Here is a 71,474-nt window from a genome sequence, read left to right on the forward strand (position 1 = left end):
CCAGGACTCCTTTCAACAGCTGTGGGAGAGTGTATTAGACAGGCTCAAATAAACCTGGAGTTGACCTTTGACCTCTCCAATTGTATGGGGTATTTTATTATTTCTATTTTTATTTCTTTTGACCTCCCCAGAAACCAAGTTTCACACCTCCGCCCTGCTCCACATAAGCTACAGCTGTTCTGACCAATCACAGGCCTAGTATGCTAATGAGAGTCAAACTGCTGAGAGTCCTTTGCCATATTCACCCATATACCTACCTCTGTCTGACCCCAGCCCTAGCCCTAGAGAGCAACGCCCCCCTGTGGCCGTCCCCAGGCGCTGATCTTAACCCTAGCCACTCATATTAGGTCATATTTGTTGTAATTTATTTCTACATTTTTCCCTTGTCCTTCTCTATCTTGAAGAGGTTTTTTTTTTCTTTCCATAACAAAAAAAAAACTCATTGGATGATGTTTTTTCTTCAGATTTCATGTATTAGAAAATATATCAGGGCTTTACATACATTTCATTAGGGAGGATTTCACAACAGAAGTGACATATAAAGCAGTTGCCAGTGCCGATACATCAAAAATATATTGGCCTTATTTTTCTTCTAGCACACAGGTTTCAATAAATCATTTTGTTCATTGCTGTGGACACACGATAGCTGCACAACCTCCAAATTGATTTGGGATCATGAAAATCACAATAAATGAGAATTAAACATTTAATTGGCACATAAAGAGTTTTAAAAAAAAGGCATGGAATACATTTTATAATCCAATAAAAAACAGCAACATGCAATACATACAATATACAACATACAACATTAAAACCTCAAAACCATTGACCTCAAGCAAATACTTGCCTTCAGCTAACATTAGAGCTGGGCTTAAATTGACTGTATTTCAATTTCATGGGCTGTTTTGAGGCTAAAATGAGTGCTTTTTACTGATCTGTAACTGCAGGTTGAATGATTGCTGTTTTTTCCCAAGGTGGATGCAATGATTTGTTTTGTCCAACAGATGGAGACACGGGGCCACTAATCACAAGAGTTACCATCTCTTCAACTCTGTACAGTAACCATGTCAACACATCAGCCCCACTGAACACATTGCCTTTTCATACAAGCCTACACAACACATGAGTGGCACAGTTACTTGCTGTGTGTTTTGCATGCATTTCTTGCACTTGATGCATGTATATTGTGTTTTTCTATCCATCTTGGGCCAACACGCTCAGCAGCGCTTCTTTTTGTTGCTGCTGGCCACAACCTAGAATAATGAAAAGATGAAAAGATGAGGAATTTTACCAACATATCTCTCTCTCTCTCTCTCTCACAGACAAACACACACACACACAAACACTCACTCACTCTCTGTCTCTTTCTCTCTCACACACACACAGACACACACACACACAAAACAATTAAAAACAAATTTAAAAAACAATGAATCATATCATTTTTCTTTTGATAAAAAACGAAAACGGGTCCCTCACACCGCTGAGCCAGGACTCCTTTCGACAGCTGTGGGAGAGTGTATTAGACAGGCTCAAATAAACCTGGAGTTGACCTTTGACCTCTCCAATTGTATGGGGTATTTTATTATTTCTATTTTTATTTCTTTTGACCATCACATGGCGTCTTTCCTAAACATAACCTGAGAGGAGAGAGTGCCTAATGCCAACCAATTGTGTTATTCATATTTTTATTTCTTTTAAACCTCACTCTTTCCTCATCTCAAGCAGAAATGGCCTACTCTTAACCTCATTTGATTTGTTTTTTTATGAAATCATGAACATTTCTAGCTCTTGTAAACAAACTAAACGTGCCGTGGCTCGTCTTGACCACTCACCTGTTAGGACAGAACGGTGGAGCTGGGCAAACCATCGTCGAGCTTTGCGTCGTTTTATTTTGAAGGAACACTTCCTGTGGCAGAGGAAGTCCCAACGACGCCGCCATATCTAAAGTCACTTGACCGCGCCTGTCAGATCCTGCTACAATCTGCAGACTATAGCGATTTCTGACAAGAGGACACATGACAAAGCACCGCCGCCAAACGCCACACTACCAACTCATCCCAGTCCACTCAAAGTGGCCTGAAATGTGCTCCCAAAGCCATTCTGCTGACACTTTTTTTTTTCTCTGACTTCTTTCATTGAGCATGAAATCCCCCTAAACGATCAACATTTGCATCAGGTGTCGGCAGCAGTCCGCTGGAGGTGCGCCGACCTCCCCAGAAACCAAGTTTCACACCTCCGCCCTGCTCCACAGAAGCTACAGCTGTTCTGACCAATCACAGGCCTAGTATGCTAATGAGAGTCAAACCGGTGAGAGTCCTTTGCTATATTCACCCATATACCTAACCCTACCTATCCTACCTCTCTCTGACCCCAGCCCAACTGTGCCCCCCTGTGGCCTTCCCCCAGGAGCTGATCTTCAGGGGTTTACATACATTTCATTAGAGAGGATTAAACAACAGAAGTGACATATAAAGCAGTTGCCAGTGGTGATACATCCAAATATATTGGTGTTGTTTTTCTTCTAGCACACAGGTTTCAGTAAATCATTTTGTTCATTGTTAACTTCTGGTGTTTAAAAGATTATAATGAAGTGAATGTGTATTGAATTAGTTTATGGCCACACACACTTGGTAAATTGAATGTAGTGTAAGTCAGTGCTGCAGCGGGACCTTGTGTGGGTAAGAGATCAAAAACTGTGTCATATTTCATGCTGGAAAAATCTGGAAAATGTTTGTGTTACATTTACAAAATCAGACAAACATACCAGAACAAAAGTTAAAAAAATAGGCTGGCCAGTATTTCCATAAAGTTGTTCCTCCTGGAACAAAACAAGCAGAGCTGGAATACACTGAAATCAGCCCTGTTCCTCACTGTCAATCTGCAGATGTAGAGTGAAGGTGACTTTTACCAGATGCTTGTTAAATTATTGAAATGACTGTATAAAAGACAAAAAGCATCTCATTCATTTATCAGCTGTTGTCTTTACTTCTTGTTCTCACTGACAGGTCACAGACACACACACACACACACACACAAACACTCACTCACTCACTCTCTGTGTCTTTCTCTCTCACACACACGCATACCCGTTTTTATTTCCCCGTAGGGACCAATGACTGAGAGGGTACTGGTGGGATCCACCCTTTCTGAATGGTCTAGAGACATGATTTTAACTGCTAAATTCATTATAATTTTTTGTTTAGATGAAAATGACTTGAAACATCAAACACTCTTACATAAATTTTAAACCTGAATTTTTCTCCAGATGGGGACCAGTCCTGACTCACCACCCCCTCCTGGGGTCTGTGATGCTATGTCTATTGGCATATGGTAAACAGCACTGCTGAGTGGTGTTAATGAAATATATATATTAATATTACATTGTATAAGGAATAAATACAATAATCTAGAGTACCAGGGATACATTGTGCACTGAAAAACATCAGATTCTGATTCTAAAATCTAGTTATTAAGCAAATATAGGATTGAACAGTGATATATATACAGTTAATATAATGGATAATATATTTGGCCTCTTTAAGAACATTAGTCTTGATGCTTCTCCTGCAGACTCACATATTTCAACATAAAAGAAGTTGAGCATGATGCCCAAATGGAATTTTGGACCTTTTCTCTTGCTGCTGCTGCTTTTCTGTATTCATTGATGCTCTTTTACTTAAACACAACACAACAACAAAGTCATGCCAGTAGGGTACAACACAAAAGTCAGCCATGAATTGGGAGAACTAAAAGTCAAAGGTCTGTCATTCATGTAGACACATGTTGGCATAGCCTTCATACTGTAGAACTGGACAAACTCGCAGGGCAGCACTAGTTTTTGCAGTCTTTAGAGTGACAAGTCGTACCAGTGTACTTAAATGTCAAAATGCATAGAGGCTGGCAGGTCTGCAACACTGACAGAACCAGAAAGAACAGCATCGCATCTCACTGTTATTATTCGTCAACTGTTTTATTAACATCTCACATGTAACCCATGTGTAACTATCATGATGACCGAGACATATCCAGTCATTATACAATAAGAGCTCCTGCTCTCAGAATACATGACGTTATGTACACTTAGACAGCTGGTTATATGACCAGCTCAACTGAATGTAACCCGTACGGAAATACAAGTATTCAATACATGTGTAAGAATGCATATTATTGTAAAGACCGTAACTGTATACTTGGCCTGTAAGATCAATGCATGTATCAACAAAACATGCACAATTGGAACAAGTGCAAAGACTAATGTGTATCAACACATGTAAGAACAATTGCAACTTTTTCAGTAGTTTCTCTTTGCACTTCCACGACGTATGGCAGTGATGCGATTTTTAACACAGACCTTTACTGCTTTCCAAGTTCTGTTTTTAAGAGCCTCTGGTGAAGCCTCAATACAGGCATCACAGTCCACTTTTCCAGGTACTTTACCACAATCTATGAAAGTGCTCAGTGTCTTTTCCACAGCACGGACTTCTAGCGTGGACCAGCCTCTCTTCTTTGAGGTGTCTGTGAATGGAAAGACAGGGAAAAAAAGAAAATCAGAGTTGGATACTAACAATTTGATTACCAGTTAATTCATTCTTCAGTAATCAGCTTTACCCTTTATTGTTCACGTGTAATTTGAGACAGAGATACTTATTTTAAAAATAAACAGAGATTATGTTATTATTAGGTTCTGCTTTTTCTCAGCTGAACTCCTAAGGTTAGCATTGGATGTATTTAATATGATTTGTAATTTACCCATTTAGTGATTTTCCTGATTACTGTCCTATTGAGGCCTTGTCCCACCTGAGTTTATATACTGAGAGCCCAGCAGATCAGTTGAGGTCAGCAGGTTCTTGCTGAACCATTTGTTTTTATTCATAAACCTTGTTTCACTAAAACCAGTGACTAGGTATGGTGGAGGCTTTTTGTCAGTGAGCAAGTGGAGTGCAGCTAAGTGGTCAAATAAACTTATCAGTCTTAACTTTACCCGACCAAGATGTATTTATTTCCCTGTAGCTACACATATGAAATTTGTAAGGATCAAAACCTCAGGCGCTGTGCAGTCCATTCATAACCTGGCAGAACAATGATCTTCAAGTGAAAGCATTTATATGTATGGAAATAACACATCAACTTGAGTTTGCTTAAAAAAAGGCTGAGCTGAAAATAACCATATATGGTAGGCTGCAGAAAAAAGAGACGTCTATAGCAACTGCAGGTCAGATCAGGATTTTTTTAGAGTCTCAGTAAGAGGCAGAGTACAAATTTCACAGTGGCCCCCTCCCTCTGGGCATTATGCCCCCCCCCAAAAATGTACGCCCTATGGCCACCATGGCCTTTTTACTCATGCTGCTGTCAAAATCTCAGGTTGCTTTGAAAGTGTCTCTGTAGCAGTCCTTGCATCTTGGATTGGCTGTCTGCATATACTAAACTGCTAACTTCTAACTAACTAGTTAACTCTCTGCTCCAGTTGCCAGCACCACCGCTCTCTCTCTGGCCCTGCTCAGACCTGGTATTAATATGCATCTTCACTGATATGATCACAAGTGGTCAGCTCTGAGTAAGTCAGTTCACATCTGCTTTGATATGTGTCTCCAGTGATCAGATATACCTGTTTTGGGGTCATTGATGTCAGTCTCAACAGAATGCTGTCTTATCTTAGCTCTTGAGGATCCTGTTAAAATAATGAAAGATATAAAATGGTAGCTAATTGACAAGACACCCTCACTGTCTGAATGAAAGGCATCTATAGTAAGACAAATATTACCACTAAAAACAGATCAGAGTAAAGCAGGGCTCCACCCTAGTTTCTTCAACACTGGTGCTCCTTGATGAATCCAATCATATCCAATAATCAATAATCCACAGAAAGAAGCAGTGACTTTCATATAACATATTAATTTCTGTACTAATGTGTCCACAGTTAAACTGATTCAAAGATTAGTACTTATTAGCTGCTTTGTGACAATTATTTATATATGTTTTTGTTCCAGTATGAAGACTGGTGGTGTATTGTCATTGAGAATGACAGTCATGCAAATAGATGTTCATAAAATTAAAGCAAACAATTGACATTTATACAACTGAAACCATTTCATGAAATGAAATTAAACTAATGTGTGGGCCAACATATTCCATAGGTGGTTAAATATTGCATGAAAGGTGTGAAATACCTGTTTTAGGGTCATCACTGTCAGACTCATCAGGCTGCCGTCTTTTCTTAGATCTTGAGGATTCTGTTAGAATAAGAAATGATGAGTGCATTGTAACCAACGGCCCAGGGCCTATTAAAGGTTATGCAGTACAAGGTATAAGAGAGTGGCTCTTCTGTAAGAACAGAGTGGATGTAGGATCCTAATCTATCACTGATGTGATATGTTAAAGACAAACTAAATTTAGGGACTGCTGTAAATCTGTGTTTGGACCCAAAACATGACTGTTATTGAAGGTCTCATCTCATTTCTCTTCCTCTTTACGAAAATAAAGAGGGGGCAAATTTTCCTGCTCTTCACTGAGCAGGAAAATTCTGCAAATTGTGTTTTAATTCCATTATTTTTGTAAAGACAGGTTACTAACAAAGAGCTCAGAGTGAATATATATTGTGTGAAATACCTGGTTTAGGGTCATCAATGTCAGACTCAACAGGTTGTTGTCCTTTGTTAGACCCTGAAGGTCCTGTTATAATGAATGAGTACATTAATACATGAAAGTGACAGCTACAGCAACACACCTCACTATCTGAATGAAAGTTAAAATAATAAGTCAGTTATTATCTGTCTAATTTGTCAATATTTGTAAAAACAAGGAAACTGGCATATGGATGATCTTTACGTGCACTCACTATTGGTGTTGGAAGGTAAAAACAACTGACATGTACCCCACCTGATGACTGAGAGCAGAGAGATGAGTCCCTCTCTCCTTCCGTCTCTGAGAGGTCCCTGTCCATAGCTTCTGGGACGTCCTCTGGACATGGATAACAAAGCTTAATATGATGTAAACAGATATTTACTCTTAAATAAACCAAACTTACTTAAGTGTAAGTTGTCTTTACCATTGGCATCAATTTGGATTTGGTCCAGGCTCATTCCCTGGAAGTCTGATAGCCGTCCTTGTTCGAGGGCAAGCAGCACTTTGCTGACTTTGGCTAACTCCAATGTTCCTTCAGGCAGTCTGTAGTACTGTCTATGGACCTGGATGTTGTGACCAAGAAAATTTACCAGTGTGTCCATCTCATTATCTCTCAGGTTGAGGACTGTGGACAGTGATGATACCTGCTTTCTCAGTTTGGTTGAGGAGTTGAGAGTTTCAGGATGCTTGGCCCCACATTGCCTTGCAAGCTGTCTGATGGCATCTGATCCCCTCAAATGAGTCTCTGCTTCAGGTCTGGCGAAGAAAAAGGGACTGTCATCAGGCACACCACAGGTCCGCCGATGTGCAACCAAGGTCTCCATTGAGGACATCATGTCTGGTGTAAGAAGGATGGGAACTTTCCTGTTTCTTTTCCCCCTTATTTCAATGCGCTGAAAATGTTTTTGCTCTAACTCAGACAGTCCTAGTGCAACATCTGAATGGACTCCTGAAGTGTCTCTTAGGGTAAATGCACTGAGCGGCATCTTTGAAACTTCACCCTCTCTTCTGCGATTAAACAAGATCACCTCACAGAGAGTCACGTTGGCCAGCTTAGACAAGTTCTTCTTATTTGGAAGATTCTCCAGCTTGCCCTTGTATTCCTCCCTGCACTTGTCAAGGTGCATGTGCATTTTTTTCACATCTTCTGTGAAAGGAAGGAGCTGAGGAGTGTTCCATTTCCCCTCTTTTAGAGTCTGTAGGGCACGTGATGACACACACACATCCCACTTTTTCTCATCAAGATTCCGGGTTGTCTTCACGTTCTTGAGAAATTCCTCATTATCAGACTCGGCCATCTGTGCTACACCTTCAAGAATATCTGCAATCTTCTTAAGTGCATGGCCCAGCTTCAGAGCCAAGGATGGAGTTTTGTAGAGGTTTTTTTCTTCATCAAAACCAGCAACACCCTTAACTGCTTCAACCACAAAGTTGAAGTTGGAAGGTACATAGAAATCCTCAATTTGTTTCAGTCTGCCAGCTTTCTGTGACAGTTCAATTAATCGTCCTATTTCTCGCATCTTCTGTCTTATGTACTCATGTTTGGTCTTGTCATGTCCATGCTTAGCATACAAATGTTCTCCAAGTCTCAAAATGCTTTTCTCCTGTTTGATAATGTTTGTGACTTCATCTTGGTGCATAGCATTCGCCAGCTCCCAAACCTTTCTTTTAACAGATAGGACAGCACAGACAGGAGTTATTTTTGCTGTCTTCATCTGGATAGGTTCTGGACCGTCTCCCTCTCCTGCAAGTCTTCTGTGATGTCTTGTGTTTCACCAGTGGAACTTCGCTCATAAGACCATCAGGTTTCTCTGAAGTGCTTTCATGTACTGAGTCTTTTGATGGAACATATTCAAAACTACAGCTTTCAGTGCAGCTTAAAGAAGCTTCTGATCCATCAGACACCCTGGAGATCTGTTCGAGGTATGCTTTGGTAATCTGAAAATGGCATATACAAGAAGCTTATAGCTAAATTATCTGCAGGAAACATTAACTATATGTGGAAATGTTAAGTTGCCTATGAGACACCTTTAAAACCTGGGTAACTGAACACTGTCAGAGTTGTGTTAAGAGCTACAAGTTTAATAGAGAGCCACAGAGCTTACTTCTACTGACTATTTTATTTACAGAAGGATTAATCTGAAATTAGTGTGAACTTTGTTTCCTCTTATAAGAGTAAAGGGTCCTGATTTCAGAGTGCAAACTTACAATTATGGTGTCAAATCTTCTCAGCTGTGGTACATCTGGGTCATCACCAACATCGGAAAGTGAGCTAGCAGGCATGCATGTACCTGCGCAGCTGTCACAATCTGGGCTTGACTCCTGTGGTAAAAAACACAAGCACATTTGTGACGTCAGGACCAATTTTCTACACTGCCACTGTTTTAAAAGCAGCCTGGGCCTATGAGGTGGTGTAAAGAACTCTGTGGTGAATGTACAGTTGGGACCAATGTTTGGTAGTTTTTCTGTGTGTGTTGGATTGATGACTTAGCTAAAATCTTAAAGTGATAGTTGTGATTATGTGATGTGCGGTTCTGTGAGGTAGTCGTGGATAGTCAGTGTGTTACAAGCAGTAGATTCAGATCACCGTGCTGCCAGTTTAGTAAAGCAGCAGAAGCACTGGGACAGAAGCAGAGTGATCAACTGCTGTGTTCAGGGTCAGCAGGAAAAATGTGTTTTAGACACTTTTAAAAGACCAAACCTGTGCCTCCTCACACATCTTTTCTTAATCAAAAATTAAAACTTAATGTATAAGAAGCAGCAAATCATAGTCTATGTATGGTTTATGTAGTTTTGCAATACAGTAACACAAGTAAGGTTTGGCTATGCTTTTCCAGATTTATTTGATGATCTAAATAATTACCTAAACAGACAAATGAAATAAATAATCCTATAAAACAGTTTATTCAGTACATAAGGTAAAATTTAACATAAATCTATTTCCATCAAAATATCTACAATTTCCTTTTATCCAGAGAGCTAAGATTTGGGCATTCCATATTCCAGCTATTCACATAATCTCCAGTGTTTCACTAAAATCATATTAGAATATTGCAGTTTGAATATTGTATCATAACTGAAAATTGTGCTGTCAAATAACGACAGTGGCCCCAGCAACATTACCTGTGTTTGGGATTTTATGCATTCCATGTGCCTGGATAAGGATTTACTATGATGCTTCCTCAGGTGATCCAGGCGTGCCCTGAACCCAGTGAGCTGCTCACTGCATCTGCAGGAGGTTAAACATAAAGGTTCATCTACTTGATGTAACATCGGACCCGGAAATACAACATTAAAAAAATCTGATGAAAATATTTATAATTTTAGGAGTTACTTAACAGTTAACTTAGTTATAGGTTAGCCAATAAAACTTTATTATTTCTACATCATATGGAGATAAAAGAAATCAAATCCATGCTTAAACTGAGAAAAGAAAAAATTAACAAACTCAAACTTTCAAGAAGCTCTTACATGACCTTCAAATGGCAACAGGAAGACTAATTAGCTCATTCTTTATTAAGATGTTCTCACTCATTTAGCTGTGTAAAGCCTCCGGGCCTGTAGCTGAATCAAGACCTTAAACTTCGCTGTAAGTTCATGAACATGTGAGGAGGCCGCAGTCAGGAGCACCGTAGCGGGTTCAGATGCTCTCACACCTGAATATCAGGCTAGCTACCTGCCTTCAGACTGAACCTGAGGCAGGTACACAGTAAACACCGAGACAAACGACAGCCCGTTGCAAAAAACACAGTGAAACGACAGCTCAAAGTCGTAGTTTGCTAAAAATAATATCGTTCAACAGCCGCCAGTGACAAGCTAGGTAGCGTTAGCATCCGCGACCCGTGCGATGCTAATAACAGCATTAAATCAGTAAAAAGCGGCGGAGAAGGAGGCTGCAAACACGATAAAACACGATAAAACACGATAAAACTCAAGCCTCCGAACATTAACGCTCATTAAAGCTTTAGTTTGATGTACTCACTCAGTTTCCATCAAGTTTTCCTTCCGCGGCCATGACTCCTCTCGTCGCCGTCCGTCGCCGTCTTGTTTCCCCCTCACACCCGCAGCGGCTCGATAAGGTCCGTCACAGGGGGGGATGGGCGAGGTAGCGCTGGGGACCGCCAAAGTCAGGAGAGGTGTGTTCCTCCCTCACCTGCTGCCACTGACCGAGGGAGGGGCCCCTAACATCACAGGGTGGGGGGGCGAGGTAGCGCTGGGGACCGCCAAAGTCAGGAGAGGTGTGTTCCTCCCTCACCTGCTGCCACTGACCGAGGGAGGGGCCCCTAACATCACAGGGTGGGGGGGCGAGGTAGCGCTGGGGACCGCCAAAGTCAGGAGAGGTGTGTTCCTCCCTCACCTCCTCACCTGCTGCCACTGACCGAGGGAGGGGCCCCTAACGTCACAGGGTGGGGGGGGGGCGAGGTAGCGCTGGGGACCGCCAAAGTCAGGAGAGGTGTGTTCCTCCCTCACCTGCTGCCACTGACCGAGGGAGGGGCCCCTAACGTCACAGGGTGGGGGGGCGAGGTAGCGCTGGGGACCGCCAAAGTCAGGAGAGGTGTGTTCCTCCCTCACCTGCTGCCACTGACCGAGGGAGGGGCCCCTAACGTCACAGGGGGGGGGCGAGGTAGCGCTGGGGACCGCCAAAGTCAGGAGAGGTGTGTTCCTCCCTCACCTGCTGCCACTGACCGAGGGAGGGGCCCCTAACATCACAGGGTGGGGGGGGGGCGAGGTAGCGCTGGGGACCGCCAAAGTCAGGAGAGGTGTGTTCCTCCCTCACCTGCTGCCACTGACCGAGGGAGGGGCCCCTAACATCACAGGGTGGGGGGGCGAGGTAGCGCTGGGGACCGCCAAAGTCAGGAGAGGTGTGTTCCTCCCTCACCTCCTCACCTGCTGCCACTGACCGAGGGAGGGGCCCCTAACGTCACAGGGTGGGGGGGGGGCGAGGTAGCGCTGGGGACCGCCAAAGTCAGGAGAGGTGTGTTCCTCCCTCACCTGCTGCCACTGACCGAGGGAGGGGCCCCTAACATCACAGGGTGGGGGGGGGGCGAGGTAGCGCTGGGGACCGCCAAAGTCAGGAGAGGTGTGTTCCTCCCTCACCTGCTGCCACTGACCGAGGGAGGGGCCCCTAACGTCACAGGGTGGGGGGGCGAGGTAGCGCTGGGGACCGCCAAAGTCAGGAGAGGTGTGTTCCTCCCTCACCTGCTGCCACTGACCGAGGGAGGGGCCCCTAACGTCACAGGGGGGGGGCGAGGTAGCGCTGGGGACCGCCAAAGTCAGGAGAGGTGTGTTCCTCCCTCACCTGCTGCCACTGACCGAGGGAGGGGCCCCTAACGTCACAGGGTGGGGGGGGGGCGAGGTAGCGCTGGGGACCGCCAAAGTCAGGAGAGGTGTGTTCCTCCACGGTTCCTCCCTCACCTCCTCACCTGCTCAGGTCAGTGCAGCGAGTTTATTGCACTGCGGAAACTGTTTTACCAAAATAAAAGACATACGAAAGTAAAATATTTTATAAATATGGGTTTTTATTCAATTCTAAATGCTTAATTCATGTTAATTATCATGCATATTATTTATAAATAAACAAGCATGCCTGTGGTGACATGGATTTAACAGGTGTTTGACTGTATGACTGGAACATTATTATTTATTTATTTATTTAACTAATAAAGATTACTAACTGAGTTCAAAGTGGAAGCCTCTACCTGAAGCTGCAGGTAGCAGCGCATTTCCCTCCTGTTCCTGGTTGAGCTGTTCCAAGTTTCTGTGGATGAAAACCCAACATTTCCTGTTTGCGCTCCTTCACATTAAAAGTATTGCATCGGCAAATGTGCATGATGCTTTTATTGTGAAGAAGACAATAGGAAATGTAATATGTTTGTCACAAAGTTAGCAGAGATTATTAGTGGTGCATTTCTTCAATAAAAACAGGTCCAATTAACCAGATATGGACTTAATACGTTGTTTGTTCTGCAGATCAGTTTGAATCAAGATCTGTTTGATTATTTTGAAAACCTATTTTCTGGTTGCTCAACATAAACCTCACAAGGAAGATCAGCAGGCTAGATCCATTTGCTTCACAGTTGGAAAAAACCAAGTCATTCGCACCCCCCACCCATTCTCTTCTCTTATCAGGCATAATGAGACACTTTAAATCTAAATCTAGGTCTAAATGACTGTTAAAGCTCCTGTTGTAAATCAGAGCTGCACAATGCAAGTGCATAACTCTAAATTTCTCTAACACAACATATACACAGCCATTTCAAATATGTTTCATCAGTTTTCCTCAGCCGTTCAATTTTGATGGAGTGAATAAGGTGTAGCATTGACATCTCAGTACCACTTTCATACCAGCTTCCTGCAAACATTAGCAAAGTTAGCATCACAACCACAGTTTGCGGACAAAGGCTAATTACGCTAAATTATAACAGCTAACTGCCACTTAAACAACAGTGTACTGTCAGATGATAAGCTAGCTAGCTAGCTAGCTAGTTGGTACATGCATATTTAATAAAACTCAAGTTTCAAGAACACCTAATACAATAGTAACTCTGTTGTTTTTTAAAACCAGGAACCAGTTTAGACTAAGCCTATTTGCATCAATCACCTAATTTTATCCAGATCCAGCCTCTATAAATTATAGACCTGGGGCCTCATATTAAACAAAGCCTTGTGTTGAAGTATGCATGAACCTTGTATTTGGTTTATTTCACATACTACTGTATTTATGTCCACCATGCACTATTTTCAATATACATGTTGAAACCAGTTATGCATCAGGCGAAAGGTCAGGCTATCCAAATCTTTTCCAACTTGATACATTAGTTTATCGATGGACATAAATGACTCGCACAGACTAACAGGCTTGTTGGAAAGTATTCTCTAGTTTAACAGGAAAAACAGTAAGTCTCTAGCTTAAACCATTGAGGAGTAAGGATACTCTATGTATATCACATACATGATATTTCGGGATGTATGTGTTCCCATGGGCTTGAGAAGAGTTGATTTTAAATTAATTTAACTTAGAAATTCATTGTTTAACACCCACCGCACACCCTGCCAGCTTGTAGCCTTTTCCTGATATTGGTTATCATAAGTGAATCACTGCTTGAATCAGTACACCTTGCAACTAAATTAGTCAGTCAATTTGTGCATCACATATTTGCACATTGTGTTGTGTCGTGGATCAGTCTGATTACATTGGGCTGGCTATAAATTGCGCTTTAATGTAGGCCGGGTTAACATCATTGTCCCATACTGCTGGTGTGGCATGGCTGAGGGACGACTGGCATTGTCCTGACTGGTCTGCCAGTCCCCTCTGGACTTCCTCTTTGTACAGTATATCACAATATAAATAGTTAAGCATCCTCCAGATATGTTTTAAACTCTGTAAAAATAGTCTGCTATGATAAATATTTTGTTGAAGATGGTTTTCCCACATGAAAAGTAAAAAAAATAAATAAAAGGATTGTGCTATAAGTTCATCTACTCTGATTTTCTCATTTTAAAAAATCTCTATCAGGCCTTGGCCCCGCCCACATCAAAGAGACTCAGCCACATGTTTGAGCCTCAGTCAGACCCAGACTCAAGAGTTTTTGAGGAGTTTAATGTGCACTGAAATCAGCGGCTAGAAGACATATCAGAACGGTAAGCATAGGTAATTGGTTATGTTGTTTGTTAGCTTGCAGCTGGCAGTGGCTGACTTAGTGTTAGTGGCTGTGCTAATGCTAACTCTAGCTCTCTGTACTGACAAGGATACATGCTGAAGGAGCAGTGCGTATCAAGATTGTCAGTGTTAGAGCAGACTCAGATGACGAGTCTGTTGAGACCAGAATCAGAGACTAGCAGACACATCAGAATGGTTAGCATAGGTAGCATCTTTTATTTGTTTGTTAGCAGTGGCTGACATAGTGTTTGCGGTTGTGCTAATGCTAACTCTGGCTCTCTGTACTGACAAGGTTTAAGGTGTATTTAGCCCCCGTCCCCACAAGTTGACAGGATTGGTTCCTTAGGTTCTATGACGTGGAAGTAAGCTGTCTGAATCTGTTTTTATGAGACTGTCACTGGTTCACTGCAGTTCAAGGTTGAAACACTCAGTCATGGTGTTTCACCCATCATATGTCTAGTATCATATAAAAATATCATATGAACATGTTAACAAGGTGAAACACTTGTTTTAATTGGACAGTCTTTAAATATTTGTTGAGTTAAAACATTTCCTCACATCAAACAGTCCCTTTGGATTCCAGACTGACAATGAAAATTTACCAAGAATTGACTGCAAACAGAATACACAAACTAAAATATATAACTGACTTCAAATATCTCTGAGGAAAATTTGTGATATAGGAATATAGAAATAAAATTTATTTTACCTGACCTTACCTTTGTTCAGCTTTGCTGTTCTTGTTCTGCTGTATGTCTTCAGTAACAGTATGTAAGTTCAAGAGAAACAAAAAACTCAAGTCAAATTTCAGGTCACTGCAGGTCTTTCTTGTCTGTTGTGGTGCGACTGGAGTACATGACTTGTACAGCCATACATAAGGATGTTCTCTATTGTGCATTGGTAGCGGTTTGGGATGTCCGATGCACTTCAGGGTCCTCAGATAAAGAAAGGTGCTACCAGGCCTTCTTGACCAAGTGTGAGGTATTCAGGCTCCATGTCATGTTTTATCCTATTAGACATTTTTGTTAAATTCTGTCCTAATCCAATCAATTCCAAATTATGGCCAAAAATATTTTTTGTGAGGTCACAGTGACCTTGACCTTTGAGCACAAAGATTTAATGAGTTCATCCGTTGGTCCAAGTGGACATTCATACCAACTTTGAAGGTGTTAGGTGTTCCTGATATATTGTGTTCATGAGAATGTGACTGACCTTTTGAATATACTATCATTATTGTCATCATTTCATCATTATCATACAATCATACTCTGCATTTATGTTCAATTTGATCATAAGTATTCTTGAGCTATGGCCACAAACGTGTTTTATGAAGTTACAATAACCTTTGACCACCTAATACTGATCAGTTCATCTTTGAGTGCAAATGAATGTTTGTGCCAAATGTAGTGAAATTCCCTCTGTGTGTTCCTGAAATATTGAATTCACAAGAATGAGAGAGACAGACAAGCTGAAAATATAATGCCCGCGGCCATGGCAACCAGCTAGCCAAGTATTACAAAATATGATTAGGGTTACGGTTGTTTTCATAGAACATTATCATGGCACAGTGAAGATGACCTTTGACCTTTTGGATATAAAATGTCATCACTTTATCATTTCATCCTATTGGACATTTGTGTTAAATTTTATCATAATTAGCACATGCATTCTTGAGTTATGGCCAAAATTGTGTTTTATAAGGTCACAGTGATCTTTGACCTTTGACCACCAAAATCTGATCCCTTCATCCTTGAATCCAAGCGAATATTTGTGCTGTAATGTAGTGAAATTCCTTTTGAGCGTTCCTGATATATCACATTCACAAGAATGAGAGTTCACCATGACCTTGAACTTTGACCTTTGACCGCCAAAACCTAATCAGTTAATGTTTAAGTCCAAGTGAATCTTTAATCTTTAAAAAATCCCTCAAGACAGTCTTAAGATATCACATTCAATAGGACAAAAATGTGGTCTGTGAGATCACAGTGACCTTGACCTTTGACCTTTGACCACCAAAATCTAAATCAGTTAATCTATCAGTCCGAGTTGTAAATTGTAAGGGATTCCTTTGAGGAGTTCCTGAGATATTGTATTTACAAGGTCGACTAGTTTTATTATTACATGAATATAATTTTTTTTTATTTATTATTTTTTCATAAGTATTAATTTACATTTTGTATACTTCTGGTGACCACAATTTATATTATCTATTTTTTTTTCAAAAATAAAAAAGCTTTGAAAGAAGTTATAGTGATTGAAAGGGTTCCCCTGTTGATTTTAGACATAGTCATTTGATAAAATTAAAGTTTGATCACATATTTCTTCATGAAATATGAATTTTACTGATATACACACTTTTACACACTCTCAGGAAAATGTCCCCACGGGTGCAAATTTACACACTGCAATACCATCAGTGGCCTCCGGGGGTCAAGTCCGACACACACCATGTCTTGAAAATTGACTTCGTGGGGTCCATTTTTTTTTTTCAAAAAAACTGCACCAGGCATATCAGGAGGCTGTTTTCTATTGGTTGCAATGCTCGTGCCTGTGGGGACCGAGATTTGGTCCCCACGGGTAAAACTGGTCCCCACGGGGTGAGTGATATGTCAGGTCAGGGTCCTCACCAGGATAGAAAAACAAACACACACACACAGACACACACACACACAAAACAATTGAAAACAAATTAAAAAAAAAATGAATCAAATCATTTTTGTTTTGATAAAAAACGAAAACGGGTCCCTCACACCGCTGAGCCAGGACTCCTTTCAACAGCTGTGGGAGAGTGTATTAGACAGGCTCAAATAAACCTGGAGTTGACCCTTGATATTGACCATATTAAATGTATTCTTCTAAATGTTGTGAAAGACACTACCTGATGGAAAGAGGAGACTCTGAGCTTTCATCTGATGTGTAATATGTTTGAATTGAAGCAGGTAAGGATGAAATAAAATGGGTTATATTGGAGCATATCTAAAGGCTGGCTGGAGGCCTGGGTAGCCTGTTGAAAGTCACCTAAACTCTCCAGGGTTTTGTTAGCCACCAGAACATTCACAATAGATACTGTTGTGCTCATTTAAAAGGTCTCCTCCTAACGTTTATTTAGATATGTCACTCAACAAAATCAGACAATACTAGACTGAAAAAGGCGAGGTTTGAAAGAAATGAAACAGGACAAATATGACTTTTTAAATAGTTAAACATATTCATTTATTCATTTTCCTCCTGTTCGTCCTCTTCAACGTCAGTGACTGTTGGGCTGAACTTCTCCCACACCCACCAAAACTGTCCTCTCCTACAATCAAAGAAATATTTAAGATTGACTTTCAAAGACTGAATTTCAAAAACACTATATGCTTCATACAAAGTAAAAATGTCTTCTGCATAATTCTTACCAGGCTTGGTGCAGGTGCAGGTGGTGGTGGCGGATGAAGTGGTCAAGGTGGTGGACGGCCTCGGTGTGAGTAGCAGGGCCCTCCTGCATAGGCCTCCAGCTCCAGGGCCACGGCCTTCAAGAAAAACTGATATAACCACACTGTTTGTGAATGAGGACAAGTGGTTTTTAAAAGTCAATTGAATTCTATGAAGTTAAACTTACAGTCCTGTCCAGTCCTCCTGAGAGGAGAATCATCCATTTTGAACATCCCTAGAGAGTGATAAAGTATCTTTTTTTACCTTTTTGTTATCATCTTTATTATCAGCTGTAAATGAAACAAATACAAGTTTCAGCATGTTTCATGTAAAGTAAAAATGGGTCCTGTTAAGTTCTCACCATGCTTGGTGAAGATGGAGGTGGTGAAGGTGGTCTAGGTGGTAGGGTTGGTGGGGATGGTGGAGGACACGGCTGCATTAAAAGAGTGAAAAAGTCAGTGTGTAAAACCTGTGTACCTGGTAGTTTTCAAAGTAAATTGAACTACTTGAAAGTATAACTACAGTCCACGGTTGTCCACTGCTGTGAGACATCATCAGCTGTGAATGAGAAGAAAAAGAGATGTCATCTTATTTAGCTTTTGTTCTTGGGTGTTTCCTTTGACTTTGTCTGATTTTGTAAATAGACACCAACATGTTGATAGTGACATAAATGCAGCACATGGGCTGAATGGAGGAGGACTTTTTCCCAGTCTCAACTATGTCTGATTCAGCTTCTTTATACCTCACAGGTTGTAGCTTTGAAGGTTTGTGTTTGTTGGAAAGTACAAAATGTGAGGTTAAATTTGATGTATTATTGAAATCATTCAGATGTTTCCAGCAAGAAATACAAGACTATTTTTGATCACACAAGGTCCCTTTCCTGAGATAAAACACAATTATTGATTTTTCAAGGTTCAACATTATATTGCCAAAACAATATTATTGATTGGATCAGTATTTTTCTGAATTAAATAGATTAGTGAATGATGATGATTTTAATGATTTTATTATGCATCATTACATTCTCGTCCTCTGTGTCCCCATGAGGTGGTGAGGGAGGTGAAGGAGGTGGATGTGGTAAAGGAGGTGCAGAGGATCGGGGGAAGTCCTCACTGTAATCACTGTCCTGTAAAATGGTACAGTAGAAAGCTGACAGGGGAAAACCACAGTGTAGAAACACAGGCACAGCTTATAGACAGGTGTTCTCAACTTACAGTACAGCTGAACCACATGGTGGAGGCCTGTAAGGGAAGCAGCATCAAAAACTCACTGAAATACATCCTGTATGTCTGAGTTCTTTATACATGGTGTAAAATCACTTCACTAACATATATGAAGGTGTCAGTCTGTGCAGAAAACAAGTGCACAAAGCAAAAGGTGTGTGCTTACATGGGTGTCATTTTTGACCAGGACTTGTCCTTTACTTCACATATAAAGCAAGTCTCTAGGACAGCCTTCTTCCACCTGCGCAATATTGCTAAAATCAGACCCATTCTATGTCTAAAGGATGCTGAAAAACTAGTTCATGCATTTGTTACCTCAAGACTAGACTACTGTAACTCTTTATTGTCAGGATGTCCCAAAAAATCAGTAAAAAGCCTCCAATTGATCCAGAATGCGGCAGCACGAGTACTGACAGGAACTAGGAAACGAGATCACATCTCTCCTGTGTTAGCCTCTCTGCATTGGCTCCCTGTAAAATCCAGGATAGAATTTAAAATCCTCCTCCTCACCTACAAAGCCATTAATGGTCAGGCACCATCGTACCTTGGAGAGCTTATAGTTCCCTATTTTCCCAATAGGACACTTCGCTCTCTAAATGCAGGTCAACTTGTGGTTCCCAGAGTTTGTAAGAGCAGAATGGGGGGCAGAGCCTTCAGCTATCAGGCTCCTCTCCTGTGGAACCAGCTCTCAGTGTGGGTTCGGGAGGCAGACCCCCTCTCTACCTTTAAGATCAGGCTTAAAACTGTCCTGTTTAGTAAAGCTTATAGTTAGGGCTGGCTCGGGTATGTCCTGACCCATCCCTTAGTTATGCTGCTATAGAGCTAGACTGCTGGGGGATTCCCATGATTCACTGGGCGCTCTCTCTCTATTTCTTTCTCTCTCCCTCTCTCTCTCTTGATGACTTCATGCCATTAACTTTGTTTCCTTTTCTCTCCTCAGTAGTTTGTGCTTCTCCTCTCTCTCCCTCTCTCTGTCCTCATTCTGCAGGTATCTCTGCCTCGGGAGCAGCAGGATCCAGATCCACCACTACTCATCATTACTATTAACCACTGTTATCTGTCATTATTATTGATAACACCATTACCTACACAGCTGTTCCTGGTCTCTCTCTCTCTCTCTTCTCTCCCCTCTCCTCCCCCTCCCCCTCTTTCTATCTTCTCCTAAACCCAACCGGTCGAGGCAGACGGCCGCCCACCCTGAGCCCGGTTCTGTTGGAGGTTTCTTCCTGTTAAAAGGGAGTTTTTCCTCCCCCCTGTCGCCAAGCGCTTGCTCTTTGTGGGAACTGTTGGGTTTTTCTCTGTAACAAAGTAAGGTCTTGACCTGCCCCTGTAAAGTGCCTTGAGATAATGTATATTATGATTTGGCGCTATACAAATAAAATTGAATTGAATTGAATTGAACTTACATGTGTTTCACAGAATACAAACAAACTCAGGTGAGACAACACAGATGAGGGAATTCATTTAAGGTGGACTTACAGGACTGTGGTCCCCACTGCCTACCCCGCTCTCATCTGACATTGTGACCTGTCAGTGAGAACAAGAAGTAAAGACAACAGCTGATAAATAAATGAGATGCTTTTTGTCTTTTATGTAGTCATTTCAACAATTTAACATCTAATATATGTCACCTTCACTCTACGTCTGGTGGTGGAGAAGGAGGTTGATACGGAGGTGGAAATGGTGAAGGAAGAGAAGGAGGTGGCAGATTTTTCAACAAGAAATACAAGACTGTTTTTGATCACTTACCCACACAAGGTCTCCTTCCTGAAATAAAACATAACCATTGATTATTCAAGGTTCAACATTTTATTGCCAGAACAATATTATTGATTGGAACATGTGTTACTCAGTATTTTTCTGAATTAAATAGATTAGTGAATGAAACATGTGATTTTATTATGCATCATTACATTCTCGTCCTCTGTGTCCCCATGAGGTGGTGAGGGAGGTGAAGGAGGTGGATGTGGTAAAGGAGGTGCAGAGGATCGGGGGAAGTCCTCACTGTAATCACTGTCCTGTAAAATGGTACAGTAGAAAGCTGACAGGGGAAAACCACAGTGTAGAAACACAGGCACAGCTTATAGACAGGTGTTCTCAACTTACAGTACAGCTGAACCACATGGTGGAGGCCTGTAAGGGAAGCAGCATCAAAAACTCACTGAAATACATCCTGTATGTCTGAGTTCTTTATACATGGTGTAAAATCACTTCACTAACATATATGAAGGTGTCAGTCTGTGCAGAAAACAAGTGCACAAAGCAAAAGGTGTGTGCTTACATGTGTTTCACAGAATACAAACCAATTCAGGTGAGACAATATAGATGAGGGAATTAATTTAAGGTGGACTTACAGGACTGTGGTCCCCACTGCCCCCGCTCTCATCTGACATTGTGACCTGTCAGTGAGAACATAGAGTGATAAAGTATTTTATTTTTACCTTTATCTATTATCTTTATCATCAGTGGTAAATGAAAAAACAAGTTTCGACATGTTTCATATAAAATACAAATGTCTCCTGCATAATTCTTACCAAGCTTGGTGGAGGTGGAGGTGGAGGAGGTGGAGGTAGTGAGGTTGGTGGAGGAAACGGCTGCATTAAAAGAGTGAAAAAGTCAGTGTGTAAAACCTGTGTACCTGGTAGTTTTTCAAAGTAAATTGAACTACTTGAAAGTATAACTACAGTCCACGGTTGTCCGCTGCTGTGAGACATCATCAGCTGTGAATGAGAAGAAAAAGAGATGTCATCTTATTTAGCTTTTGTTCTTGGGTGTTCCAGATTTTACAGGTTGTTTTAGCTTAGAAGGTTTGTGCTTGTTGGAAAGTACAAAATGTGAGGGTTAATTTGATGTATGATGTCAATAATTCATAGAAGGTTGGATCTAAGGTTTATTTTGATATGTCACTCAACTAGTCCACACAACTAGTTCTCCACAGAGGAGCGTCATCCAATCACCCTAGGGACTGAAAACGTATTTTTACCTTTATTGATTATCTTTATCATCAGCTGTAAATGAAATGAATAAAAGTGTCAACATATTTCATATAGTGTAAAAATGTCTCCTGCATAATTCTTACCAGACTTGGTGGAGGAGGTGGAGGTGGAGGTGGTGGAGGTGGTGAGGTTGGTGGAGGACACGGCTGCATTAAAAGAGTGAAAAAGTCAGTGTGTAAAACCTGTGTACCTGGTAGTTTTTTAAAGTAAATTGAACTACTTGAAAGTATAATTACAGTCCACGGTTGTCCACTGCTGTGAGACATCATTAGCTGTGAATGAGAAGAAAAAGAGATGACATCTTATTTAGCTTTTGTTCTTGGGTGTTTCCTTTGACTTTGTCTGATTTAGTTCCACATTTTACAGGTTGTTTTAGCTTAGAAGGTTTGTGCTTGTTGGAAAGTACAAAATGTGGGGGTTAGTTTGCTGTATGTGCATAGCTAATTGTCAGGGGTGAAAACAAAAAGAACATTACATTTACTGTCCTTACTATAAAAAAGTCGGTTTTTTTTCTGCATTTGTACTTCCTAAGTTCTTACCGAAATAAGTCGCTTAGTGTGTCGCTTACAGTAGCTCTGTTTATCACAAGTTGTGTGTGTGTGTGTTTACTAATCAAATGGCAGTCGCGCCCGGGCGGTGCTAGCAGTAGCGAACAGTAAAACAATGCACAACAATGCAATAAAACTAAAGACGATGCCAGTATGGTCTAAAGTAAGCATTATTGTGTCTCGGACATAGACTGTAAAAACGGGTCGTACCTACTGTTTTTAATCGCTGGTTTGTGCACCGCCCGGCGGGCATACCAAGTGACGAAAATCAAACATCTTTAGTATTGCAGGTGCATGCTGGGTCCGGCCAATACGGTAGATGGTGAAATGTCCTGCGTGGATCCTCCAGCGGTGACTTGGGAGTTTATTGAGGAGTGTTTCACCGTCAGTGAGGGTGTGAGTGGACAGTCTCATTCAGCTCTAATGTTCAACATGTTGAGGAGCGCAGCAGGACAGAGGCTGAGTGGACGCTGACATCAACATGACTCTAACTCTAACCTGGAGCACACTGTGGAGGACTTTGCAGTGCATGAGGCACAAAATGACGTCCAGACAGGTGAGAACAATAAAACTGTTACTCTCCCTCCCGAGGGACGTCAACAATCACTGCGTTGCCTAGTAACACGTTGATTTGTGCGCATGTGCCATAACCAAGTCCTTCTAGGTTTTGTTATGTCAGTGGTTATAGCAGGAGTGTAACAAATGCTGCCTCTCTTGCTTTCTTGGTGGTTCCTGTTGCCATGGCGCCGCGGATGGCTGCCTCGGTGTGTTGGTGCGCACTTTTTTGCCTTATTTTCTTCATAAATTCAGTTTTCTGCTTTGGTTTCCGGAGCTCTTTCACCAGAGAAGAGCTCATTAACATCAGAGAAACAGCTCCAGAGGATTTCCACCTTTCTCGACTCACCTGTGGGATTATTGGACATTTTGGTCAGAGGTCACTGACCGTTGCTGACGTGCCGGTGCGCTTGCGCGTCTCCGCCGGCGCGGACTCCGCACACCGCTCCCAGGTATCTTTCTCTCCAAGGTGCGTTCACTGCCCAACAAGCTGGATGAACTTCAGCTACTGGTGCAGAAGAACAGAGACTTTTCTTCATCTTCCGTCCTGTGCTTCACGGAGACGTGGCTGTGTGGATCGATTCCGAACTCTGCGCTGGAGCTGGCCGGCTTCCAACTCTTCAGAGCGGATCGCGACACAGAGCTGTCCGGCAAAACCAAAGGTGGAGGAATCTGCTTTTATGCAAACAGTGGCTGGTGCAGAGACGTGACAGTGATCCTGCAGCACTGTTCTCCTGACCTGGAGACTTTCATCATAAACTGCAGGCCCTTCTACTCCCCCCGTGAGTTCACCTCATTCATCCTGGTCGGTGTTTACATCCCACCACAGGCCACAGCAGATACTGTGTGTGGAGCGGACCAACCCGGACTCCGTAGTTATTGTCCTTGGTGACTTTAACAAAGGGAACCTCAGCCACGAACTGCCCAAATACAGACAGTTTGTTAATTGCCCGACCAGAGAGGGGAACACTCTGGACCACTGTTACCCCACAATCAGTGGTGCTTATCACGCCGTCCCCCGGGCTGCACTGGGCCACTCTGACCATGTCATGGTCCACCTGATTCCCACATACAGACTGAAACTAAAACTGTGTAAACCTGTTGTTTACAAGAACCTCCAAGAACCTCCAACTGCATCAATCACCAGAACAAATTCCTTGTATGTGGAAACATACTTGGCAATAAAACTGATTCTGATTCTGATTCTGATTCTGATTCATGTGTGTGTTTGCTGCTAATTCTATAAGAAATGTCAGGCTGTTTCATTTATGTGACTGAATAGTATTTGTTGCACACACCATGTTGTCCACAGTTCTTTTTATTTCTTGTCATTTTTCAAAAAAAGGTTGTTTATTTATAAATGATAGTTTATTGTGTGCATAAAGGTGCTGTCTGTAGAAATGCAATTTATTAAATCGGACATGAATGAACCGATCTCTCTCAATTCATCACAGGAATTTGTGGCTGCACAAGTGCCCTCTGTCTGCCTTCTGACCACAAGAGTGTCCTGTCAAACTTCACCAACTGCACCTGAGTCTGCTCTCAAACCACATCAGCCACTGCAAGTAAGAGGGCTCATCAGCCTCTATTAGGTTCATGATTTGAATGTTTCTTTGTATTTTATTTTCTGCTTGACCTGTAGGTGGCCAGCCTAAAACGCTGAATGTCTGCTAAATATTTCTCTTGATTTTGTTCGGTGGAGAGATGTGGAGCTGTAAGGAGTGTAGTGTATCTCTGTCTGGTAGATATGAGCTGCTGAAACATTTTAGACTACAGCACCGCCAGAGGCAGCGTTACCCATGCCCACACCATGTCAGGCACAAAGATGAATGAGTTCTTAGAAGAACTGCACTACTCGCCCCTCTCCATGAACATTCTTGAAGGTGTTTTTCAGAAACCTAGTCCCACAACTGATAAGTCTGTGATAACAGAAGTAGCCACAGCTCTCTGTGCATCTAACACTATCTGTAGTGCAACAATGCACTTTTAAGCACAAAATAAAAAAAGTTTCCATTGTGCAGTCAACAGTTAGGATTGCTTAAAAATGCATGTTCTATCAACCTAGCCAGCAAAAAATGGGCAACTGGACTGTGTTAGAACACGAGAAAGGTTTACTGCAGGAATCACTCATGAACAACATCTTATATCATGGTAGCGAAAAGCATTCTGGGTAGAAAACCACACAGCATTGTGGGTAATGTAGTATTGAACTTGTATTTTTTTTATTGAATAATCAAATCAAACAGATTACATCCAACTAGGCAACTATCCAGATTCGAACAATATTCAAATGATAACTTTAAAGTGCTTAAACTCGAACAATAAACATTAAGTTGCAAACGTGTATATTGAAAACAAATGGCTTTTAATGTTGTGACCTCCTCATCCACTCTGCTGTTTGGTTGAGATAGTGTTTCTGAAAGCTCTTTTGTTGTTTTACATATTCTCTGGTTTGCAGACTGACAGCATTGATGTGAGACGAGAATGCATCCTCACAGGACTTGTGTCTACGTGAACGAAGATCCAGAGAAGCTGGTGAGGGAATACTTGGTATGTTAATTTACCGTATCTACCTACCTACCTTCACTAAGGGGATGATCAAAGTTGGAATAGATGGGGTTCCTCTTGGTACCAATTGGCTTTAAACTTCAGAAAAGATAAGGCCTTAAAACATTGTGAAATGAACCTTCTTGCCTACTGCATTCGTTCCACAAGTTTTTTAAGGTATGTGACAGGAATTGCTTTCCAAACTTTCTTAAGTTCATCAATGAGAGACTGCTGATTCGTGGGACGCACTTTTCTGACTGATTGATCCAATTTGTCCCACACAAGCTCAATTGGAGAGAGGTCTGGAGACTGAGGGGGCCAAACCATCTTTCGAAGAACACCTTCCTCTTCTTTTTTGTCTAGGTTACCCCGACAGAGCTTGGAATAATGCTTAGAATCAGAATCAGAATCAGTTTTATTACCAAGTATGTTTCCACATACAAGGAATTTAAAATATTATTTAAAATAAGAGGTAGAATTTACAAGTTCAAAATTAAAATAAGATTAAAATAAAATTAAGATAAAAAATATACAACAAAGATGTGGGATATTTGCAATAATGATAAAGACATGGGGAATGTAGTGCAAAAAAAAATAGACAATGTAAATAATATATAAATATAATCTGTATAGATATTTACACTGTGCATGTAACGGGAATGAGCAGTAGTTCTATAGGGGGACAGGGGGATCAGTGACAGTGGGGCTCTCTAGCCTTGTTGATAAGGCTGATAGCAGCAAGAAGAAGCTGTTTTTGTGGCGAGAGGTTTTGGTCCTGAAGGACCGCAGCCTCCTACCAGAGGGGAGTGTCTCAAAGAGTTTGTGTCCAGGGTGGGAGGAGTCAGCTACAATCTTCCCTGCACGCCTCAGGGTCCTTGAGGCGTACAGGTCCTGGAGGGATGGTAGATTGCAGCCAATCACCTTCTCAGCAGAGTGGATGATATGCTGCAGTCTGCTTTTGTCCTTCTCAGTGGCAGCAGCGTACCAGATGGTGATGGAGGAGGTGAGGATGGACTCGATGATGGAGGTGTAAAAGTTCATCATCATAGTCCTTGGCAGGTTGAACTTCTTCAACTGCCTCAAGGAATACATCCTCTGCTGGTTTCTTGATGAGGGAGCTGATGTTCAGCTCCCACTTGAGATCCTGTGTGATGGTGGTTCCCAAGAAGCGGAAATGCTTCACGGTGGCCACGGGGGAGTCGCACAGGGTGATGGGGGTGGGTGGGGCTAGGCTCTTCCTGAAGTCCACTATCATCTCCACTGTCTTCAGAGCGTTTAGCTCTAGGTTGTTCTGCCTGCACCAGGTCACCAGACGCTCAGTCTCCCACCTGTAGGCAGACTCATCGCCATCAGAGATGAGTCCAATGAGAGTGGTGTCGTCTGCAAACTTCAGGAGCTTGACAGACTGATGGCTGGAGGTGCAGGTGTTGGTGTACAGGGAGAAGAGCAGAGGAGAAAGAACGCAGCCTTGCGGGGATCCAGTGCTGATGGTCTGGGAGTCAGACACGTGCTTTCCTAGCTTCACGTGCTGCCTCCTGTCAGACAGGAAGTCGGTGATCCACCTGCAGGTGGAGTCAGGCACGCTCAGCTGGGAGAGCTTGTCCTGCAGCAGAGCCGGGATGATGGTGTTGAAGGCAGAGCTGAAGTCCACAAACAGGATCCTGGCATAGGTCCCTGAGGAGTCCAGGTGCTGGAGGATGAAATGGAGAGCCACGTTGACGGCGTCGTCTACAGACCTGTTGGCTCTGTAGGCGAACTGCAGGGGGTCCAGGAGTGGGTCAGTGATGGATTTGAGGTGGGACAGGACAAGGCGCTCAAATGATTTCATGACCACAGAGGTCAGGGCAATGGGTCTGTAGTCACTTAGTCCTGTGGGCCTTGGTTTTTTGGGGACAGGGATGATGGTGGAGGATTTGAAGCAGGCTGGCACGTGGCAGGTCTCCAGTGAGGTGTTGAAGATGTCCGTGAACACTGGAGACAGCTGATCAGCACAGTGCTTCAGGGATGATGGAGAGACAGAGTCAGGACCGGCTGCTTTGTGGGGGTTCTGCTTCTTAAAAAGCCTGCTGACATCTCTCTCCAGGATAGAGAGAGACGTTCCTTTGGTAGGGGAGAAGGAGGGGGGTTCTGATGTGGCTAGTTGTGGAGGTGCCAGGGCCCCTGCTGAAGTGGGGGAGGAGAAGCTGGTGGTCCGGAGGTGGTGGCTGGACTCGCGGGGGTTGGCTGCATTAAAAGAGTGAAAAAGTCACTCTTTTCAGTAAAGTGCCTGTGCTGACTGATGTGGAACAACTCACCACCCTCCATCATCTCCATAACTATCAGAAGCCGCGCTCTTGGGCTAGACTCATGTGGGAACTGGACACTATGGGCATAAACCTCCAGGATTTGCACTATGTTTGGGTGGTGTGTAAAACCTGTGTACATGGTAGTTTTCAATGTAAATTGTGAACTACTTGAAAGTATAACTACAGTCCACGGTTGTCCACTGCTGTGAGACATCATCAGCTGTGAATGAGAAGAAAAAGAGATGTCATCTTATTTAGCTTTTGTTCCGGGTGTTTCCTTTGACTTTGTCTGATTTAGTTCCACATTTTACAGGTTTTGTTCGCTTAGAAGGTTTGTCTTTGTTGGAAAGTACAAAATGTGAGGTTTAGTTTGATGTATGACGTCAATAATTCAGATTTTTCCAGCATGAAATATTAGACTGTTTTTGATCACTTACCCACACAAGGTCCCGCTGCAGCACTGACTGCACTTCATTGGCTTTACCAAACACAGTGTGATGTCAGAGAAAGGGGCAGGGCTTGTTGTAACTTGTTGATGGTGAGTGAAATGCAGCACATGGGCCAAATGGAGGAGGATTTTCTCTTCTCTCTGCAAAGCGGCTGCTAAGCAAGACGCGTATGTAACGCATATTTAATCCAAGATGTTCGAAGCTTTCATTTGATGTGCAGCATTCTTGGCTTGAAGCAGGTAAGGAGTAAATAAAACGAGGCAAGTAAATAGTTCTCTGTAAATAGTTCAGTGTTCAGTGTTTTTATTTAGATTTTGTTTTCATTACATTCATAAAAGGTTGGATCTAAGGTTTATTTTGATATGTCATTCAACTAAATCAGACAATGCTGGACTGAAAGAAGTGGCTATATTTAAAGGCATGATTTGACCTCTGACCCAGGCCCTGTTTTCCTTGTGTTTCAGGTCCATACTGGAACCCTGCTGCCTGCCACAACCCTGGCCCTTTTTTCTGTCAGAGCACCAAACAGCCAAAGATGAATTTGTCTGAGCTGAGTCAGAACCTACCTCTTAGTCAGGACTCCCTCACTGGGGACTGTCAACTCCCCCCTACCTCCACCCTTTATTAAATTGTGGTAAGTTTCCATTTATTTTTATTTTACTTTGTAAATTGTTTTTTATTCTGAATATATAGTATGTTTGTGTGTTTTATTTGTTTTGATTTGACTGATTCTATGTTATTGTCTGTGCAACACTGAGAGCAACCTGCCATTTCCCACATAATCTGACATCGCAAAAACATAACCTGAGTTCCTGTGTCAACTACCAGACAAAATACTCCATGTGTTTGCGGTGTAGTATGAAGCACAAATGTCAGTGAAGTTCTGAAAGACAGCTGTCTGTAACCCACTGTCACAGCCTGAGGCACACAGAGCATGAGCAGGCAGCCTTTAACCCAAACAAAAGATGTGGCTGCAGCCATATTAGCATGTGTGTGGTGAGTGTTTTCTTTTCGCTCTAAGGTGCACACACTACGTGCGGAAAATAGGTGAGACACCGAACTTAATCTAGAAGTTTGTTTGATGTGCAGCATTCTTGGATTGAAGCAGGTAAGCAGTCAATAAAACAAGCTGGGTAAATAGTTGTATGTAAATAGTTCAGTGTTTTTATTTAGATTTTTTCATTACATTCATAGAAGGTTGGATCTAAAGTTTATTTTGATATGTCACTCAACTAAATCAGACAATGCTAGACTGAAAGAAGTGGCTAACTTTAAAGGCATGATTTGACCTCTGACCCTGCTGTGAAATATACCTGATATTGACAATATTAAAAGTGTTCTTCTAAACGTTGTGTCTGTGCTAATTTGGCTATCTATCGATCTATCTATCTCCAGTTGTACCTAGTGGGCATCACAGGAAAAAAACATCTGCTCACCTACAGAGGGAGGCTGAGCGAGGCTGGAGCAACATGGCCGCTCCCCTAAAAAAAAAAAAATAAAAAGCCTAACCCTGGAGGCAGTAACCCTCCCGACGACCAAACTTTCTAATCCTAACCCAGAAATCACCAAGAGACTTGGAGCAGAGAGGACAAGATTAGCCCCAAATGACAAACAGCGCTATCTGGACGAGGCGGAGTGGGACAAGATGCAGTATGCCCAGGAGCTGAAGGAATATCAGCAGACTGAGGCCACACTGACCCAACCCTTTACACACTGACTTAGCTGTTTCCTCCACCAACCTCACTACCTCCACCTCCTCCACCACCTCCACCAAGCTTGGTAAGAATTATGCAGGAGACATTTGTACTTAATATGAAACATGTTGAAACTTGTTTTTTCATTTACCACTGATGATAAAGATAATAGATAAAGGTAAAAATAAAATACTTTATCACTCTATGTTCTCACTGACAGGTCACAATGTCAGATGAGAGCGGGGGCAGTGGGGACCACAGTCCTGTAAGTCCACCTTAAATTAATTCCCTCATCTGTGTTGTCTCACCTGAGTTTGTTTGTATTCTGTGAAACCTGTCCCTATCGACCTCCATCACCTCCACCATCTCGTTAAGTGGAGAGGAGGAACAGGAGGAAAATTATAAATATTATCTAAAAAGCCATATTTGTCCTGTTTCATTTCGTACATCCTGGCTGTTAAGAAAGAATCTGAATTAGACATCAGCTCACATAGTTGAGACTGGGAGATAAATCCTCCTCCATTCGGCCCATGTGGTACATTTTACTCACTATCAACAAGTTACAACAAGCCCCGCCCCTTTCTATGACATCACACCCAGGTATAAAGCTGTTACAGTGCTGGTTTTTGTTACTATATACAAGTGTAGTTTTTCATGTTGCTCTTGTTAACATCTGGTGTCTAAAGGATAAAAATGCCAGAACAAAAAAAAAAAAAAAAAAAAAAATTTAATAAATGCCTGAAACTGAGCTGGTGTTGAAAAAAGATTTTAATAAAACCAATTACATTTAAAATAATTCAATCAAAAACAATTAAACAAAGTAGCAAACTTTAATTAAATTAAATTAAATGAACTATTTACAACTATTTATATTAAATTTATTAAATATTAATAAATTTAATATATTTTTTAAAAACATCAAAATTGTAAATCCCATTTAAGGTTTGTCTCCTTACTGCTTCTGTCATGTGCTGACCTCACATTGGCTTCCCAGTAAAACCACCCTCCAGGGTTTTGTTAACACCCAAGAAGACGGCCACACCTGTGATGATGTGGATGAAGTGCTCGATCTCCTGAGCGATGGGGGTTTTGCCAGTCTCCAGGCCAGAAGTCAGAGTAGCAATACGACCCATGACTGCGGTCTCCTGTGCAGATAACGATGCCACGCGCTGTGTCTGGTTTGGAAAAGAAAAGAGATACAATGTTATTAAATATCATTTATGGCAACAAAATCTGTCTATTTATTTAAGATAAAACTACTATTAACTGTAACATTTTAGCCAAGAGAAAAGTATAAGTTTAAAGTTTGTAACTCTGCTCAGTTTGGTGGGTTTAAATCAAGCCACTGTTAATAAGAGAATGTAATGTTATCGCCATAGTGACCTGCTCTGAGGTTCTGACTGGCCTGTCAGGAAGGAGTTATCCACCTATTAAGAAACAGAAAAAAAAAAAAAAACCCAACATGTTGCATGCAAAAAGAAGCAAGAATGTGAATGTTTCTGCTCATGGCTGCAAGGTACACATAAGTTGGTTTCTTTTGTGCAAATGCATATTTACCTGAGGCACCATGTTCTTAAAGGACTCCATGATTTTGGAGCTCTTGGCCTCTTGGTAGTAGGAGAAGCAACCAGTGATGATGACGACAGCTGTGAGCACTGCATGTCAGGCCCATTGTTGTGCGTCACTGTAGAGATGCAGGGTTAATTCACTCTTCTTTCTGCTTGTCCTCCGCACCTTCGCCGTATTTCGGTATGATATACCGAATGATATACCCTTGTAGCTAACTTTGAGCACCGTCTGCTTTTGAATCAGTTTCTCCTCCTGGTTCGGTCTGGGTCTGACCCATGTCGTCTCCGGACCATTCGACAAATCCTCTCCAGATCAGGACGGGCTTTTCTCAACTGGAGAGAGTCGATTGTTTCCAGTATCCACTCTCGGTACTTATTGGGCTCAGACATCTTCTAACAGTCTTCTAATTGGAGGACAGCCTTTCCACTGGTACAGAGTACGTTGCGCTACGTCAACTGGAAGTGGTCGAACTATATCACCTTTGAAGGGAAAGTCATATCAACATGGGACCAAGACAGACATGTTCAATGACCCCGAAAATGGGTAGATGGGACTTGGTTGCGTGGCTCTACGATGCTTCTTTCGGGATATATCGGTCAAAATGTCCGCCATTCAAAGTGAATAGGGCAAAATGGGTGAGTGAAAATGTGGACCTGCCCTTGCACTGCAGAACCCCGCACCACTACTACAGACGCTTCTAACACACACTTTGTGACAAGTGTGTTAATCCTAGTGCAATGAGGTCATCCTCGGACACACATGCTCTCTTACTCAGGTTTCCTGTTGTCAGAAGTTGCTAAAGGCCCCCAACATCAAAATGAAATATTAAGCCCCTTCGGCAGGTCTTTCTTCCTGGGGCCCCTGGGGCCAGAACCGGCACCCAAAGGGGCCCCAAATCCCCAAAAACCTACTTGAGTCCTCTCTTTAGGGCCCCTAATAAGATCCCTAAAGTCCCCATTCTAAAATTCAAACTGAAGGTCCCCAGACTTTGAAAAATTCACCCAGAGGATTAGGGTTAGGGGACAAGAGCTTATTCAAAAGCAGCACTGGCAACAGGTGTAAAAGATGTCATTTCATATTTTTATTTCTCCTTATAACTTATAACTCTGATTAAAGGGGAAGGAAGGTGCACGGTCCTTCCACCCATAGGACAAACAGCCCCCAGCACCAAAATGAAATATTAAGCCCCTTTGCTTGGTCTTTCATCACAGAACTGACCACTCTTTCTCAGAGCATTCAGGAAACTCTCATCCTCAAAGATTAAATAACCGTTTGGAATCATCTTGGTGAATTTTGATGGTATGCCTAATAGAGAATAATGCAAATCCAGGGAAGTACCACTGCTGAGAGTAGAACAGGAACCAAAGGTAGGCAAAGCAGACTGAGATCACAGTGGAACTAAGTCTTCTTCACCCAAGGAGAGGGATTGGAAGTCGTCAGAAGAAATGCCAGTCGACAACACGGGTGTGATCAGTTAGGAGAGGGGGATCAGCCGCACGGAGAAACTCTCAGGCTTGAACCGGCTGTAATCACGCCTAACCATTTTCTGTTAACATTTGAGTTTTCAGTCATGGCCTACACAGCATCTGGGAAAAAAATCCATTACAGCAGGTGTCTCTCTGACAATACCATTAGCAAATTTAAAGAAAGAATCCCATCAGTACTTAGCCCACTGCCATGTATCAATGCAGTAGGGAACAGCTCTCTTAACTTCACATCCACACAGGTTGATGATCTTGTTGACAGGACTGTAGCCTCACTGCGTGCAACTCTAGATACTGTGGCCCCTCTGAGGAAGAAGGTGGTGAGTCAGAGAAGGCTAGCTCCATGGTACAACTCAGAAACACGAGCTTTAAAGCAAAATTCAAGGAAACTAGAAAGAAGGTGGTGTTCTACCAACCTGGAAGAATCTCTAAAGGCTTGGAAAGACAGCCTATTGGCGTATAAAAAAAGCCTCCGTAAAGCCAGAACATCCTATTATTCATCATTGATAGAAGAAAACAAGAACAATCCCAGGTTTCTGTTCAGCACTGTAGCCAGGCTGACAGACAGCCACAGCTCTGTTGATCCATCTATTCCTTTAGCCCTCAGTTGTAATGACTTTATGAGCTTCTTTACAAATAAAATTGTCTCTGTTAGAGAAAAAATTCACCATCTCCTCCCCACAGCTGGCTCAGATGTACTGTCCAGTTCAACAGCCTCAGAGTCCACTGTAACTGGCTTATATTTTGACTGTTTCTCTCCTGTACATCTCCCTGAGCTCACTTCAACAGTTTCATCATCTAAACCATCGACTTGTCTTCTAGACCCCGTTCCAGCAAGGAGTTTTTCCTTTAATCGACACCTCTATATCAAATCTGATTAACTTATCTTTATCAGTATTTGTTTTTTTATGAAATCATGAACATTTCTAGCTCTTGTAAACAAACTAAACGTGCCGTGGCTCGTCTTGACCACTCACCTGTTAGGACAGAACGGTGGAGCTGGGCAAACCATCGTCGAGCTTTGCGTCGTTTTATTTTGAAGGAACACTTACTGTGGCAGAGGAAGTCCGAACGACGCCGCCATATCTAAAGTCACTTGACCGCGCCTGTCAGATCCTGCTACAATCTGCAGACTATAGCGATTTCTGACAAGAGGACACATGACAAAGCACCGCCGCCAAACGCCACACTACCAACTCATCCCAGTCCACTCAAAGTGGCCTGAAATGTGCTCCCAAAGCCATTCTGCTGACACTTTTTTTTTTCTCTGACTTCTTTCATTGAGCATGAAATCCCCCTAAACGATCAACATTTGCATCAGGTGTCGGCAGCAGTCCGCTGGAGGTGCGCCGACCTCCCCAGAAACCAAGTTTCACACCTCCGCCCTGCTCCACAGAAGCTACAGCTGTTCTGACCAATCACAGGCCTAGTATGCTAATGAGAGTCAAACTGCTGAGAGTCCTTTGCCATATTCACCCATATACCTACCTCTGTCTGACCCCAGCCCTAGCCCTAGAGAGCAACGCCCCCCTGTGGCCGTCCCCAGGCGCTGATCTTAACCCTAGCCACTCATATTAGGTCATATTTGTTGTAATTTATTTCTACATTTTTCCCTTGTCCTTCTCTATCTTGAAGAGGTTTTTTTTTCTTTCCATAACAAAAAAAACTCATTGGATGATGTTTTTTCTTCAGATTTCATGTATTAGAAAATATATCAGGGCTTTACATACATTTCATTAGGGAGGATTTCACAACAGAAGTGACATATAAAGCAGTTGCCAGTGCCGATACATCAAAAATATATTGGCCTTATTTTTCTTCTAGCACACAGGTTTCAATAAATCATTTTGTTCATTGCTGTGGACACACGATAGCTGCACAACCTCCAAATTGATTTGGGATCATGAAAATCACAATAAATGAGAATTAAACATTTAATTGGCACATAAAGAGTTTTAAAAAAAAGGCATGGAATACATTTTATAATCCAATAAAAAACAGCAACATGCAATACATACAATATACAACATACAACATTAAAACCTCAAAACCATTGACCTCAAGCAAATACTTGCTTTCAGGGAACCTTGCCTTCAGCTAACATTAGAGCTGGGCTTAAATTGACTGTATTTCAATTTCATGGGCTGTTTTGAGGCTAAAATGAGTGCTTTTTACTGATCTGTAACTGCAGGTTGAATGATTGCTGTTTTTTCCCAAGGTGGATGCAATGATTTGTTTTGTCTAACAGATGGAGACACGGGGCCACTAATCACAAGAGTTACCATCTCTTCAACTCTGTACAGTAACCATGTCAACACATCAGCCCCACTGAACACATTGCCTTTTCATACAAGCCTACACAACACATGAGTGGCACAGTTACTTGCTGTGTGTTTTGCATGCATTTCTTGCACTTGATGCATGTATATTGTGTTTTTCTATCCATCTTGGGCCAACACGCTCAGCAGCGCTTCTTTTTGTTGCTGCTGGCCACAACCTAGAATAATGAAAAGATGAAAAGATGAGGAATTTTACCAACATATCTCTCTCTCTCTCTCTCTCACAGACAAACACACACACACACAAAACAATTAAAAACAAATTTAAAAACAATGAATCATATCATTTTTCTTTTGATAAAAAACGAAAACGGGTCCCTCACACCGCTGAGCCAGGACTCCTTTCAACAGCTGTGGGAGAGTGTATTAGACAGGCTCAAATAAACCTGGAGTTGACCTTTGACCTCTCCAATTGTATGGGGTATTTTATTATTTCTATTTTTATTTCTTTTGACCATCACATGGCGTCTTTCCTAAACATAACCTGAGAGGAGAGAGTGCCTAATGCCAACCAATTGTGTTATTCATATTTTTATTCCTTTTAAACCTCACTCTTTCCTCATCTCAAGCAGAAATGGCCTACTCTTAACCTCATTTGATTTGTTTTTTTATGAAATCATGAACATTTCTAGCTCTTGTAAACAAACTAAACGTGCCGTGGCTCGTCTTGACCACTCACCTGTTAGGACAGAACGGTGGAGCTGGGCAAACCATCGTCGAGCTTTGCGTCGTTTTATTTTGAAGGAACACTTCCTGTGGCAGAGGAAGTCCCAACGACGCCGCCATATCTAAAGTCACTTGACCGCGCCTGTCAGATCCTGCTACAATCTGCAGACTATAGCGATTTCTGACAAGAGGACACATGACAAAGCACCGCCGCCAAACGCCACACTACCAACTCATCCCAGTCCACTCAAAGTGGCCTGAAATGTGCTCCCAAAGCCATTCTGCTGACACTTTTTTTTTCTCTGACTTCTTTCATTGAGCATGAAATCCCCCTAAACGATCAACATTTGCATCAGGTGTCGGCAGCAGTCCGCTGGAGGTGCGCCGACCTCCCCAGAAACCAAGTTTCACACCTCCGCCCTGCTCCACAGAAGCTACAGCTGTTCTGACCAATCACAGGCCTAGTATGCTAATGAGAGTCAAACTGCTGAGAGTCCTTTGCCATATTCACCCATATACCTACCTCTGTCTGACCCCAGCCCTAGCCCTAGAGAGCAACGCCCCCCTGTGGCCGTCCCCAGGCGCTGATCTTAACCCTAGCCACTCATATTAGGTCATATTTGTTGTAATTTATGTCTACATTTTTCCCTTGTCCTTCTCTATCTTGAAGAGGTTTTTTTTCTTTCCATAACAAAAAAAAAACTCATTGGATGATGTTTTTTTTTCAGATTTCATGTATTAGAAAATATATCAGGGCTTTACATACATTTCATTAGGGAGGATTTCACAACAGAAGTGACATATAAAGCAGTTGCCAGTGCCGATACATCAAAAATATGTTGGCCTTATTTTTCTTCTAGCACACACGTTTCAATAAATCATTTTGGTCATTGCTGTGGACACACGATAGCTGCACAACCTCCAAATTGATTTGGGATCATGAAAATCACAATAAATGAGAATTAAACATTTAATTGGCACATAAAGAGTTTTAAAAAAAGGCATGGAATACATTTTATAATCCTATAAAAAACAGCAACATGCAATACATACAATATACAACATACAACATTAAAACCTCAAAACCATTGACCTCAAGCAAATACTTGCCTTTAGCTAACATTAGAGCTGGGCTTAAATTGACTGTATTTCAATTTCATGGGCTGTTTTGAGGCTAAAATGAGTGCTTTTTACTGATCTGTAACTGCAGGTTGAATGATTGCTGTTTTTTCCCAAGGTGGATGCAATGATTTGTTTTGTCCAACAGATGGAGACACGGGGCCACTAATCACAAGAGTTACCATCTCTTCAACTCTGTACAGTAACCCTGTCAGTCTAGACAACACATCAGCCCCACTGAACACATTGCCTTTTCATACAAGCCTACACAACACATGAGTGGCACAGTTACTTGCTGTGTGTTTTGCATGCATTTCTTGCACTTGATGCATGTATATTGTGTTTTTCTATCCATCTTGGGCCAACACGCTCAGCAGCGCTTCTTTTTGTTGCTGCTGGCCACAACCTAGAATAATGAAAAGATGAAAAGATGAGGAATTTTACCAACATATCTCTCTCTCTCTCTCTCTCACAGACAAACACACACACACACAAAACAATTAAAAACAAATTTAAAAACAATGAATCATATCATTTTTCTTTTGATAAAAAACAAAAACGGGTCCCTCACACCGCTGAGCCAGGACTCCTTTCAACAGCTGTGGGAGAGTGTATTAGACAGGCTCAAATAAACCTGGAGTTGACCTTTGACCTCTCCAATTGTATGGGGTATTTTATTATTTCTATTTTTATTTCTTTTGACCTCCCCAGAAACCAAGTTTCACACCTCCGCCCTGCTCCACATAAGCTACAGCTGTTCTGACCAATCACAGGCCTAGTATGCTAATGAGAGTCAAACTGCTGAGAGTCCTTTGCCATATTCACCCATATACCTAACCCTAACCCTAACCCTGCTGAGAGTCCTTTGCCATATTCACCCATATACCTACCTCTGTCTGACCCCAGCCCTAGCCCTAGAGAGCAACGCCCCCCTGTGGCCGTCCCCAGGCGCTGATCTTAACCCTAGCCACTCATATTAGGTCATATTTGTTGTAATTTATTTCTACATTTTTCCCTTGTCCTTCTCTATCTTGAAGAGGTTTTTTTTTCTTTCCATAACAAAAAAAAAACTCATTGGATGATGTTTTTTTTTCAGATTTCATGTATTAGAAAATATATCAGGGCTTTACATACATTTCATTAGGGAGGATTTCACAACAGAAGTGACATATAAAGCAGTTGCCAGTGCCGATACATCAAAAATATATTGGCCTTATTTTTCTTCTAGCACACAGGTTTCAATAAATCATTTTGTTCATTGCTGTGGACACACGATAGCTGCACAACCTCCAAATTGATTTGGGATCATGAAAATCACAATAAATGAGAATTAAACATTTAATTGGCACATAAAGAGTTTTAAAAAAAAGGCATGGAATACATTTTATAATCCAATAAAAAACAGCAACATGCAATACATACAATATACAACATACAACATTAAAACCTCAAAACCATTGACCTCAAGCAAATACTTGCTTTCAGGGAACCTTGCCTTCAGCTAACATTAGAGCTGGGCTTAAATTGACTGTATTTCAATTTCATGGGCTGTTTTGAGGCTAAAATGAGTGCTTTTTACTGATCTGTAACTGCAGGTTGAATGATTGCTGTTTTTTCCCAAGGTGGATGCAATGATTTGTTTTGTCCAACAGATGGAGACACGGGGCCACTAATCACAAGAGTTACCATCTCTTCAACTCTGTACAGTAACCCTGTCAGTCTAGACAACACATCAGCCCCACTGAACACATTGCCTTTTCATACAAGCCTACACAACACATGAGTGGCACAGTTACTTGCTGTGTGTTTTGCATGCATTTCTTGCACTTGATGCATGTATATTGTGTTTTTCTATCCATCTTGGGCCAACACGCTCAGCAGCGCTTCTTTTTGTTGCTGCTGGCCACAACCTAGAATAATGAAAAGATGAAAAGATGAGGAATTTTACCAACATATCTCTCTCTCTCTCTCTCTCACAGACAAACACACACACACAAACACTCACTCACTCTCTGTCTCTTTCTCTCTCACACACACACACACACACACACACACACAAAACAATTAAAAACAAATTTAAAAACAATGAATCATATCATTTTTCTTTTGATAAAAAACGAAAACGGGTCCCTCACACCGCTGAGCCAGGACTCCTTTCAACAGCTGTGGGAGAGTGTATTAGACAGGCTCAAATAAACCTGGAGTTGACCTTTGACCTCTCCAATTGTATGGGGTATTTTATTATTTCTATTTTTATTTCTTTTGACCATCACATGGCGTCTTTCCTAAACATAACCCGAGAGGAGAGAGTGCCTAATGCCAACCAATTGTGTTATTCATATTTTTATTTCTTTTAAACCTCACTCTTTCCTCATCTCAAGCAGAAATGGCCTACTCTTAACCTCATTTGATTTGTTTTTTTATGAAATCATGAACATTTCTAGCTCTTGTAAACAAACTAAACGTGCCGTGGCTCGTCTTGACCACTCACCTGTTAGGACAGAACGGTGGAGCTGGGCAAACCATCGTCGAGCTTTGCGTCGTTTTATTTTGAAGGAACACTTCCTGTGGCAGAGGAAGTCCCAACGACGCCGCCATATCTAAAGTCACTTGACCGCGCCTGTCAGATCCTGCTACAATCTGCAGACTATAGCGATTTCTGACAACAGGACACATGACAAAGCACCGCCGCCAAACGCCACACTACCAACTCATCCCAGTCCACTCAAAGTGGCCTGAAATGTGCTCCCAAAGCCATTCTGCTGACACTTTTTTTTTCTTTGACTTCTTTCATTGAGCATGAAATCCCCCTAAACGATCAACATTTGCATCAGGTGTCGGCAGCAGTCCGCTGGAGGTGCGCCGACCTCCCCAGAAACCAAGTTTCACACCTCCGCCCTGCTCCACAGAAGCTACAGCTGTTCTGACCAATCACAGGCCTAGTATGCTAATGAGAGTCAAACTGCTGAGAGTCCTTTGCCATATTCACCCATATACCTACCTCTGTCTGACCCTAGCCCTAGAGAGCAACGCCCCCCTGTGGCCGTCCCCAGGCGCTGATCTTAACCCTAGCCACTCATATTAGGTCATATTTGTGGTAATTTATTTCTACATTTTTCCCTTGTCCTTCTCTATCTTGAAGAGGTTTTTTTTTCTTCACATAACAAAAAAAAAAAAAACTCATTGGATTGATGTTTTTTTTTTCAGATTTCATGTATTAGAAAATATAGCAGGACACTTCGCTCTCTAAATGCAGGTCTACTTGTGGTTCCCAGAGTTTGTAAGAGTAGAATGGGGGGCAGAGCCTTCAGCTATCAGGCTCCTCTCCTGTGGAACCAGCTCCCAGTGTGGGTTCAGGAGGCAGACCCCCTCTCTGCCTTTAAGACCAGGCTTAAAACTGTCCTTTCTCTTTCTCTCTCTCTCTCTCTCTCTCTCTCTCTCTCTCTCTCGATGACTTCATGCCATTAACTTTGTATTTTTCTTCTCTCCCGTAGTTTGTGCTTCTCCTCTCTCTCCCTCTCTCTGTCCTCATTCTGCAGGTCTCTCTGCCTCGGGAGCAGCAGGATCCAGATCCACCACTACTCATCTTTACTATTAACCACTGTTACCTGTCATTATTATTGATAACACCATGACCTACACAGCTGTTCCTGGTCTTTCTCTCTCTCTCTTTTCTGCTTTCGGCCATTGCAGAATATTCCACTTCTTTGCTTTAAAAAACTCCTGGGTTGCTTTTGCAGTATGTTTTGGATCATTGTCCATCTGTACTGTGAAGTGCCGTCCAATCAACTTTGCTGCATTTGGCTGAATCTGAGTAGAAAGTATATCCCTATACACTTCAGAATTCATCCGGCTGCTTCTGTCTTTTGTCACATCATCAATAAACACAAGTGACCCAGTGCCATTGGAAGCCATGCATGCCCATGCCATCACACTGCCTCCACCATGTTTTACAGAAGATGTGGTGTGCTTTGGATCATGAGCTGTTCCAATTCTTCTCCAGACTTTCTTCTTCCCATCATTCTGGTACAGGTTGATCTTAGTCTCATCTGTCCAAAGAATGCTGTTGTTCCAGAACTGGGCTGGCTTCTTCAGGTGTTTTTTGGCAAAGTCAATTCTGGCCTTTCTATTTTTGAGGCTGATTAATGATTTGCACCTTGTGGTGAATCCTTTGTATTTACTCTCATGAAGTCTTCTCTTTATGGTAGACTCAGATACTGATACACCTACTTCCTGGAGAGTGTTCTTCACTTGAGTGGATGTTGTGAAGGGGTTTTTCTTCACCATGGAAAGGATTCTGTGATCATCCACCACTGTTGCCTTCCATGGACGTCCAGGCCTTTTTGAGTTCCCAAGCTCACCAGTGCACTCTTTTTTTCTCAGAATGTACCAAACTGTTGATTTGGCCACTCATAACATTTCTGCTATCTCTCTGATGGATTTCTTCTTTTTTTTCAGCCTCAGGATGGTCTGTTTCACCTCCATTGAGAGCTCTTTTGACCACATGTTGTGTGTTCACAGCAACAGCTTCCAAATGGAAACACCACACCTGGAATCAACTCCAGACCTTTTAACTGCTTAATTGATGACAGGTTATTTTTTTTTTGCAGCCTTCTGAGTCAATTGTCCAATTACTTTTGGTCCCTTGAAAAAGAGGCAGCTACGTATTAAAGAGCTGTAATTCCTTGCTCCAATTTGGATGTGAATACTCTCAAATTACAGCTGAGAGTCTGCACTTTAAGCCCATATAGATTATGTAATTGTATCCTGAATATGTTTTCATAAACAGCTAAAATTACAAAACTTGTGTCACTGTCCAAATATTTCTGGGCCTAACTGTATATTGGGTTTTCACGGTCAGTATTTTAGGTTTTGGTGTTGTTATATCGTATGTATTGTATATTGTTGTTTTTATTGTATTATAAAATTTATTCCATGCCCTTTTTAACTCTTTATATGCCAATTAAATATTTAATTCTCATTTATTGTGATTTTAATGTTTTAATTTTTTTTAACCCTTTTCAATACAAATGAATTCCTGTAATGATAGTGGGTGTTAACAGAAGGTGCACCCCTGTTCATGTTCTTTCTTTGTTTTGCCTTAAAGTGCGGTCTCAGTAAAGTTCACCTGCTTTCTTCAATCCTGAAAAATGGCTTCCCAGAAGTAAATTGAGATGCATTTTTATTTCCATTTCTTTCCTCTTTCCTTACACAGCAGCAGCAGCTCCCTTTAACCCAGAAGAACACATGGGAGGACAAATAAATGATTTCTAACAAAAAATACTTACCCAGGAACTGTGGATTAGGACCACTCTGTTCTGCTGCCCTCTGACTTTTGCATTCTTCGTCGTTTCCAACATGTCTTCCTGATTTACCTTTGCCCGTATTTACTTCTGAACTGGGACCATGGCTTATTTTAATACTGATCCTCACTATGATCAAGAATGAAAGACAGAATTTCAAAGAACAACATAAATCTGTCAATCAAACATCAGCTCACATAGTTGAGACTGGATTTTACTCACTATCAACATGTGTGAACAAACAGGTGACAGACAACAACTGCATCCTCTCTCAGGTGAGATTAAAATGGTCCTTTACCAGAACAAATAATATAATAATAAATGACTGAGACTGAGCTGGTGTTGAATTTTTTTTATTTTATTTAAGAACATTTAATTAAAAAAAAAAACACAAGAATGAATAAATGAATGAATTTGAACTGTTTACAACATAAAATCAGACAAATCTAATAAAACAAAAGGAAAAATACAGGTGTGTGGTCCACTGACCTCAAAAAAAGAACATAATGTGTATAAAAAATGAACAAAATGAAACTTACCACTCTGAACTATATACAAAAAACACACAAACATACTGAGAGGTATGTCCAGACTCAGCAGGGTTGCAGTATTGACCTGAAACACAAAGAAAACAGGGCCTGGGTTAGGGTCAGAGGTCAGATCATGCCTTTAGGAAGACGTTTCACCTCTCATCCAAGAGCTTCATCAGTTCTTTCTTGCACCTGACCAGGCTGGGACTGGTCCAGTTCCTTTCGATTTAAAACTCCTTTGAGATACTATGACCTGGACAAATGAGAATATTCACAGGCTATATTTTGAGTTGTTTTGTTCTGGCATTTTAATCTTTTAAACACCAGAGGTTAACAAGAGCAACATGAAAAATATCTACACTTGCTCCTAGTACCAATAACAAGCACTATAACAGCTTTATACCAGGGTGTGATGTCATAGAAAGGGGCGGGGCTTGTTGTAACTTGTTGATAGTGAGTAAAATGCACCACATGGGCTGAATGGAGGAGGATATTCTCCAAGTCTCGAATATGTGAGCTGATGTTTGATTGACAGATTTATGTTGTTCTTTGAAACTCGGTCTTCCATTCTTGATCATGGTGAGGATCAGTATTAAAATAAGTCATGGCCCCAGTTCAGAAGTAAATCAGATTCTTTCTAAACAGCCAGGATGTATGAAATGAAACAGGACAAATATGGCTTTTTAAATAAAATAAAATATTAATAATTATTTTCCTCCTGTTCCTCCTCTCCATGTAACAAGATGGTGGAGGTGATGGAGGTTGATAAGGAGGTGGAGGTGATAAAGGAGGTGGAGCGGGTCGGGGGACGTCCTCACTGTCCTGTAAAATGGTACAATACAAAGCTGACATGGGAAAACCACAGTGTAGAAACACAGGTTTCACAGAATACAAACAAACTCAGGTGAGACAACACAGATGAGTGAATTAATTTAAGGTGGACTTACAGGTGGTCCCCACTGCCCCCGATCTCATCTCTCATCTGCCTGGGGGGCTGTCATCTGACATTGTGACCTGTCAGTGAGAACAAGAAGTAAAGACAACAGCTGATAAATGGATCAGATGGTTCTTGTCTTTGTTAGAAATCATTTAGTTATCCTTCATGGTGTTCATGGCCAAGCAGAGTTCTCAGTGACAGCTGTAACTTGACCATTACCTAAGTTACACCAGTCACTAAGCACTTCACTTACTGTCACACCCTGACATGTGCCGCAGCAGCAGCAGCAGCAGCAGCAGGAGCAGCAGCAGCAGCAGCAGCAGCAGCAGCAGCAGCAGCAGCAGCAGGAGCAGCAGCAGCAGCAGCAGCAGCAGCAGCAGCAGCAGCAGCAGCAGCAGCAGCAGCAGCAGCAGCAGCCTTTAACCCAGAAGAAAGTATAATTACAGTCCATGGTTGTCCACTGCTGTGAGACATCATTAGCTGTAAATGAGAAGAAAAAGAGATGTCATCTTATTTAGCTTTTGTTCCGGGTGTTTCCTTTGACTTTGTCTGATTTTGTTACAGATTTTACAGGTTTTGTTAGCTTTGAAGGTTTGTGTTTGTTGGAAAGTACAAAATGTGAGGGTTAATTTGATGTATGATGTCAATAATTCTGATTTTTCCAGCACAATATACGAGACTGTTTTTGATCACTTACAAAAGGTCCCGCTGCAGCACTGACTACACTTCATTGGGTTTACCAAACACAGTGTGATGTCAGAGAAAGGGGCGGGGCTTGTTGTAACTTGTTGATAGTGAGTGAAATGCAGCACATGGGCTGAATGGAGGAGGATTTTCTCTTTTCTCTGCAAAGCGGCTGCGACGCAAGGCGCGTATGTAACGTGTATTTAATCCAAGATGTTCGAAGCTTTCATTTGATGTGCAGCATTCTTTACTTAAAGCAGGTAAGGAGTAAATAAAACAAGGTAAGTAAACAGTTCTCTGTTCAGTGTTCAGTGTTTTTATTTAGATTTTGTTTTCATTACATTCATAGAAGGTTGGATCTAAGGTTTATTTTGATATTTCACTCAACTAAATCAGACAATGCTAGACTGAAAGAAGAGGCTAAATTTAAAGGCATGATTTGACCTCTGACCCGTCCCTGTTTTCCTTGTGTTTCAGGTCCATACTGGAACCCTGCTGCCTGCCACAACCCTGGCCCTTTTTTCTGTCAAACAGCCAAAGATGAATTTGTCTGAGCTGAGTCAGAACCTACCTCTTAGTCAGGACTCCCTCACTGGGGACTGTCACCTCCCCCCTACCTCCACCCTTTATTAAATTGTGGTGAGTTTGTGTGTTTTTAAGTTTAATTTCATTCATTTTTGTGTGTGTGTTTACTAGCTGCACCAGGGCGGTGCTAGCAGTAGCTAACAGTAAAACAATACACAACAATGCAATAAAACTAAAGACAATGCCATTATGGTCTAAAGTAAACATTATTGTGTCTCGGACATAGACTGTAAAAACAGGTCGTATCTACCGTTTTTAATTGCTGGTTTGTGCACTGCCCAGCAGGCATATCAAGTGACGAAAATCAAACACATCTTTAGTATTGCAGGTGCATGCCGGGTCCGGCTAATACGGTAAATGTTGAATTGTCCTGCGTGGATCCTCCAGCGGTGACTTGGGAGTTTATTGAGGAGTGTTTCACCGTCAGTGAGGGTGTGAGTGGACAGTCTCATTCAGCTCTAAATGTTCAACATGTTGAGGAGCGCAGCAGGACAGAGGCTGAGTGGACGCTGACATCAACATGACTCTAACTCTAACCTGGAGCACACTGTGGAGGACTTTGCAGTGCATGAGGCACAAAATGACGTCCAGACAGGTGAGAACAATAAAACTGTTACTCTCCCTCCCGAGGGACGTCAACAATCACTGCGTTGCCTAGCAACATGTTGATTTGCGTGCATGTGCCATAACAAAGTCCTTCTAGGTTTTGTTATGTCAGTGGTTATACCAGGAGTGTAAAAATGCTGCGTTACCCATGCCCACACTCAAACTGTCCGTGTACTTTTAAAACATGGAATGCTTTGCACATGCATTTAAGTAGAATCCACCCTAAACGAAACTCTCAGGAGCCGCTGGAATTGTCAACATTCAGTTGTCATTTGTGCTCTTGTCACAATCTTCCGACAGAGGAGGATTATTTTGTACACATTGGCACTCATCTGAGGAGTAATGAAACTGTGACTTGTATGTTTTGGGGTTGCAGTTTTCAAACAAATATATATGGAACATTTCACTCACACAAGAACAGGAAACACAACCCACACACATTGAAAGATTTCAAGCCAGGTGTCATTACAAGTACTGAAGTTTCACAAGAATCCTCTGATAATCCTGAGGAAGATTCATGTGACCACAATAACTCGGCAGTTGAAGCAGACAGTGCATGTTCAGGTAGTGACGTGCATGTAACTAAGAACTTGTCCAAAGTAATTGAGCAAAATGTTGCTGCAGCACTGCTCAAGTTAGAGCATTTTGCACACGTGCCAGGCACAAAGATGAACGAGTTCTTAGAAGAACTGCACTACTTGTTAAGTTCAGCAACATTGCCCCTCTCCATGAACATTCTTGAAGGTGTTTTTCAGAAACCTAGTCCCACAACGGATAAGTCTGTGATAACAGAAGTAGCCACAGCTCTCTGTGCATCTAACACTATCTGTAGTGCAACAATGCACTTTTAAGCACAAAATAAAAAAAAGTTTCCATTGTGCAGTCAACAGTTAGGATTGCTTAAAAATGCATGTTCTATCAACCTAGCCAGCAAAAAATGGGCAACTGGACTGTGTTATAAAAGAAGAAACGTTTACTGCAGGAATCACTCATGAACAGCATCCTATATCATGGTAGGGAAAAGCATTCTGGGTAGAAAACCACACAGCATTGTGGGTAATGTAGTATTGAACTTGTATTTTTTTTATTGAATAATCAAATCAAACAGATTACATCCAACTAGGCAACTATCCAGATTCAAACAATATTCAAATGATAACTTTAAAGTGCTTAAACTCGAACAATAAACATTAAGTTGCAAAAGTGTATATTGAAAACAAATGGCTTTTAATGTTGTGACCTCCTCATCCACTCTGCTGTTTGGTTGAGATAGTGTTTCTGAAAAGTTTTTTGTTGTTTTACATATTCTCTAGTCTGCAGACTGACAGCATTGATGTGAGACGAGAATGCATCCTCAAAGTACATGTGTCTACTTGAACGAAGATCCAGAGAAGCTGGTGAGGGAATACTTGGTATGTTAATTTACCGTATCTACCTACCTATCTTCACTAAGGGGATGATCAAAGTTGGAATAGATGGGGGTTCCTCTTGGTACCAATTGGCTTTAAACTTCAGAAAAGATAAGGCCTTAAAACATTGTGAAATGAACCTACTTGCCTACTGCATTGCATAAAGACACCAGGTATGTACACTACAGGCCAAAAGTTTGGAAGCAAGATCAAATTTGTAGAAAAAAGATCATAGTTTCATTGGTATACTTTGCAACAAAATAAACATGATTATTATATAAAGAGTCACTTATCAGAATACATTTTTACTGTAGGTATTTGGGTTTTTCTTGCTTAGACTTTGCTTTCTTCAAGGTAACCTCCTCTGGCTTTAACAACAGCATGGCATATACGAGGCATTCGTTCCACAAGTTTTTTAAGGTATGTGACAGGAATTGTTTTCCAAGCTTTCTTAAGTTCATCAGTGAGAGACTGCTGATTCGTGGGACGCACTTTTCTGACTGATCGATCCAATTTGTCCCACACAAGCTCAATTGGAGAGAGGTCTGGAGACTGAGGGGGCCAAACCATCTTTCGAAGAACACCTTCCTCTTCTTTTTTGTCTAGGTTACCCCGACAGAGCTTGGAATAATGCTTAGGGTCATTATCTTGCTGCAAAACAAACTTTTGCGCACAAGTCTTAGTCCAGATGGAACTGCATGATACTGGAGGATGGAGTGGTACTGTTCCTTCTTGACGATATCCTTTACCTCAAACAAATCTCCTACTCTATCACCTGCAAAACATCCCCATAGTAGTGTTTTTTTGCCTTCAGACCAGCCTTTCTCAAATGTCTTTTCACATTCATCAGAGATATGGGTTTTGACCTTGTCATGTTGATTTCCTTCCTCATTTGTGGTGCTGTTTTTTGCCGATCTCTCTTACTGGCAATGATATGTTTATCCTCTGCTTTTGTAGTAACCCGCTTTCTTTCAGACCTTTTTCTATCATCATAACTTCCAGTTTCCTTTAGTCTCTTCAGGGTGTAGTGAACTCCTTTGTTGGACACCATTAGGCATTTTGCAGTTTCTCTTTCAGTGTATCCTTCTTTCCCTTAATGTACAAATCTGTACTCTTGTTTCTTTACTCAGCTGTTTCTTTCTAGCCATTTCTGTGGTAGTTTGTCAGAGATATGAACACAGTTGAGATTTATTGGGATTTTTGTATGCAAACCCTCAAAAGCCAAAGAGCTAAAGTGAATAATGCAAACTTTCTTTTCTTTTGTTAACATTTATTCAGTAATGGTCTGGTAACATCAATGTATCCCTAAAGGTAAATTGAGGAAAATGGTGCATATCAATGAAAGCATAGTCTGATCATGCGGTAAATACATCCCAGAATCCAAAGAACTCATACTGGTTTTTAAGAAAGGCATTGTGAATAGACACTTGAAGTTGCTTCCAAATGTTTGGCCTGTATTGCCCTTGCTTCCAAACTATTGGCCTGTAGTGTACTTACAAAATAATGTCTGCATATGTAACACACCCGGCTGCACTGGGCATGTATACAGATAATAAATTCCTGTAAACCAGGAGAAAATGATGAGGTGAAGACACTGGCTGCCGTTTGCCTGGTCAGTCCTGCTAGAATGGCAAACTTACAGCAGCTACGTTATCCCCCCAGTGCCATTACCATCAGCCCTGTGCTGCTAGGAGTTATACATAGTCAGTACTAAAATGTCACTTATTTTTGCATTGTTATATTCTTTCCTATTAAAACAAAAGCTGTTAGAACTTCATAAACACTGATGGTTCAGGACAGACTCAAGGCTTTCCAAATAGTTCAATTTCAGGTATGTTTTTTAACTTTTGTTCTGGTGTGTTTGTGATTTTGTAAATGTCACAAACACAAACATTTTCCAGATTTTTCCAGCATGAAATACAAGACTATTTTTGATCACTTGCCCACACAAGGTCCCGCTGCACCACTGACAACACTAGAGGGTTTCTGCTTTCTTGTCATTAATGTCATTTTGAATTTTATTCAACCTAAGTTTTTTCTGTCTGATCTGAGACACTATTATTCCACAGGCTGATGAATAAAACACGTCTGTACATTAAGAAGACATGCTTGCAATTACCAAAAATGCAAAAGGTCAAAGGTCAGCAGAAGCTCTGTGATGTTAAAGGGCCACACAGCACCTCCATAAGACCTCCACAGCCACACACATGCTTCTCCTCCCCTGTATTAGAGCTCCAGCACCCAGGCTTATGACTCAGCCACTGGCCCTGTGATTTTAAAGAACTGCAAAGCACCTCCACAGAAGCTCCACAGACACACACATTCTGCATTGTTTTTATATCACCACATGTCTCAACCCCCTCATTTGGAAAGATTTCACCTTAAAATGTATCTCTTTTTTTTTCAACTTACTTTTAGAAGTGAAAGTTTTAATTTGGTGTGTAATGTTTAAACACTGGATCAGGTTTACAACTCCAACATGTTGATAGTGAGTTAAATGCAACATACAGTCAGGTCCATAAATATTGGGACATTGACACAATTCTCATCTTTTTGGCTCTAAACACCACCACAATGGATTTGAAATGAAACGAACAAGATGTACTTTAACTGCAGACTTTCAGCTTTAATTTGAAGGTATTTACATCCAAATCAGGTAAATGGTGTAAGAATTACAACAGTTTGTATTTGTGCCTCCCACTTTTTAAGGGACCAAAAGTAATGGGACAATTGGCTGCTCGGCTGTTCCATGGCCAGGTGTGTGTTATTCCCTCATTATCCCATTTACAAGGAGCAGATAAAAGGTCTAGAGTTCATTTCAAGTGTGCTATTTGCATTTGGAATCTGTTGCTGTCAACTCTCAATATGAGATCCAAAGAGCTGTCACTATCAGTGAAGCAAGCCATCATTAGGCTGAAAGATCAAAACAAACCCATCAGAGAGATAGCAAAAACATTAGGTATGGCCAAATCAACAGTTTGGAACATTCTTAAAAAGAAAGAACGCACCGGTGAGCTCAGCAACACCAAAAGACCCGGAAGGCCACGGAAAACAACTGTGGTGGATGACCGAAGAATTCTTTCCCTGGTGAAGAAAAACCCCTTCACAACAGTTGGCCAGATCAAAAACACTCTCCAGGGGGTAGGTGTATGTGTGTCAAAGTCAACAATCAAGAGAAGACTTCACCAGAGTGAATACAGAGGGTTCAACCACAAGATGTAAACCACTGGTGAGCCTCAAAAACAGGAAGGCCAGATTAGAGTTTGCCAAACAACATCTAAAAAAGTCTTTACAGTTATGGAACAACATCCTATGGACAGATGAGACAAAGATCAACTTGTACCAGAGTGATGGGAAGAGAAGAGTATGAAGAAGGAAAAGAAACGCTCATGATGCAAAACATACCACCTCATCAGTGAAGCATGGTGGTGGTAGTGTCATGGCGTGGGCATGTGTAGCTGCCAATGGAACTGGTTCCCTTGTATTTATTGATGATGTGACTGCTGACAAAAGCAGCAGGATGAATTCCGAAGTGTTTTGGGCAATATTATCTGCTCATATTCAGCCAATTCAGACATTTTTTTCCCAAGATGGCGCCGTTCTAAGTGGCAGCTTGTTGCAGCGGCTCCTTTGTTTTTGTTTTTGTACTTTCTTGTACTTTCTTTTTTATTTCCGTCCTGTCCACGGGTACATTTTCTGTCAGTCATTGTCAAATCACTAGAGACAATGACTTTTCTCTTTTTTTAAACTTTTCTGGCCGTCTTTTGGCTACTGTTGGCTGCTGTTTGGCTGCTGTTTGGCTGCTGTTGGCTGCTGTTGGCTGCTGTTGGCTACTGTTTGGCTGCTGTTTGGCTGCTGTTGGCTGCTGTTGGCTGCTGTTGGCTGCTGTTGGCTACTGTTGGCTGCTGTTTGGCTACTGTTTGGCTACTGTTGGCTGCTGTTTGGCTACTGTTGGCTACTGTTGGCTGCTGTTTGGCTGCTGTTGGCTACTGTTGGCTGCTGTTGGCTACTGTTGGCTACTGTTGGCTGCTGTTTGGCTACTGTTGGCTACTGTTTGGCTGCTGTTTGGCTGCTGTTGGCTGCTGTTGGCTACTGTTGGCTGCTGTTTGGCTGCTGTTGGCTGCTGTTGGCTGCTGTTGGCATCCATAGCAACGGAGGGTAACAGACGCGACGGTGCCGGCATTGTTAACTCTCGGGCCCAGCTGATCGCGCTGTGCAAACCTGAGCTGCTGCCCGAAGCGAGGCCAGTGATCCCGGAGGAGCTGCGGAGGAGGCGCCGGGGGTGCAGAGCTGGAGCCAAGCTGAGGGCGAAGAAGAGGAGATGTCGCCCAGCTGTACCGGCGATTATCATGGGGAACGTGAGGTCTCTGGGGAATAAGACGGACGAGCTCGCCGCGCTGGTTAACACTCAGAGGGAATACCGGGAGTGCAGTGTGTTGTGTTTCACTGAGACATGGCTGCACTCGCACATCCCGGACCACAGCGTGGCGGTACCCGGCTTCAGCACTGTTCGGGCGGGCAGGGACGTTGTTAGCAGCGGGAGGAGGAAGGGAGGAGGGATTGCACTGTACGTGAGCGAGAAGTGGTGTAATCCCGGACATGTGCACGTGAAGGAACGTCTCTGTAGCCCGGACATTGAACTGCTGGCTGTGGGAATGCGGCCGTATTATCTGCCACGGGCGCTCACGTCCGCCATTGTTATTGCTGTTTACCTCCCCCCAACAGCCGATGAAGTGACTGTCTGTGACGTCATCACCTCCACCGTTACACGGGTTCAGACCCCAATGCCTTCACCATCATAACTGGGGACTTCAACCATGTCACACTGGACAGGCTACTACCAGCTTTCCACCAGTATGTTGACTGCCCCACCAGAGACAATAAAACTCTGGATCTGCTGTATGCCAACACCAGTGGTGCAGACAACACCACAGCCCTTCATGTGTAAATAGTGTAAATACACTCTCAGCCCTAACAGCCCTTATTGTGCCCTTATTGAAATATTGTACATTCTTTTTTGTTACTTTCTGTATCGTATTGTATATATTGTAAGTTATGCTGCTGCTGCAACGCAACAATTTCCCAGTTTGGGATCATTAAAGTCATTTGATTTGATTGGATTTCACTTGCTGAAGACAAAACTGAAGGGAAAATGCCCCAAGAACAAGCAGGAACTGAAGACAGTTGCAGTAGAGGCCTGGCAGAGCATCACCAGGGATGAAACCCAGCGTCTGGTAATGTCTATGCGTTCCAGACTTCAGGCTGTAATTGACTGCAAAGGATTTGCAACCAAGTATTAAAAAGTGAAAGTTTGATTTATGATTGTTAATTTGTCCCATTACTTTTGGTCCCTTAAAAAGTGGGAGGCACATATAGAAACTGTTGTAATTCCTACACCGTTCACCTGATTTGGATGTAAATACCTTCAAATTAAAGTTGAAAGTCTGCATTTAAAGCACATCTTGTTCGTTTCATTTCAAATCCATTGTGGTGGTGTTTAGAACCAAAAGATGATAATTTTGTTGATGTCCCAATATTTATGGACCTGACTGTATGGGGTGAATGGAGGAGGACTTTCTCCCAGTCTCAACTATGACTGATTCAGCTTCTTTTTTCTTCAGTCTGACTTTCGTTCTTGATCAGGGTCAGGATCAGCGTTTGCCACGATAAGTCATAGTCCCAGTTCAGAAGAAAACTGAAGAAGAGTCCTTACACTATTCCTGGCTGAGGGAAACAATTTGTTTCTGTAACAACAGGGCTGATCTTTGTACATTTGAAAGACATGTTCGACATTGCCAAGAATACAAAGGTCAGAGGCCAGCAGAAAAGACAGGTCATCAACTGAGTTCCTGTGTCAGCTCTGGTGTGTTTGTTTGATTTTGTAAATGTAACACAAACATTTCAGCTAAGAGCATCGAGGGGGCGCCGAGAGGCAGGGGCTGGGACAGACGGTTTCTGCTTTCTTGTCATTACTGTCATCATGAAGTTTATTCAACCTAAGTTTTTTCTGTCTGGTCTGAGACACTGTGATTCCACAGGCTGATTAATAAAAAAAAGTCTGTACATTAAGATTTGCCAAAAATGCTAAGGTCAAAGGTCAGCAGAAAAGAGAGGCCATAAACCTGAGTTCTTGTGTCAACTACCAGACAAAATACTCCATGTGTTTGTGGTGTAGTATAAACCACAAATGTCAGTGAAGTTCTGAAAGACAGCTGTCTGTAACCAACTGTCACAGCCTGAGGCACACAGAGCATGAGCAGGCAGCCTTTAACCCAAACAAAAGATGTGGCTGCAGCCATATTAGCATGTGTGTGGTGAGAGGTGAGGTTGGAGGGTGAGCAGGTAACATTTGTGGAGGTCAGTCTAGAAAACAGACAGAAGGGGATCTATAAAGAGATGAGATTTTAAATCATGTGAAACAAAGACACAGATCAGTTTTAAACACATCCACTCAAATTGAGATTTTATTTTTGAAAATAAGAGTTTATCATATAAAGTCAGCAAACTATATGCACAGTGTAGACAAGTGTTCATATAACAACCCAAACCCAAGTCTGACACTTTAACATATCCACTTTGTTTTTGAGATTTTAGATTTTAGACAATAAAAGAAGTTCATCAACAATACTCATCATTAAAGCAAGCAAACTATGAACAAATGTCCACCAAATGTATCTTTACATTAATACAAATATAAACAGAGCAACAAATGTCCTCGTAGTCTTGGTCACAGATGAGTTTTGCCTCTTCCTGGATGGTCGGGGTCATGAACCAGCCTCAGCTTGGAGCTCATCACAGGATTGGAGTCCATCATTGAGAGTGGGGGTGAAGATGCAGATCACATGAAAACAGAGGACACATCTTAGTATTAGCCTCAGTCACAAATATTAAACAAAGCAGTGGTGAGTAAACCGTGTGTCACTTATGTTCGCTTATGTTGCCATGGCGCTGCGGATGGCTGCCTCTGTGTTATTTTCTTTGTAAATTCAGTTGTCTGCCTTGGTTTCCGGAGCTCTTTCACCAGAGAAGAGTTCATTAACATAAGAGAAACAACTCCAGTGGATTTTTTTCCCCATCTTTCTCGACTCACCTGTGGAATTGTTGGACATTTTGGTCAAAGGTGCACTGACCGTTGCTCTCGCAGTGAAACGCCAGAGGAGAGAAAAAAGTGCCAGTGCTGTGGTGCGTCTCCACCAGCGCGCACTCTGCACACCGCTCCCAGGTATCTTTCTCTCCAACGTGCGTTCACTGCCCAACAAGCTGGATGAACTTCAGCTACTGTTGCAGAAGAACAGAGACTTTTCTTCATCTTCCGTTCTGTGCTTCACGGAGATGTGGCTGTGTGGATCGATCCAGACTCTGCGCTGGAGATGGCCGGCTTCCAGCTCTTCAGTCCGGCAAAATGAAAGGTGGAGGAATGTGTTTTTATGAAAACAGTGGCTGGTGCAAAGACGTGACAGTGATCCTGCAGCACTGTTCTCCTGACCTGGAGACTTTCATCATAAACTGCAGGCCCTTCTACTCCCCCTGTGAGTTCACTTCATTCATTCTGGTCGGTGTTTACATCCCACCACAGGCCACAGCAGATACTGTGTGGAGTGGACCAACCCGGACTCCGTAGTTATTGTCCTTGGTGACTTTAACAAAGGTAACCTCAGCCACGAACCGCCCAAATACAGATAGTTTGTTAATTGCCCGACCAGAGAGGGGAACACTCTGGACCACTGTTACCCCACAATCAGTGGTGCTGATCACGCCGTCCCCCGGGCTGCACTGGGCCACTCTGACCATGTGATGGTCCACCTGATTCCCACATACAGGCAGAAACTAAAACTGTGTAAACCTGCTGTGAGGACATCGAAGCAGTGGAGCAGTGAAGCCATAGAGGATCTGCGGGCATGTTTGGACTGCACTAACTGGGAGGTGTTCAGTCTGGATGAGTTCACAGAGGCTGTGACGTCATACATCAGCTTCTGTGAGGACTGCTGTATCCCATCACGTACAAGGGTGAGTTATAACAATGACAAACCCTGGTTCACAGCTAAGCTCAGTCAGCTCAGGAGGCAAAAGGAGGAAGCTTTCAGGAGCAGGGACAGGGACAAGTTTAAAGAGTCCAAGTACAGGTTTAGCAAAGCGGTGAGAGAAGCTAAACGACTGTACTCTGAGAAACTTCAGCTCCAGTTCTCAGCCAACGACTCTGCTTCTGTCTGGAAAGGGCTCAGACAGATCACTAACTACAAACCTAAACCCCCCCCCCACTCCGTTAACGACTTCCGTCTGGCCAACGGCTGCCGCTTTGAAAGACAATGGGACAGGCCTGACACCAACCCCCGTGAGTCCAGCCACCACCTCCAGACCACCAGCTTCTCCTCGCCCACTTCAGCAAGGGCCCTGGCACTTCCACAACTAGCCACATCAGAACCCCCCTCCTCCCCTACCAAAGGAACGTCTCTTTCTATCCTGGAGAGAGATGTCAACAGGCTTTTTAAGAAGCAGAACCCCCGCAAAGCAGCCGGTCCTGACTCTGTCTCTCCATCATCCCTGAAGCACTGTGCTGATCAGCTGTCTCCAGTGTTCACGGACATCTTCAACACCTCACTGGAGACCTGCCACGTGCCAGCCTGCTTCAAATCCTCCACCATCATCCCTGTACCCAAAAAACCAAGGCCCACGGGACTAAATGACTACAGACCCATTGCCCTGACCTCTGTGGTCATGAAATCATTTGAACGCCTTGGTCAGAAACAACACTTGTGTGATTTTTGTGAAGCTTTTCAGTTTCTGAGGTCTGCAGGCCTGAAACACTAATTTTAAAGCACAGTCAACTGAAAATGACTCAGTGTGAGTGAATCGTGGTCAGAATCAGCACTTGTGTCGTTTTTGTGAAGCTTTTCAGTTTCTGAGGTTTGCAGGCCTGAAATATTCATTTTCAAAGATAGTCAACTGAAAACCACTCAGTGTGAGTGAATACTGGTCGGAATCAGCACTTGTGTGATGTTTGTGAAGCTTTTCAGTTTGTGAGGTTTGCAGACATGAAACAGTAATTTTAAAGCACAGTCAACTGAAAATGACTCAGTGTGAGTGAAAAGTGGTCAGAATCAACACTATTGTGTTTATCGTGAAGCTTTTCAGTTTCTGAGGTTTGCAGGAATGACACACAAATTTTAGAAAAAAGTCAACTGAAAACCACTCAGTGTCAGTGAATACTGGTCAGAATCAGCACTTCTGTGTTTTTTGTCAAGCTTTTCAGTTTGTGGGGTCTGCAGGAATGAAACAACTGAAAATGACTCAGTGTGATTGAATCGTGGTCAGAATCAACGCTTGTGTGATGTTTGTGACACTTTTCAGTTTCTGAAGTTTGCAGGAATGAAACAAGCAACAATGATGCAACTGGGAAGTGTCCCAAGCTCCCACAGAGGACTCATGAACGCTCTGGTCCGGACCACGTCTGAGACCGGCAACGCTGAAAAGCGACAAACGTCACAGACGCGTGTCCTCTCTGGGAGTGTGGAATGAGACCTATGGCAGAAATAACACCCATGGTTTCCGGAGCTCTTTCACCAGAGAAGAGCTCATTAACATCATCACTTGTTACTTTGCCCCATTCAGGCCTGGAGTGCATTTGTGTTCTCTGGTTTCTAACATAACAGTGTGTTTTATGTGAAGCTTTTCAGTTTCTGAGGTTTGCAGGCATGAAACAGTCATTTTAAAGCACAGTCAACTGAAAATGACTCAGTGTGAGTGAAAAGTGGTCAGAATCAACACTATTGTGTTTATCGTGAAGCTTTTCAGTTTCTGAGGTTTGCAGGAATGACACACAAATTTTAGAAAAAAGTCAACTGAAAACCACTCAGTGTCAGTGAATACTGGTCAGAATCAGCACTTCTGTGTTTTTTGTCAAGCTTTTCAGTTTGTGAGGTCTGCAAGCCTGAAACAACTGAAAATGACTCAGTGTGATTGAATCGTGGTCAGAATCAACGCTTGTGTGATGTTTGTGAAACTTTTCAGTTTCTGAAGTTTGCAGGAATGAAACAAGCAACAATGATGCAACTGGGAAGTGTCCCAAGCTCCCACAGAGGACTCATGAACGCTCTGGTCCGGACCACGTCTGAGACCGGCAACGCTGAAAAGCGACAAACGTCACAGACGCGTGTCCTCTCTGGGAGTGTGGAATGAGACCTATGGCAGAAACGGCTCCTATTTAAAATCTTCCGAGGGTGAAGTAGTCATATCGAATGTGACGTCACCAAGCCAGGGACGTATCAAAGGAGGATCCCGCTCATTTTGCTTTGAAGTCGAGGCTTTGCTGCTGTGTGCTTTATTCTGTTTCAGGTCCAGTGTTACAGCGATTCCCTTTGCCATGTGTTGAGCCAGCCGTGTGGTGACTGCGCAATAATGAGGCAGGAGAGACATTGACTGCCACTGCTGTTTTGTTTCCTTGTGGTTTATGTAGTTGTTTTTATTTGTGATTGTATTATTAGTCTTTTGGTTTCTCTCGGCTGTGGCAATCATTGTTTTTCCCCAGTCAATTGAACACTATATATCATTGTAACTGCCTCATGGCAGTAATTGTGGCTTTTACGCACGCTCCTTCCGCCTCTAGAATCATGTCAATACCAAAATGACGCCCAACATAATGATCAAATGATTTTCACTTTCACTGATTCTTGCTCAAGCATATGTTTCAGCAGCAAAGTGGATCTACGGGACGCTTCGATAAAGCCAATCACAGCAGCTCCTCTCATCAGGAACAGACAGTTTAACGAGCCAACACTTCAGCAGGAAACCTCCCTCCACAGACAAAAGTATACGTTTAAGTATAAGTTGAGCTCCTGAGGTCCTGGCCGTATTATTGACTTGTAAGTGTTTTTCCCCTGTGTTTTTTGTGTAAGAGTGTATGCTCTGTTTTTGCGAGGAGCTTTGCGTTCCGAGGACCCGCAGGCTGTCGCGTGAGTTGGATGGGACACCAACAGGGAGCAGGCCCGTGTCGCGGCGCAGGCCAAGGCAACACTCAACACTGAGGCAACTGGGAAGTGTCCCGGTGCTCCTCAAGGGCTGCCCACCACAAGCTCCCACAGAGGACTCATGAACGCTCTGGTCCGGACCACGTCTGAGACCGGCAACGCTGAAAAGCGACAAACGTCACAGACGCGTGTCCTCTCTGGGAGTGTGGAATGAGACCTATGGCAGAAACGGCTCCTATTTAAAATCTTCCGAGGGTGAAGTAGTCATATCGAATGTGACGTCACCAAGCCAGGGACGTATCAAAGGAGGATCCCGCTCATTTTGCTTTGAAGTCGAGGCTTTGCTGCTGTGTGCTTTATTCTGTTTCAGGTCCAGTGTTACAGCGATTCCCTTTGCCATGTGTTGAGCCAGCCGTGTGGTGACTGCGCAATAATGAGGCAGGAGAGACATTGACTGCCACTGCTGTTTTGTTTCCTTGTGGTTTATGTAGTTGTTTTTATTTGTGATTGTATTATTAGTCTTTTGGTTTCTCTCGGCTGTGGCAATCATTGTTTTTCCCCAGTCAATTGAACACTATAGATCATTGTAACTGCCTCATGGCAGTAATTGTGGCTTTTACGCACGCTCCTTCCGCCTCTAGAATCATGTCAATACCAAAATGACGCCCAACATAATGATCAAATGATTTTCACTTTCACTGATTCTTGCTCAAGCATATGTTTCAGCAGCAAAGTGGATCTACGGGACGCTTCGATAAAGCCAATCACAGCAGCTCCTCTCATCAGGAACAGACAGTTTAACGAGCCAACACTTCAGCAGGAAACCTCCCTCCACAGACAAAAGTATACGTTTAAGTATAAGTTGAGCTCCTGAGGTCCTGGCCGTATTATTGACTTGTAAGTGTTTTTCCCCTGTGTTTTTTGTGTAAGAGTGTATGCTCTGTTTTTGCGAGGAGCTTTGCGTTCCGAGGACCCGCAGGCTGTCGTGTGAGTTGGATGGGACACCAACAGGGAGCAGGCCCGTGTCGCGGCGCAGGCCAAGGCAACACTCAACACTGAGGCAACTGGGAAGTGTCCCGGTGCTCCTCAAGGGCTGCCCACCACAAGCTCCCACAGAGGACTCATGAACGCTCTGGTCCGGACCACGTCTGAGACCGGCAACGCTGAAAAGCGACAAACGTCACAGACGCGTGTCCTCTCTGGGAGTGTGGAATGAGACCTATGGCAGAAATAACACCCATGGTTTCCGGAGCTCTTTCACCAGAGAAGAGCTCATTAACATCATCACTTGTAACTTTGCCCCATTCAGGCCTGGAGTGCATTTGTGTTCTCTGGTTTCTAACATAACAGTGTGTTTTATGTGAAGCTTTTCAGTTTCTGAGGTTTGCAGGCATGAAACAGTCATTTTAAAGCACAGTCAACTGAAAATGACTCAGTGTGAGTGAAAAGTGGTCAGAATCAACACTATTGTGTTTATCGTGAAGCTTTTCAGTTTCTGAGGTTTGCAGGAATGACACACAAATTTTAGAAAAAAGTCAACTGAAAACCACTCAGTGTCAGTGAATACTGGTCAGAATCAGCACTTATGTGTTTTTTGTCAAGCTTTTCAGTTTGTGAGGTCTGCAAGCCTGAAACAACTGAAAATGACTCAGTGTGATTGAATCGTGGTCAGAATCAACGCTTGTGTGATGTTTGTGAAACTTTTCAGTTTCTGAAGTTTGCAGGAATGAAACAAGCAACAATGATGCAACTGGGAAGTGTCCCAAGCTCCCACAGAGGACTCATGAACGCTCTGGTCCGGACCACGTCTGAGACCGGCAACGCTGAAAAGCGACAAACGTCACAGACGCGTGTCCTCTCTGGGAGTGTGGAATGAGACCTATGGCAGAAACGGCTCCTATTTAAAATCTTCCGAGGGTGAAGTAGTCATATCGAATGTGACGTCACTGTTGTTTCTTAAACAGCGATGATGTGATGATGATGAAGAAAACTCCGCTGACACCGTCTTGCTTGTATATAAAGAGGTTTATTACAAAGAAGTCCAGCATCAAATCAAGCACCCTGGGTTGCCTGAGAGAGGAGTCGAAGCCAATGTGAATCTCCTCTGAATAACTGCTCTAACTCCCCATCTATATGAGTTGGTTGTCTTCCTGAACCTAAGACAACGTATGTAATCCATACCATAAAAGGCCTCAGTCAGAAGGACAGTCATCTTCCAAAACCCCTAGACCTAGGACCAAAAAAGGCCACATTCTCCTAAACAGAGAAGCACCCATCTCCTAGTGCATCCTCTGACTTGGGGCCCCTATCTAAACATATCAAACCCATAAAGTTACACATCCTATAGAGCCCCAGACACTACATATTTCCCCCCTTCGAGACTACGCAGAGTCTCGAAAAATAAATGAATAACACATACATGCTTGCAGTTATAAGAAGTATAACAGTTCCTCCTACAGCATAACCTTAGCAATTCAACAACTTTGTGGAGTGTGAGAGTGAAAAACCTGTCAGGCAGCTATCTGTCCTGAAATGTCCATCAAACAATCTAGACAGGAAAATTCTCTCACGGCCCCTCTGCCTTAGGCGACCACATATAGTACTCCAGACCAATTAAAAAGGAAGAATTTTAACAATATGTATAGGGATATGACTTAAGCAAATACATATGGAAACCTCAGAAAATAAAATCAAAACAATGTCCAAATTCAGGCTGGTCGACCCATCGCACCTTCCAATGGACCTTTCCCTGCCTAGCACCAATATCCCTAAGCATCCCCGAAAAAAAAAGAAAACATCTGAGATTCCAGTATATTTACTCAATAACAGAAAACATCATTCTTCAATCAATTAAAACAAAAACTTTATAAAATATAATAAAAAGTATTACTCATGTAATAAAGAAACTCAAAACTAAGCAAGACATAATAGTTTGGCTAAATTATCACTACTATATAAACATCCTCTATTACTATCACAGATTACAATAAACAGAACAAAATCCAATATTATGAAAATATATGTAAGAGAAAACAGAAAAATGCATCACACTGCAGCTCCTTAGCAGCGTCGACTCTCAGTGTAGTGTCGATGGTGTTTTTAAATCTGGCCAGTCCTTTTTATTGTCCATGTCTGAATGTCTTCAGAATGTCAGAATTCCTGAAGAACCAACCACCCTCGCAGTGGTCTTCCCTCAATATCGTTCTAGGAGGAAAAAAGAAAACACCAAACAGTATCTTTGCAGAAACAACAGATGCAAATTGAAACATCAAATGCAGATTAGCACCTTATAAGTAGATGTGAAATTCACAATATCGTACTTTTACATTATTCCTAGTTATAAATCACCTTTTCCATTTCCCCCCTTTAATCACACCACTCTATAATAAGAAACTACTAAAAAATAATAACAGAAAATATATGTTAAAGATTCAGATATTCAAAATGGATATTGCTCTACTAGTTTGCCTTCTATCACCACTTCCTTCTAAACACCCTCACGAACACCTTGTCTCCAGGTTGCACTGTGCTCCTCTTTTGCTCATTGAGCCTCTCCTGCACCTCCACTTGTCTTTGCCTGTCAGAAACATATGTGGATATTCTTTTATGCAAAGTAGCCATATATGTAACATACGCTCGCATTTCATCTTTCAAAAGGGCCAGGCTTGGACCCTTTCCACTTGTACGCAAACAAGACGTTGGCATCCGTCTTCCCGTGACCAACTCATGAGGTGTCATATGCAAATCACGCAGCTCACTTGAGCGACACACCATTAGCGCCAGCGGAAGTGCCGCTATCCAATTTAGGCCCGTGTGTTGACAGATTTTAACAATGCGATTTTTCAAAACACCATTCATTTTTTTTCACAAATCCCTTGACTTTGCGGATGATAGACTGCTTCAAGATGCTGTTTAATTCCCAGTTTTTGCAAAATCAATTTCACTGTTTTATTCACAAACTCCTTCCCATTGTCTGAGGATATCCTATCTGGAAGTCCCCACCTGCTTATGACCTCTCTACACAAAAACTTGGCAACCGACTGAGCATCCTTCCGCTTGGTTGGACAAGCCTCAGGCCATCGCGAAAATCTGTCCACGACAACTAGCATATATCTCTTACCTTCAACTGGTTTTATCATGTCCACAAAGTCCACAACTAACTCACGCATAGGACCCCTCGGAGTTGGAATGTGACCAGGGGGAACCATCACACCCCTCCGAACATTATTTTTCAGACAGATAGTACATCTACCTATGACATAATCAATTTGTTCAAGCAAATATGGTGCCCAAAACCCATACTCCTTTGTAATCTTTCTCCTAACTTCCCCCCTTGCAACATGAGCTAACCCATGCGCTTCCTGAATCATCAGGCCTAACAGGTCTGGAGGTGCTACTATCAGCCCCTCATGATTTCTCCAAAGACCAACAGCATCTTGGGTGGCACCTCGGTCTAGCCACAACTGTTTATCCATTGCAGGAGCAGCTTCCTGCATTGAAATCACATCCCTAAGTGTAATTTTATCTTCCAAATTCACTTCATGAGTTACCAGAAGAACTTTACCCAATTTGTCTGCTCCTGTTACTGCTTTTGCAGCTTCATCAGCCGCTTTATTCCCTTGTGTGACCTTTGACACATCCACTTTATGTGCTGCACATTTAGCTATTGCTATTTCTTTAGGCTTCATCATAGCATGCAACAGTTTCATTATCTGAGCGTGATGCTGTATTGGAGAACCATCTGTTTTCTTAAACCCTCGGTTTTTCCACACTGATCCAAACAAGTGACACACATTATGTGCATATGCAGAGTCTGTATATATTGTCACTCGCTTACCTTCCGCCAACAAACACGCTTCAGTTAGCCCTACAAGTTCAGCAAGCTGTGCAGATGCAGGCTGTGGTACTACTTCAGCCTTCTCAACAACAAATTCAGTTCCTTGGGCTTTTACTACTGCGTAGCCAGCACTCAATTTATCTCCTACACGATAACAGGACCCATCAGTCCGTTGCCAAGCTTTTCTTCTAAATGACTACAACATGTATTATCTTTTGCATATGTAGAGAGATGGATGTATTCTATTAACCCCAAATTAAAAAAATGTTCTTATTATGAGTTTGTGGATAAAACCACACTAGCCTTGATCAGCCTGGATTCAGGAGCTGCACACTCTGTCGTCAGCAAGCCTCAATCCATGTGACGCACTGGCCAGCTGCCTTCTCGTCTGCACTTTGGAAGATCCCAATTCAGACGCACTTCGTCTCCTTTCTCTCCTCCTCCCACTCTCACACACCATAGGTGGATAAAGGAGGAAAAAGAGAAAACAGACAAAAATTCAGTATCTTATGAACTCACTAGGTCCTTATAAACAACACAATAAACTACTCAGTGTGATTTACGCATATTATCTACCAACACTTAGGTCATTTTTATCTACATCAGATGTTTTCCTTCTTTTAAACTACAACCATTAATGAACACCAAGTTATCATTTCATACAATACATTATCAATTTAGATGTTTTAGTTTGTTTCACTCTAATAGCATCTTAAATCTTCCAATAGTATATTATTATCCACAAGCTGTACTTCCTAGTACTCTTTTTACTCTACAATGATTCCAATATCCTACAAACTGCCAAATCATAATGACCTAACATCTTTCTCCATTACACTACCTTACAAGGAGAGAAGGGAGGGAGCACCCTCACCACTCCTCCTATTAGAAAGAGCCATCTTATTTGCATTCTATGTGGGGTATCCCCCTTTGCTCCACCTCTTAAAATTAGCAAGAACTTCCAGTATATTCTAACTCTCAAAGAGTGAACATCTAGCCCAATTTCCATATATCTCCCCAAGATCAGATAGACTCCACATGACAAAGCATAGAGTCAGAAACAAAGAACACACACACAAACCAGAGCAGAATCTCAGTCAACCACCAAAAATACAAAACCTCCATTAACAGCCAAATCTATCTTCTCCCCTATTTTGAATAAAACTGTATGTTCTTTAAACAGACAAATCCACTACATACAATCACACACACAGACTCACTGAGAAACTCACAGACAACAAGAAAGATGGACAGAGAAGGACCACACATTGCACTCATCGCTAACTCACATTCCAAATTCAATAAACTTAATCAAAATATTTCATTTTATTTCCCTTTCTAATACTTATTAAATCTTTTTACCCATACTTATGCACACAAAATATCCTCACTAATTTTCCCAGTTCTCTTCAAAATCTTATACGTCCTTTTTGGGGCTCATATGTTCTTACAAATTGAAAATGTCCCCTCGAAAGAGGCTCATAGATCTTATCAAAGTCCCCCTCAAAGGCTCATAAGTTTTTAGTCACATACATATAAAGTCCTCTTATTTTTGAGGCTCATGTTGTTTTATTCACGTGTATAATGTCCTCTTATTTTTGAGGCTCATAAGTTTTTAACACTAAATGACAAAATATCTTCCCTTATAGATTACTAAATCTCCTGTTCTCAACCACAACCTATATATGCCTATTCAATATGAAATCTATCACATTAACACAAACCACATTAACCAACCCATACCTTTCACACACAGCTGAAACACAGCTGAGACAGCGCTCCACACACACACAGACACATGGGCAGAGACCAATCATCCAACAAACAAAGGCACAGAGCAAACTCACAAAATAAAAACACACAGCAAATTCAACATCATCCCAAAAACACAAGCAGCATTTAATCCCAAATTCTCAAAGCCAACTCATTCATACTTTTCCTATAGCATGCTTTTCACCGCTTCTTTTCTCTCTTTTTTTCCTTCTAAATTTATGCTACCTTATGAGGTGTAGATATTCAATGAGAGGCTGCTTCAGACACTGTTCGTCAACTAGTGTTCGAGTGGGAACTTACAATTGAATTTTCCTTTCTACACCTCCAGTTCCTAGAACTGACCCGAAATTCACCTAGTGATGTTCCAGGATTTTTGGCCCGTCTAAAACCGCCTCCCAGAGGTCTTCTATCCAAATCTGCGGCTTCTTTCTTTAACTCTTATTTTCTCATTTCTTTCTATTCCTCTATTGTCTCTTTACTTTTACCTTTATCTTCTCTTTTACCTTGTCTCTTTTTTCATGTTTCCAATTTCCCCTGGGCCCAGGGTTGTTACTTTCCTCTTTTTCTTTCAGCCAAATCTGACTATTCCTCAAAGCCAACTTTCACGCAGTGACTAATATACACATGTCTTACCGTTAAGAAGCTGAGGGCCCAATCTTCATTAATCTTGCACGATGTTGTTTAGCTCACCTTATCGTTACTAATTAGGCTATTCTACACTTTTTACTTCAACTTCTTATTTTCTCTACTTCCTTTACTTCAACTTTTATTCTTCTTCCTTTCTTAAACTTTTATTCTCTATCTTCTCTATTATACTCCCCCCTATTGCGTTGTTCACAACGCAATAAAACCCAATTTAGAACGGAGCATCACTCCACACATCAACACATCATGGCACACACACACATGATTCTTTACGGTGTGATCTGACAGCAAACACACAACAGCCTCAACGAACAGACCAGCGCCCAATCATGTGAGAAATGCTCACCGTATCCGCGGCTTGGAGCGGGAGTAGGTGCGCTGAAGTTGTTGGAGACGCCGCAGGTCACAACACGTCCGGACTTCGTGACGCCAAATTCTTGTCTCTCTTTCTTCGAAATCCTGTTCGTGACGCCAAATTCTTGTTGTTTCTTAAACAGCGATGATGTGATGATGATGAAGAAAACTCCGCTGACACCGTCTTGCTTGTATATAAAGAGGTTTATTACAAAGAAGTCCAGCATCAAATCAAGCACCCTGGGTTGCCTGAGAGAGGAGTCGAAGCCAATGTGAATCTCCTCTGAATAACTGCTCTAACTCCCCATCTATATGAGTTGGTTGTCTTCCTGAACCTAAGACAACGTATGTAATCCATACCATAAAAGGCCTCAGTCAGAAGGACAGTCATCTTCCAAAACCCCTAGACCTAGGACCAAAAAAGGCCACATTCTCCTAAACAGAGAAGCACCCATCTCCTAGTGCATCCTCTGACTTGGGGCCCCTATCTAAACATATCAAACCCATAAAGTTACACATCCTATAGAGCCCCAGACACTACATCACCAAGCCAGGGACGTATCAAAGGAGGATCCCGCTCATTTTGCTTTGAAGTCGAGGCTTTGCTGCTGTGTGCTTTATTCTGTTTCAGGTCCAGTGTTACAGCGATTCCCTTTGCCATGTGTTGAGCCAGCCGTGTGGTGACTGCGCAATAATGAGGCAGGAGAGACACTGACTGCCACTGCTGTTTTGTTTCCTTGTGGTTTATGTAGTTGTTTTTATTTGTGATTGTATTATTAGTCTTTTGGTTTCTCTCGGCTGTGGCAATCATTGTTTTTCCCCAGTCAATTGAACACTATAGATCATTGTAACTGCCTCATGGCAGTAATTGTGGCTTTTACGCACGCTCCTTCCGCCTCTAGAATCATGTCAATACCAAAATGACGCCCAACATAATGATTTCATGTAATGATCAAATGATTTTCACTTTCACTGATTCTTGCTCAAGCATATGTTTCAGCAGCAAAGTGGATCTACGGGACGCTTCGATAAAGCCAATCACAGCAGCTCCTCTCATCAGGAACAGACAGTTTAACGAGCCAACACTTCAGCAGGAAACCTCCCTCCACAGACAAAAGTATACGTTTAAGTATAAGTTGAGCTCCTGAGGTCCTGGCCGTATGATTGACTTGTAAGTGTTTTTCCCCTGTGTTTTTTGTGTAAGAGTGTATGCTCTGTTTTTGCGAGGAGCTTTGCGTTCCGAGGACCCGCAGGCTGTCGTGTGAGTTGGATGGGACACCAACAGGGAGCAGGCCCGTGTCGCGGCGCAGGCCAAGGCAACACTCAACACTGAGGCAACTGGGAAGTGTCCCGGTGCTCCTCAAGGGCTGCCCACCACAAGCTCCCACAGAGGACTCATGAACGCTCTGGTCCGGACCACGTCTGAGACCGGCAACGCTGAAAAGCGACAAACGTCACAGACGCGTGTCCTCTCTGGGAGTGTGGAATGAGACCTATGGCAGAAATAACACCCATGGTTTCCGGAGCTCTTTCACCAGAGAAGAGCTCATTAACATCATCACTTGTTACTTTGCCCCATTCAGGTCTGGAGTGCATTTGTGTTCTCTGGTTTCTAACATAACAGTGTGTTTTATGTGAAGCTTTTCAGTTTCTGAGGTTTGCAGGCATGAAACAGTCATTTTAAAGCACAGTCAACTGAAAATGACTCAGTGTGAGTGAAAAGTGGTCAGAATCAACACTATTGTGTTTATCGTGAAGCTTTTCAGTTTCTGAGGTTTGCAGGAATGACACACAAATTTTAGAAAAAAGTCAACTGAAAACCACTCAGTGTGAGTGAATACTGGTCAGAATCAGCACTTATGTGTTTTTTGTCACGCTTTTCAGTTTGTGAGGTCTGCAGGCCTGAAACAACTGAAAATAACTCAGTGTGACTGAATCGTGGTCAGAATCAACGCTTGTGTGATGTTTGTGACACTTTTCAGTTTCTGAAGTTTGCAGGAATGAAACAAGCAACAATGAGGCAACTGGGAAGTGTCCCAAGCTCCCACAGAGGACTCATGAACGCTCTGGTCCGGACCACGTCTGAGACCGGCAACGCTGAAAAGCGACAAACGTCACAGACGCGTGTCCTCTCTGGGAGTGTGGAATGAGACCTATGGCAGAAACGGCTCCTATTTAAAATCTTCCCAAGGTGAAGTAGTCATATCGAATGTGACGTCACCAAGCCAGGGACGTATCAAAGGAGGATCCCGCTCATTTTGCTTTGAGGTCGAGGCTTTGCTGCTGTGTGCTTTATTCTGTTTCAGGTCCAGTGTTACAGCGATTCCCTTTGCCATGTGTTGAGCCAGCCGTGTGGTGACTGCGCAATAATGAGGCAGGAGAGACATTGACTGCCACTGCTGTTTTGTTTCCTTGTGGTTTATGTAGTTGTTTTTATTTGTGATTGTATTATTAGTCTTTTGGTTTCTCTCGGCTGTGGCAATCATTGTTTTTCCCCAGTCAATTGAACATCATAGATCATTGTAACTGCCTCATGGCAGTAATTGTGGCTTTTACGCACGCTCCTTCCGCCTCTAGAATCATGTCAATACCAAAATGACGCCCAACATAATGATCAAATGATTTTCACTTTCACTGATTCTTGCTCAAGCATATGTTTCAGCAGCAAAGTGGATCTACGGGACGCTTCGATAAAGCCAATCACAGCAGCTCCTCTCATCAGGAACAGACAGTTTAACGAGCCAACACTTCAGCAGGAAACCTCCCTCCACAGACAAAAGTATACGTTTAAGTATAAGTTGAGCTCCTGAGGTCCTGGCCGTATGATTGACTTGTAAGTGTTTTTCCCCTGTGTTTTTTGTGTAAGAGTGTATGCTCTGTTTTTGCGAGGAGCTTTGCGTTCCGAGGACCCGCAGGCTGTCGCGTGAGTTGGATGGGACACCAACAGGGAGCAGGCCCGTGTCGCGGCGCAGGCCAAGGCAACACTCAACACTGAGGCAACTGGGAAGTGTCCCGGTGCTCCTCAAGGGCTGCCCACCACAAGCTCCCACAGAGGACTCATGAACGCTCTGGTCCGGACCACGTCTGAGACCGGCAACGCTGAAAAGCGACAAACGTCACAGACGCGTGTCCTCTCTGGGAGTGTGGAATGAGACCTATGGCAGAAATAACACCCATGGTTTCCGGAGCTCTTTCACCAGAGAAGAGCTCATTAACATCATCACTTGTTACTTTGCCCCATTCAGGCCTGGAGTGCATTTGTGTTCTCTGGTTTCTAACATAACAGTGTGTTTTATGTGAAGCTTTTCAGTTTCTGAGGTTTGCAGGCATGAAACAGTCATTTTAAAGCACAGTCAACTGAAAATGACTCAGTGTGAGTGAAAAGTGGTCAGAATCAACACTATTGTGTTTATCGTGAAGCTTTTCAGTTTCTGAGGTTTGCAGGAATGACACACAAATTTTAGAAAAAAGTCAACTGAAAACCACTCAGTGTCAGTGAATACTGGTCAGAATCAGCACTTCTGTGTTTTTTGTCAAGCTTTTCAGTTTGTGAGGTCTGCAAGCCTGAAACAACTGAAAATGACTCAGTGTGATTGAATCGTGGTCAGAATCAACGCTTGTGTGATGTTTGTGAAACTTTTCAGTTTCTGAAGTTTGCAGGAATGAAACAAGCAACAATGAGGCAACTGGGAAGTGTCCCAAGCTCCCACAGAGGACTCATGAACGCTCTGGTCCGGACCACGTCTGAGACCGGCAACGCTGAAAAGCGACAAACGTCACAGACGCGTGTCCTCTCTGGGAGTGTGGAATGAGACCTATGGCAGAAACGGCTCCTATTTAAAATCTTCCGAGGGTGAAGTAGTCATATCGAATGTGACGTCACCAAGCCAGGGACGTATCAAAGGAGGATCCCGCTCATTTTGCTTTGAAGTCGAGGCTTTGCTGCTGTGTGCTTTATTCTGTTTCAGGTCCAGTGTTACAGCGATTCCCTTTGCCATGTGTTGAGCCAGCCGTGTGGTGACTGCGCAATAATGAGGCAGGAGAGACACTGACTGCCACTGCTGTTTTGTTTCCTTGTGGTTTATGTAGTTGTTTTTATTTGTGATTGTATTATTAGTCTTTTGGTTTCTCTCGGCTGTGGCAATCATTGTTTTTCCCCAGTCAATTGAACATCATAGATCATTGTAACTGCCTCATGGCAGTAATTGTGGCTTTTACGCACACTCCTTCCGCCTCTAGAATCATGTCAATACCAAAATGACGCCCAACATAATGATTTCATGTAATGATCAAATGATTTTCACTTTCACTGATTCTTGCTCAAGCATATGTTTCAGCAGCAAAGTGGATCTACGGGACGCTTCGATAAAGCCAATCACAGCAGCTCCTCTCATCAGGAACAGACAGTTTAACGAGCCAACACTTCAGCAGGAAACCTCCCTCCACAGACAAAAGTATACGTTTAAGTATAAGTTGAGCTCCTGAGGTCCTGGCCGTATTATTGACTTGTAAGTGTTTTTCCCCTGTGTTTTTTGTGTAAGAGTGTATGCTCTGTTTTTGCGAGGAGCTTTGCGTTCCGAGGACCCGCAGGCTGTCGTGTGAGTTGGATGGGACACCAACAGGGAGCAGGCCCGTGTCGCGGCGCAGGCCAAGGCAACACTCAACACTGAGGCAACTGGGAAGTGTCCCGGTGCTCCTCAAGGGCTGCCCACCACAAGCTCCCACAGAGGACTCATGAACGCTCTGGTCCGGACCACGTCTGAGACCGGCAACGCTGAAAAGCGACAAACGTCACAGACGCGTGTCCTCTCTGGGAGTGTGGAATGAGACCTATGGCAGAAATAACACCCATGGTTTCCGGAGCTCTTTCACCAGAGAAGAGCTCATTAACATCATCACTTGTAACTTTGCCCCATTCAGGCCTGGAGTGCATTTGTGTTCTCTGGTTTCTAACATAACAGTGTGTTTTATGTGAAGCTTTTCAGTTTCTGAGGTTTGCAGGCATGAAACAGTCATTTTAAAGCACAGTCAACTGAAAATGACTCAGTGTGAGTGAAAAGTGGTCAGAATCAACACTATTGTGTTTATCGTGAAGCTTTTCAGTTTCTGAGGTTTGCAGGAATGACACACAAATTTTAGAAAAAAGTCAACTGAAAACCACTCAGTGTCAGTGAATACTGGTCAGAATCAGCACTTCTGTGTTTTTTGTCAAGCTTTTCAGTTTGTGAGGTCTGCAAGTCTGAAACAACTGAAAATGACTCAGTGTGATTGAATCGTGGTCAGAATCAACGCTTGTGTGATGTTTGTGAAACTTTTCAGTTTCTGAAGTTTGCAGGAATGAAACAAGCAACAATGAGGCAACTGGGAAGTGTCCCAAGCTCCCACAGAGGACTCATGAACGCTCTGGTCCGGACCACGTCTGAGACCGGCAACGCTGAAAAGCGACAAACGTCACAGACGCGTGTCCTCTCTGGGAGTGTGGAATGAGACCTATGGCAGAAACGGCTCCTATTTAAAATCTTCCGAGGGTGAAGTAGTCATATCGAATGTGACGTCACCAAGCCAGGGACGTATCAAAGGAGGATCCCGCTCATTTTGCTTTGAAGTCGAGGCTTTGCTGCTGTGTGCTTTATTCTGTTTCAGGTCCAGTGTTACAGCGATTCCCTTTGCCATGT

The 71,474-nt window shown here is 42.5% G+C and overlaps 2 protein-coding genes and 2 long non-coding RNA genes across 18 annotated transcripts; 2 read left to right on the forward strand and 2 right to left on the reverse strand.

Moving 5' to 3' along the window:
* Positions 1–3,954: 3,954 nt before the first annotated feature.
* LOC139634809 (uncharacterized) lies at positions 3,955–10,758 on the reverse strand. Of its 2 annotated transcripts, XM_071501473.1 has the most exons (10): positions 10,607–10,758; positions 9,748–9,853; positions 8,833–8,946; positions 7,269–8,562; positions 7,049–7,187; positions 6,880–6,960; positions 6,610–6,672; positions 6,171–6,233; positions 5,609–5,671; positions 3,955–4,518 (listed from the first exon to the last, which is right to left on the reverse strand). In XM_071501473.1, exons 4-10 carry the CDS (start codon positions 8,337–8,339, stop codon positions 4,295–4,297), a joined length of 1,704 nt encoding a protein of 567 aa, XP_071357574.1. In that variant the 5' UTR covers positions 8,340–8,562; positions 8,833–8,946; positions 9,748–9,853; positions 10,607–10,758; the 3' UTR covers positions 3,955–4,294. The 2 variants fall into 2 exon arrangements, with proteins under 2 accessions (XP_071357574.1, XP_071357575.1); XM_071501474.1 differs by lacking the exons at positions 8,833–8,946; positions 9,748–9,853; positions 10,607–10,758 and having other exon boundaries at positions 7,269–8,769.
* A 6,401-nt stretch (positions 10,759–17,159) lies between these two features.
* On the reverse strand, positions 17,160–44,369 carry LOC139634793 (WAS/WASL-interacting protein family member 3-like). Of its 11 annotated transcripts, none has more exons than XM_071501453.1 (15): positions 28,290–28,431; positions 28,037–28,072; positions 22,001–22,063; positions 21,276–21,320; positions 21,028–21,054; positions 20,835–20,939; positions 20,671–20,688; positions 20,401–20,448; positions 18,913–18,939; positions 18,720–18,824; positions 18,221–18,256; positions 18,060–18,131; positions 17,886–17,933; positions 17,683–17,808; positions 17,160–17,582 (listed from the first exon to the last, which is right to left on the reverse strand). In XM_071501453.1, the coding sequence occupies exons 2-14, from the start codon at positions 28,067–28,069 to the stop codon at positions 17,725–17,727; spliced, it is 711 nt and encodes a 236-aa protein (XP_071357554.1). In that variant the 5' UTR covers positions 28,070–28,072; positions 28,290–28,431; the 3' UTR covers positions 17,160–17,582; positions 17,683–17,724. The 11 variants fall into 11 exon arrangements, with proteins under 11 accessions (XP_071357554.1, XP_071357550.1, XP_071357552.1 ...); XM_071501449.1 differs by lacking the exons at positions 28,037–28,072; positions 28,290–28,431 and adding exons at positions 22,154–22,189; positions 22,680–22,770; XM_071501451.1 differs by lacking the exons at positions 28,037–28,072; positions 28,290–28,431 and adding exons at positions 22,154–22,189; positions 22,457–22,499.
* LOC139634794 (uncharacterized) lies at positions 22,492–48,575 on the forward strand. Of its 4 annotated transcripts, none has more exons than XR_011694063.1 (5): positions 22,886–23,021; positions 24,475–24,585; positions 47,138–47,229; positions 47,581–47,646; positions 47,755–48,575. It is a non-coding gene; the product is annotated as an uncharacterized lncRNA (long non-coding RNA). The 4 variants fall into 4 exon arrangements; XR_011694062.1 differs by having other exon boundaries at positions 24,475–24,581; XR_011694064.1 differs by lacking the exons at positions 47,138–47,229; positions 47,581–47,646; positions 47,755–48,575 and adding an exon at positions 25,479–25,598 and having other exon boundaries at positions 22,492–23,021.
* On the forward strand, positions 29,028–31,739 carry LOC139634795 (uncharacterized). Its single transcript, XR_011694065.1, has 3 exons — positions 29,028–30,080; positions 30,216–30,260; positions 30,990–31,739. It is a non-coding gene; the product is annotated as an uncharacterized lncRNA (long non-coding RNA).
* Positions 48,576–71,474: the final 22,899 nt, after the last annotated feature.

Source organism: Trachinotus anak, unplaced genomic scaffold (genome assembly GCF_046630095.1).
Source record: "Trachinotus anak isolate AG129_WGS33_773 ecotype Australia unplaced genomic scaffold, CSIRO_AGI_Tana_v1 ptg000017l, whole genome shotgun sequence".
Lineage (NCBI taxonomy): Eukaryota > Metazoa > Chordata > Actinopteri > Carangiformes > Carangidae > Trachinotus > Trachinotus anak.

Bases quoted from the DNA above. Each gene is read 5' to 3' on its own strand.
- LOC139634793 (XM_071501445.1), bottom strand. From the start codon at position 22,718: ATGCCCGCCGGGCGGTGCACAAACCAGCGATTAAAAACA. The intron at 21,055-21,275 runs GTAAGTCCACCT...CTTCCCTTACAG, and splicing joins GCAGTGGGGACCACAGTCCT to GCCTCCACCATGTGGTTCAG. The intron at 18,825-18,912 runs GTAAGTTGAGAA...ACCATTTTACAG, and splicing joins CCATGTGGTTCAGCTGTACT to GACAGTGATTACAGTGAGGA.
- LOC139634809 (XM_071501473.1), bottom strand. From the start codon at position 8,339: ATGAAGACAGCAAAAATAACTCCTGTCTGTGCTGTCCTATCTGTTAAA. The intron at 7,188-7,268 runs GTATCATCACTG...CACAACATCCAG, and splicing joins CAACCAAACTGAGAAAGCAG to GTCCATAGACAGTACTACAG. The intron at 6,234-6,609 runs GTATTTCACACA...TTATTCTAACAG, and splicing joins CATTGATGACCCTAAACCAG to AATCCTCAAGATCTAAGAAA.